A 72,089-nucleotide genomic window follows, 5' to 3' on the forward strand; every position below is an offset into this window, starting at 1 on the left:
TGAGCAAATAAGGAAGATGCCAGTACTGTAACGTTGTGAATAGGGCACTCATTTAGGACAGGGTAAGAACAAGTGATTCTGATCCCTGCTCACAGAAATTGTACAACTGACAATCAGATGCAAAAAATAGAATGATCCAGAGTGCAGAACACTGAAGTTTTCATGCTTCCTTTTGAAGATCAAATCAGCAGCAAAGATTTTCAAGGCTATCCTAGATCAGCTTCAGTAAAACCTCTTCAAAACATATACTGAAGAGTTCAATTCCTCCACCATCTTCAAAACAGTAAACTGACAATCTTCTACAATGCAACATTTCTCTCTGAGCAAAGCTTCAAATCCTTAGGATATATATTGCAATTTGGTGTCAGATGCTAACTCTTCCTCTTCCATGGGACACCTAAAGGAGAAATCACTTATGGTTGCTGAAACTGAGTGCAAACATAAGCACTATGTCTGATTCCTTCCTGAAGTAATTTATTAGTGAGATGACCTGCAAGATCAAATGGCACTACAGTATCACTCACAAATTCTTCTTACAATGAATTAGGGAAAAAGACAAATTGGAATGGCAGTGCAAAACATGACTACTGTCCCATAATGTGACATTCATGCAGCAAAATTTTAGAGCGGCCTTAACTTCAGTATTGAGTCCCGACCAAGAGTACAACTACACATTTTGCCTGTAGCATTTCTAAGATAGTGAGGCAAAGAACATCTGATATTACACATCCATCTTGTAAGGGAAACTTGTTGCTTAGTATGAAGAACTGTATTAAAGACGAATCAAGCCATTTGAGAACTTTTAGCCATTGCACTGTCAGGTGTTTCTGTAGTTTCTCTTAAATCAGTATGTCAAAGAAATCTAAATTCAACTGGAATTGTATTCATACTTGTGATGAATGTAGAAGTTCCCTCCATGCCATTGATCTGTAAACCTGAGGACATCACATTTTCTGTTTCCTGTTCTTGCAGTTTGGAGCAACAAATGCTGTCAGGTGTCTGCTGTCCTAGTAATAGAATGGTTCACAAGCTATAACTTAGAAGAGAAATAAACAAAGAAATCTGTTCCACAATGCTCTAGAAATATTTATTATATATATAGAAGTGATTCACAGTCACCCTAGGTCTATATTCACAAAACTAGACAAACAGTCCTAGTCTTCTTTTCATCTACTTTAGGGGAGAGTTGTCATTGAGCACTAAGAGATCTCATCAGAAGATTAGTGCTTTACTGGGCTGCTTTAACCTCATAGAGTCATAGAATCATAGAATAGTTACGGTTGGAAAGGACCTTAAGATCACCTAGTTCTAACCCCCCTACCATGGGCAGGGACACCTGACACTAGACCATGTCACCCAAGGCTCTGTCCAACCTGGCCTTGAACACTGCCAGGGATGGAGCACTTACCACTTCTTCAGGCAACCTCCTCCAGTGCCTCATCACCCTCACGGTAAAGAACTTTTTCCTTGTATCTAACCTGAACGTCCCCTGTTTAAGTTTACACCCATTCCCCCTTGCCCTATTGCTACAGTCCCTGACAAAGAGTCCCTCTCCAGCATCCTTGTTGGCCCCCTTCAGACATTGGAAGGCTGCTATGAGGATTGGAAGGCTGCTATGAGGCAGGACCAAAGACAGGACAGCCCCTCCATCTCCAAGGTGGCCACGGCTCCTTCCTCGTTCCCTCAGTGTGGCCGGTTCCTCTCCATCAACTGAGACATGGACATTTTCACCATGTGCCTCAATCTTTCTCATCTCCTAAATTCACCACCACCATAGGTCATCACATCTTCTTGCTTCACAAGTGGGATGTGCAAAGCACCCTGTGCAGCTAGTGCTATACAACAAGTGGGATATTCCCCAGATCTTGTCTTCCTTTAAGACTTAAACATCCCTGTTGCATCAAGATTAAAGCATTTTAAAACTTTCATTGTCTGTTTTCTAATGTGCAATGCACATGAAGAACCCACAGCAGCAGGTTGTAGAGTTAGGTAATCACCTTTTCCCTTCTTTTGTATCAGGGAAGATATCAGGTACCTCAGCCCAGATTCAGTTCCCTGAATGTAGGCCTGACCACCATTAGAGATGTGTTTCACTGTGGCACCTCACTTTCCATTGCCATTCCAGGAGGATGTAAGAGCTGTCTGAGGTAAAAGTCCCCTGCAGATGTCTTGGAAATTTAAAGTATCTTAAATGGCCACAAATAAACATGTTTTTAAGCATCTGAATGCAGCCTTTCACAGGACTCAATTTGAGACTGACATCTAAATCACAGTTTAGAAGGGGAGTCAGATCACATAGGTAGGACACCTGCTAAAAGTAATACCATGCCTATTGTACTGGCAAACTCTTCCCCCCTCCCATTTAAGGACTGGAGCCTTACAACATTAAGGAAATAAGGAAATGTCAACACGTCCATTTTGTAAGGAGTGAGGCTGAAGCAAACAGGATTAAGAGCTGGCCTTTGATTTCATGCTGGGGCAATATGCACTTAGCATTTCTGAAAGACAATTGCCAATGGCAAGGTCCACAGAAGGCACTTTTGGTCTCTAGTCTCATGTAATTGTCTGAAATTTTAGGACTCTACACATAACCCACGAAGTCTGTGCCCAACCACTTGGTAGTCTAGCAGCTGTGGGTATTCCTGAATTTTTGCCTGATAGTTACCAGTAAAAGTTGACTTCATTTCCATGTGGTGTTGCTGTTCTTTGAACTGTTTAAGAATGCATGTTTTTTTGAAGCTTGTTTTTAAGCCTGAATCTTAGAATCATAGAACCGTTTGGGTTGGAAGGGACCTTAAAGATCATCCAGTTTCAAACCCCCTGCCACAGGCAGGGGCACCTTCCACTAGACCAGGGTGCTCTAAGCCCCATCCAACCTGGCCTTGAACACTGCCAGGGATGGGACAGCCACAACTTCTCTGGGCACCCTGTGCCAGTGTATCGTTAGGTGTATTTAAGTACTCAAGCCCCTTATTGCACTGGGTGTCCATCTCGAGGCGCTGGCAGCAGGGGCTGTGGAGCAGCCTCTGTAAGGAGAGGTTGGGGCTGCCCCATGTTGGACATGGCCAGTTCCAGTGACTCCAACCAACCCACCAGAGAGCACAGCTGGGACTCTCAGCCAAGATGGTGACTCAGGGAAACAGATTTAAGAGAGGGCAAAAATGTCTGAAAGAGAGAGGATCTGGGACCACAAAGGAGTGAGGAACAGCCCTGCAGACAGCCAAGTCAGACAACCCATATTGACAATGTTCGTGCAGGACTGCATCCCATGGGAGGGACCCTGCGCTTGAGCAGAGGAATAACATGAGAAGGAAGAAGCAGCAGAGATTAGCTGTTATGAACTGGCTGCAACCCCCATTCTCCATCCCCCTGCAACCTGGGTGCAGGAGACGGTAGAGGAGTCAAGAACGAAGGGCTGAAGTTGAGCCTGGGAGAAAGGGGGAAGGGGTGGAGGTGGTTTAGTTTTTGTCTTTTTCTCACCATCCTACTCTGTTATTAATTTGCAATAAATTAAATTAATCTTCCCCAAGGGGAGTCTGCTTAGTCTGTGACAGTAACTGGAATGATCTCTCTGTCCTTACCTCAACCCATGGGCTTTTCATCTTATTTTTGTCCCCTGTCCTGTTGAGGACAAGGAGTGTTTATAGTGAATCGTAGTTATACCAACTTCCTTTAGGAATTTCATCTCAGCAGAGATTTGGTCAAGTCATGCTCAACAGGGCAGCTGCAAGTCCCCAAATTACAGTGCCTATTTGTAGTTGTTAAAAATGGCTCTATATGTAGCAGAACTAGCTTTATGCACATTCCACAGACTGCTCTGCTATAATTATAGTTCGATGTATATTCCTGGTCCCACCTTCCACAAAGCTGTTTTACCCACACCATGCAGGCTTCTGGCCCTTGATCTGTCTCTGGTCCTCAGGCACTGTACTCATAGCCCCTTTGATTCCTTTCCCCCACTTTTGCTCATGTCCTCCAGCCCCCAGCTCCCTTTTCTATTCTAGATTAGCACTTCTTCCCCAGCTGTGCTGCACTGCAGCCAGGCAGACCTGTGCACAGGGTTCCTGGCCACCTAGAGCCCAAACCGAATGAGTAACTGCTCAGATCACATAGCCAGTGCAGGCATTTAAATGGGTGTTTGCCAGTTTGGGCTTTTATTCTGATGTCTTTCCTCTACTGAACCACTGCTTTTTCTGACACTTTTAAGAGCTTAATATGTTTGGGACTTCACTTCAGTAAAATTTGGGGAAATCGGACAGTGACTTCAAAATGTATTTGTGGTGGGAGAAATGACTGTCAGAGAGAGACAGAACAATCACAATAAAAAGGAAAGGAGGCTAACAGTCTATTGAGTTATGAGTCTTTTCATCTTTAATGCAGAGGAAATATCTGCAAAGACTTCAGAGACAACAGGTGCCATCACATACCATTTCATCTTGAGCTAAACAGCATGAAACTGTAAGTTTGTATATTTGTACCTGTGACTCATGCCATCTGCCCCTGAGATGAGGATGGAGTATTATATGCTGGGACTGCATATCACATTATGAAACATTATATGCAATGACCTTCAGTCTCCAGGGACCACACTTCAGTTATTAAAGATGAAAGAGGCAGCAGTCTTCTCCGTTTGATTCCTGGCATAAGATCTTCTCTCTGTGTAAGGGATTAATATTATTTTTTACATTATTTTCTGTAGCTGTTATGTATGTATTATGTCAGCTTAGAGGAATCATTTTCTTAAAAAGTATTTGAACCATGCACCCAAACCATGTTGAACGAACAAATTTGAAAGTTACTTTAAAATGCATGCAACAGTCTTTTATGCTAGGGTGAGTAAATAATAACCTTACCACCAAGGCTTTGTCAGGAATCTATTAAAATATGTACCTGTCATCATAGTGCTTCCTCCTTCACATTTGAGCCAAGAAGCTATCTGTGCCCCTTAGCCAACTCTTTATGCCTTCTCTAAGAAAGTGTCTTTCTTCCTTCTGAAATGGGAAAGCAAGATTACAAATAAGAACATACTAAATTTTTATTGGCACTCTATTTCTATTAAATGCTGTCTGCAACTATTAGTGGAAGAAAAGTTCTTCCACCAGTAAGGCCAATAGGAAACTGGACATCTGAGATCCTCACTCTGCCCAAGCTCCCTCAGGCCAGTCCTTAAAATCCTTCGGATATATCTATATGGCAGAACTTAATGCTGTGGGGGAAAAAAGAAGTTAGATAACACAGAGAAGATATGATTTTTACAGTATTGGGCTCAGTACTGTATACTTAATGCTCATTAACAACACGATATATCTGCTCTAGAGGAGAACCAGGGTAGCATAGTTACATACTTCTGCTCTCCAGGCTAGCGCAGATGGCTCCACGAAGTATGCTTTGTGCTGCACAGTTGTATCCTGAGAATCCCAGTCAACAGAAAAGGGAAAAATATTTGGCGGCTGTTTAGAAGTTAGAAATTCAACCTTTCTTACTGTAGAAATGTGTATCATACATACCGCAGTGTAAGACCCCTTCCCCAGTTCGTGCCAAAATGCAGGACAAAGTCTATTCTATGGTGACGTGACAGATGTCACAAAAGTGCAAAATAGGAACCGACCTCAATGGTTCTGCAAACTGCCCCAGAATTCATATAGTGGGTCTAGACACAAAGGGACCCAACTTGCCAATCCCATGGGATTTTAATGTCTCAAAGACATTCAGCTGAGTTAGATGTATACTCTAGTTTGCACTTTTTCTAAGTGTTCCAATTCTCTCCTCCCATCAGAATTAAAGATTTCTACTTCTTGAAGGGCTGGTGAGACCTTAAGGAAATTAGGAGAGATTACAGAGAAAGTTTCAGAGTTTACTTAATGCCCATTATATAATTTATATGATTTCTACATCAGGTTTAGAAATGGGAGTTAAAGCTGAAAGGCTGATTTTACCAAACATCAAACACTCACAGTGTTGTGAGGTGTCCTGTTCCTTTCATGTCATTGACAAAAAGGAGAGCAAGTCCCCTGAGATCATGAAAGCGAGCCTGGGCTAGTAAACAACCTTGGAGAGGTGAAATGAAATGCACATAGAAGTGAGTTCTATCTGGAAGTGCTCCATCTTCACCCACGTACTCTGCAGTCAGAATACCTGGCCACTGTGAGCAAGGCAGTGAGCTATTATTTTTGAAGACAAGCCACAAATTCTCTTCCTGCCTCCTGTTTTCATACACACAACATACAAGCAGAAGAGGAGTGTCCTTGACACACAATGCTTCCAAGTGCTGCTTTTGTGGTGCTTCAGCCTGTGCCACTTGTGCTGCGCCGGGCTGTGCCTAGAGACACAAACTAGCTTGGAAGGCTAGCAACAGACTTGTCAGCATTGTAATCAGGCATGAGAACATTGAAATAACTGAAAGAACTATGCTGGCTTCACATGCTGAAGGAAATATGAACTATTCATAAAAGCTAATTTAGTTTGCAAAAATTCTTTTAACGTCACAAGATATTGTTAGACACTGCATGGTGTTGGTCGTTGCATAGGGAAAGTATTTTAAATATGATTTTCATCTTTCTGATGTCCTTTAAAACCCTCATATATGGACTCCACTTGCATTGTTTCCAATAATTTTGGTCCTTAGGAAAAGCTATTCAAAGAAAGATGTAACTGTAAATAAGCCATAGGAACAAGCAATTCCCAACAGGCTTAAAACTGTTTTTCTCTGTGTGTCTCCCACCCCAAAGCTCTTCAGATTATGTGTAGCACAAACGGAATGCCTATTTTCTTATGGCATGAATTGTCATCTAATTTAAAAAGCTAACACCTATATATTTACAAAATAAAAAGAATATGAAAAGCTCTAGGGCTTTATGTGGCACATAGTGTTATCTAAGACGCATATAAGCTTCTCTTATTCTGAAACCATGTATGCCTTCACTTACAGATGTTGACACCATTGACTATAGTTACATGAGGATCAGTCACATTAGTTGTTACCTGAAGGTGTGCTTGCAGGACTATATCCAACAAATCCTGAAACGAGGAAAACTGCCGAAAGAAGTTCAGTGTAAAACATTGCAGCATTGAACAACTGCACTGAATAGCAACTTTTCATCATTTTCTTGATACAGTTCGATCTGTCCATTCTGTACATTTTAAACAACTTACCTCACCTTGTGTTTTTTTCAAGAAGGAAAGGAAAAGAGAGGCTTATCAAGAGCATTTTGTATTTGTATTTCCTGTCATTACTACAGGCTCTAACACAACTGCCATCACACTGAAACATTGATACAGAATGCAACATGCCACATAATGAGGATGCCTCTCTTTTGTTTCCAATCCTTTTCAGAATGCCACGAGACAGATGCATTTCCAACACATGTGCAGGCTGTGTGGCACACCATCAAACAAACTTCTGCACAGTTTGGGTTTTCATCACTGAAGCACTTATTTTGGTTTCTATTTTGAAATGTGTTTCTTTCTCAGTCTATGTCAGTCACCATTACAAACTGACAGGTGCATGGAGCATATGCCAGCTCTATGCTTTGCCTAAGGTCACTCTTCCTAAGTGCTCTACCTTTGCCAAACTGTCGTATCTCTTAGCATCCTTCCTGGAACAGGTGTAGAGCCTCCAGTAACATGTGGGTGTTTTGTCTCTGTGTGAGCATGAACTGTTTCAAGTCTGTATATTCTTATAATTAGAATTAGATAATTAGAGACACCAAAGTACAACAGGACTACAGGTGAAATAAAAAGGTAAAGAGGCTAAAATAGACATGAATGGTGTATGACAGGCTGGGTCTTTTCAAGGTTCAAATAGGGGAATGGGAATGTGGTCTGTCTAAATTTGAGATAACTAATTCAAAATTTGCCTACCTATTTTAGCTTCTGCTGCATATAAATTACTATATATTATTCATAATATTTCCTTCATTATGATTTGATCTTCCCACTTGACTCTTAATAAGTCTTGGTTTTAATTAGGCCACCTGCAACTGGTAATGTAATAGAGGCATAACCTTAAAACTAAGAATTCAAAACAGTAAGTGCAGCCTCACATGAAGAAACTTACCATGAAAAATAATTTTACATTATTGTTTGAGGCTTTGCATTTCTGTAATGTGATAAGTGAGAATAATTTCTTCTTGCTGTAACTCTTACAGGTCATAACGTTCATTTAATACAGAATTCAATAGAACAGAAAGAGCTCATGTAATGGGAGAAGATTAGAAAAAGAGGTATGCAACACGCATTTCAATGAAACCTTTCCCACACATCTATTTTAGTTATTGCAGGCCACCTGTTAACTAAATGCCTCATTTGACTAGACATGAGTATCGTGTACCATTGTGGCTGTGCCACTTTGGATACTAAGGAAGAGTGACACCTGCCATTCACATCCTTGGCTTGACAGATGATGGTTGGTATATCACTAGGAAAGGGTACACTGCTGAAGTGTCATTTGTTATTTAGAGGCACAATAGTTACTACATTTCTTGTTAAAACATTCAAGGGGTACTCTAATGATGTGTAAGTAAAGCCTAAGCAGCACATTGGGATTCATAATGATTCGCCACAAACAAGCATGCTTCAAAAATAAGGTATTTGTTTGTAAAGACACTCCATGCAAACTAAGGCTAGTGAGCTCAGCCCACATTCCAAAGTAATCTTGTTTCAGTTGAGTAAACAAGGATCCAGACATGAATAACAAGAATTCATGAATAATAACAATTTCTGAACAGTATTCATTAACTATTCATCCACAAGTTGATAAAATGTAGCTGTGTCTCTAAATGTTTCTGAAAATACATAATTTAGCAAAAACATTTAATGATCCACTGGAGCTTACATTTTGAATCATCTTTTTCTAAAGGACAAAGTCTTTTTAATTCTATGGTTTACTCATAAAAGAGTTATCTTTAAAATGTAATGAGAACATGCTATGTACTAAATGTATTTTTTCTTATTTAATAACAAATTTTAAAGTAAGAAATTTGGGAGCATGCAAACATGAAACAGAACACGACTATGTGATAATACAAGGTTTTGAGAGGCCATGCTAATTGGATCGAATAAGCAGAAATGTTTTATGTAAGATGAGCCTTTTTCAGTATCAAGTTCCACTGCTGACAGATTTTAGTTTCCAAAGCTGTTTCCTACTTCCGTATCACATCATTGCGTGAAACTGTGGCAATTAATTTTGAAATTTTCCTTCTGCTGTCTTTTAATTACATGAAAGTAAACTATCAATATGCTTCCTATCACTCAATAATTAGAACTGTTAATGTTTCTAGGTTTGCTTGTGAAATTACTGTGTGATTACTTCTCACTCTAGCAGAAGAATGTAAATATATTCTACTGTGAGTCTGCAGCAAGTCAGAAAATTTGACACAATATTGTGCAGCTATTGCAAGACTTGGAAATATATTAAATCATTTTCTTTACCTCTGTGTCTGAAAATTGTTTCTACAGTTAACATTTTGGCTGAGCACTGCATGATTTCCCTCCCACTCATGCCTTTCCCCAGTCCAGAATCACTGCATTTCCTGACTGTTCCCCCTTTAAATCTGTTACAAGTTCAATAAAAGTCTGTGAGACGCTGCTTCAAGCCCTTCAAATACGCTTCAAGATGTGCCAAAGTTTGCCTAGACTTGGCAAGTCAAAGCATCCTTACTGCCTCATGAATCGAAAAACCCAGATCAAAAGTCCCCCAGAGACCTATTATCTATGGATTACTGACACAGTACACCAGAATAGCTTTCAAGGAACCATTCTGGCCAGTGGTGTCGCTTTGTACACGGTACCTGCGGAATCTTTAATCTATCACTCATTGACACAATCCAGAACCATTCCAGACTACTCAGGCTTTGCTTAGGGAGCATTAAGGCAATAAATCTGTACAACCTCCTAAACTCAGCCTTCTGAAAATCCTTATTGAAGTTTCTGGCTGAAATTATTGATAAGTCTGTGGATGACCAGTATTCTGCGTGATGTGACTTGTTTTAAAGCATATGCCTGCCACAATGTAAACCTGTACACCACTCTGGAGACCAAGAACTGTGTCACCGTCTAGGAGTAATTAAAAGATATCCCAGGATTTTGTGTCCCTTATTCAAGAGCACTAAGGATACTGCCATAAATAACCTGCCAAGGCTCAGGAGCACCAACAGGCTATCAATGGCCTGACCAGCCTCTAACTGTCTTTCTCCATAGCTGCGACTTTCATTCAACTCCTGCTCAGGTTTTGGCTAACACACAGCTCATGCCGAGGCCTAAGATATGCTGTTAGGTCAAAGTGACAGCAACATGTAGGCAGGACATGGTGGCCAGAAACAGCTGAGGGTCCTTACAAAGCCACTGCCACCTGCAGCTTGCTGTCTCCTGCAGACACAATCCTTGCATATTGATTGACTGGCAGTTTAGTTTTCTTCAGAATCTGCTAACTCACAGAAATTGGATAGACCAAACTTCCAAGCTGGAAGGTATAAATACATCAGCCTACCAAAAAAGTTTATGAAGTGGATCCAACAGCAGAAGGACTGCTAAGGCTTGCATGCTTCCTGGTGTGATACAGGGGATCCCTGCACCGTGATGGAGGAGGAAGGGTGAGCACTCTCACCATTGGCTAAGCAACTATTTTGCTCATAGCTGCACAAGTTATGAGTTGCGAGTTATGAATTAGAGAACTTGTGAGTTAGAAATGTCATGAATTACTTGATGAATTAGTGAATTCACATGTTAAACTAGTCTGTACAAAGGACAATGAGCCCTTGTACCTCTGTTTCTTCTCTTTCCTAATGAGCTCATAAAAAAGTTTTTAATTTACAAAGTACTTTTTGTCATGTAAATCTGAGAGATCCAAACCAACGGTGACAGCAGTCCTCCTCCAGCGTTTCACTGCCCATGCTCAAGGTCTGCCCTGATCTGGTGCAGCCACGTAACCTGGGATCCAGTTTCACAGAAAACAGCCAAGTTGTGAAAAAGGGCCATTAAAAATCTCCTCTGGGGCCTCCTCTGAGGTGGGATTGGGAACGAGCCCAGGCCCGCTCTTTTGGTGCTTGTTGGAGGCACCTTGTAGCTCTGCCTGTGTCCAGCCTTGTGCCCTCATGGTCTTGATCCTGACCCTGACTCATCTCCTGGGCTTCCTAGCAGGACCTCAGACCTGCCTTGGGGCTGCAGCTTTACAGAGCACTGGGCTGTCCCACTCACATCTCCAGCCCAGCGCCACTTGCCCACCAGCACCCTTCTGCCCAGCCCTGGCATAAATGGGAATACTTGCAAGGTTCTAGGGAAAGGCTGAAGTGTTGGGGTTAGGGAGGAGCATTGTCAGAAAGGACACAACTCCTTTCATCGTCATTTTCCCTGTGCTGCTGGGCAAAGGCAGCGTCTTCTTCATATCACATGCTAATCTGTTGTGAAAGGGTTGTGACAAAATACAAGAACCTTGGGAAAAGTCTAAACACAGGTGAAAAAGCTAATCCTATCCATAACAGGGTATAGCAGAGAGAGAGAACTCAAGTTGATTTGCTAAATACCTTAAATGTCTTAACATATTGGCCAGAAATGTGAAACTAAATAAAAAGAACTGGAAATCTTACTACATGATTAAGTACATGACTAAATAGTCATAGCATATATTTTGTGGGAAATCTCGCATGACTCACTTGTCAATATTAAAGAATATAGCTTTTTCACTAAGAGCAGGCAAATAAAGAGAAGTTACCATGTGTACTCAGTACCAAGTTAGCAGCTTGGAGACCCAGCATATGGAGAAAGCCGCGCCAACTGAAGGAAGGTTTATTCAAGGTTAAGAAAATAAAAGAGTGTAGGTACAGCCATAGCTGATTAAAGACCAGGAAGATTGCACTAAGGGAGTTTTTTATCTGCAGAAGGAGGAAGTAAGCATGGGACCTGTAGGTAACGGGAAATCTCAGCCTGCTGAATGACTAGGGAAAGCAACCTAGCAGGATAGGCTTGTCATACACAAGTTAGGGAAATATGGTCTTGCTCAACCTCCTACTGCATGATGCAAAACTGGTTGGACAACTGGAGGCTAGATAGCAGCTGACAGTAGATAACTGTCAAAAATAAATGGATGTATTGAGGTTCAACTGTAGTCTGTCCTGGCTTTAGCACTAGCAACATTTTTATTAACAGTCTGAAGATTAAAGAGAAAGGCTTCCTATGCTCTTTTTCTTGTATTATTACAATTATATTTCTAAAAGACAAACTAAAAGGGGCTGTGAATATCTTGGCTAGCATCATGACTGTTCAAATATTCTTAACAAACAAATAATGATCTACTGACGAACAGGAAACAATTCACCATGAATAAATGCACGCTTCTATTCTTAGCAATAATTGACTGCACAAAGGCAGGATGTACAACATTTGATTTAGGTAGAAATTGATCTCAGGGATTACAGTGGATCACAAACAGAACGTGAGTGAACAATGGCCTGCTCCCAAGAAGAAGATAAAGAGCCATGTTAGGACTTAAAAGTAGGAATATGCGAAGACAAATGAAATAATCTCCTTGCTCTCTCTAGCATGGATTAGGTTTCAGATGGAATATGGGATTGTCCTGGGTTCAGCTTTTTTTTGCTTCAGTTCCAATCACTTCTGAGGCAGCTCGAACCCCTTCATAGGCTGCCAGTATCTCTTTTTCAGTGGGAGTGTAGCTGGCCTCGGATCCTTTATATCCCCGACTCCAAAAGCCAAGGGGTCGACCTCGAGTCTCCCCTGGAGCTTTCTGCCAGAGGCTCCAGGTACGACCATTCTCCCCAGCTGCGGTATAGAGCACATTTTTCACATCTGGCCCGGCCCGGACTGGTCCAAGGGCTACTGCATGAACTATTTCTCGTTTAATTTGTTCAAAGGCTTGTTGTTGCTCAGGGCCCCATTTGAAATCATTCTTCTTCCGGGTCACGTGGTAGAGACGGCTTACAATCAGACTGTAATTTGGGATGCGCATTCTCCAGAACCCCACAACACCTAAGAAAGCTTGTGTTTCTTTCTTGTTAGTTGGTGGAGACATTGCTGTTATCTTGTTGATCACGTCTGTGGGGATCTGGCGGCGTCCATCTTGCCATTTTATTCCCAAAAATTGAATCTCCTGTGCAGGTCCCTTGACCTTATTCCGTTTTATGGCAAAACCGGCCTTCAGCAGGATTTGGATTATTTTCCTCCCTTTCTCAAAAACTTCTTCCGCTGTATCACCCCACACGATGATGTCATCAATGTATTGCAGGTGTTCTGGAGCTTGCCCCTGTTCCAGTGCAGTCTGGATCAGTCCATGGCAGATGGTAGGGCTGTGTTTCCACCCCTAGCTCAGTCGGTAGAGCATGAGACTCTTAATCTCAGGGTCGTGGGTTCGAGCCCCATGTTGGGCGCCAAAAAGAACTGTCGTGGTTTGAGCCCAGCCGGTAACTCAGAACCACACAGCCGCTCGCTCACTTCCCCCCCCCCTTCTTCCTCCCCCCGCTCCCGGAGGGATGGGGAGGAGAATGGGAAGAATGTAACTCCCACGGGTTGAGATAAGAGCAGTCCCGCAACTAAGGTATAACACAAAACCACTACTGCTACCACCAATGATAATAACGATTAGTGAAATAACAAGGGGAGAGGATACAATTGCTCACCACCCGCCGACCGATACCCAGCCCGACCCGAGCAGTGATCAGGGCCTTCCGGGTAACTCCCCCCGGTTTATATACTGGGCATGACGTGCTGTGGTACGGAATACCCCTTTGGCTAGTTTGGGTCAGGTGTCCTGTCTCTGCTTCCTCCCGGCTTCCCCTCCTCCCTGGCAAAGCATGAGACTGAGAAAGTCCTTGGTTGGAATAAACATTACTTAGCAACAACTAAAAACATCGGTGTTATCAGCGTTGTTCCCAGGCTGAAAGTTAAAAAACACAGCACTGCACCAGCTACTAAGCAGGAGAAAAATGACTGCTATAGCTGAACCCAGGACAGTGATCCACTTCCAGGCCCAGAATTTCAAGAAAGTTGTAACAATCTAAGCATAAAATGTAAAAAGTCAAGAAAAATAGAAAACTGCAATTATTTAATCAAATAGGATATGACTAATTTGGGGACACAATAACAACCTTCACGTACACTGAAAGGAATGAAATACTCTGTTCTCTACCCGTGATACACAGGACAAGAAGTAAATGGCTTAAGCTGCAGCAATAAATATTCATGGTAGACAGTGGGAAAATCTTAATAGCAGTGGAGGATCAAAGCCCTTGAACAGGTTGCACAGGGATGTTCTGAAATCCTCCATACTGGAAACACATCAAAAAGGGTTATATACATGCCTTCATCAGAAAAGATATGACACATATTACACAAGACATCTTGGATGTGGCAGGTCATTCTAGCCTTTTCTGATAATAAGAAATAAAGTACCACGATGCTGCAGGGAAAAACTATATTTTCAATTATTCTTTTTCTCATTGTTGTAGCTCTTTACTTGTACTACAAAAGCAGCATTCATCATGATGATGTTTGCTCAGTTTTCATCTATTTATGATCTTTTTCCAAAGTCTATTTCTTCCCTTAATGAAGCAGGATTTTTTTAAAAAATCATTACATAGTCTAAGGATTATCAGACATATAACATACCTGATTGTTAAGTAAGCTGTATCTTCACATGCAATAGGAAGACTTTCAAAAAGAAATTAATAAGCATTTATCAGATTCAATATTTAAAGTCTCAACAAGAGCACAAGTATATTTTATATCCTCGTAATCTTAAAGCTGTATATCAACATTATTAGGTTATATATTGTGTATATTCTCAGTATGGTTTCCTCAGCAACTATATTTTGGGTAGCTTTGCTATGGCAACCAAAGATGATTGCTTATTTTACTGTTTCAATTAATAATCCATGGCCTGAACTATTAAAGCAATAGTTAGATAATACATCTACAAAAGGCTAAATAAACATATGTTACACAAGTACAAGCCTTCTGTAAGAGTTATTTCTCTGGAGTAGGAATAATACATAAGTACATCACTAATTAGAATCTGTATTTCAGTGCCTAAAATAGAAACACTGGGCTCAATTCTAGCCTTATATGGAGGAAGGCACAATAGTGGGTTTTGCAACATATGTGACAATCATCTATTATGCAAGTATCACATTATGTCAGAATCAACTCCTTATTTATAAAGGCAGGAGAATGAATTTCCCAGTATGCCCTTCTGCCCCAGTCCTGCCCTCAATTACGTGGGAACAAATCTATTAAATCAAAGGAGCCTCTCTGTAAAGCTGGAAGAGAATTGGGCCTTTGTCAGTTTTTCTTGCAGAATTTCTAACCACACTTAGCTGATCCACTGCTTTTGTTGTATATAATGGGCAATATATAATTCTGTAAGACTTCCTAAAACTGGTGACAAAATATTCTCAATCAAAAGCATTCCAGATTTCAGGATGGCATGTGCAAAAGCTGAACATATCTCTTAAGCAAACATGATTTTCTGTCTTTAGTTTGGACAAATATAAAGAGTATCCAGATGATCTTAACCTTTTTGCAATTTCCACTTATATAAGGGTTTTTTTTTTGCACGTCTCCACATTTCAGCACTTTGTCATCTGACTATGAAGTGGCTCCCAGATTTAATTATAAATACAGGTCTAGAAGCCTGGTTTATGTTACCAGTCTGGATTTGAACATTGCTTTCAAAAGCCATGTCTACACTTTTTTTTTTTGTCTCAGTAGCAATGCCCTTACATTGCAGGTCAAACCATTCTTTACATGGTCAACTTCCGTGAACTAACTTACGCAAGGTCTGAAAATTAAAACGTGATAAATATTGGAACTTGTGCAAGTCTTAATACATGTTCTTATTACAATAATTCTGTCATTGTTCAATACATATTATGTCATAACTGTGTACTTGGTGAACAGGTAGCTAATGCATACAATGTCATTGCATGGAGAGAGCTAGGTTCTGAAGGCAGTACCGCATGGTAGAGTGTGGAAATTCAATGGAAAAACACAAGAATCTACACAACTGTACATTTTTTTTCCTTAGGTCTTAGCCCCATTGTCTTGTGCCTCAAACTACTCATAGGAGTATCTTTCCTACTCAAAGCATTTAAGATTTTGAGCTACACATGTAGGACAGTAGTATCTGAAGGTGTGATGTGGTTACCTAAGCAGCTGTATTATTCTCCACGTCATTCAACATTTCATAGTTCAAGTCTCCCAACCCAGTTAGACGGGAATCCATGATCAACAAAATCACCTATCATCTCCACATAAACTAGGGTCCTACAGTTATAATGATCTTTGATGCTGAGATCCCAAAGGAAATACTTCAGTTATTCCATTTATTTGGAAAACTGAATAATCCTGAACCAGCCACTCTCACCTAATCTTTTTTTTTTTTATATATAACAACTTTGCTAGCTAATGCACTTTTCTACAATTACCCCATCTCTTTTTAAAGAAGGTCAAACCAGAGCTGTCATTTTCTGAAGAGAACATAGTGATTTCTGAAGAGAACATTACCTTCTGAGTAATCTAAATGAAGGTGGAAATCCAAATCAAAAATCCTCATGTGCAGGTGCAGAAGCACACACTGAATTTTCAAAATACACCACCTATATATACATTCCATGAATGAACAGAGAAGCTTTCACTGGCTCATAGCACCCATCACATTAAATGACAAGATGACCTTATCGTTTATCATCAAATTTTCCAAGTTCTCTAAAATCCATATGCTGACCTAGATTGCCTTGAAAATCGCCAGAACTGAAGACATTCAGACAAGAATGTCTGAGCAAAGCACAGTGCCGACAAACACCACACTACACAAAAAAATCCCCCCAAGAAATCCCAAACCACATTCACCATTTTTTCCTCCATACCCAAAGAAACTATGGCTCTAATATGTCTCAAACTAGTAAGTTGAGCTTTTTTGGGGATAATAGCCTTACAATTTTTTCATGGCAAAAGTCTGAATATCTGCAACTCCAGGTAAAGCTGACAAATAAGAGCCTTCCATGAGCAACGGGCTGTTTTAAAGGTAGCCTAGTGATACTATAGCAGTGCGACTCCCATTAATGTGCCTTAATCACAGAGTACCTTTCTTAATCCTATGAGTCTGGATCCCCAAATGCCTGTTTACAAGTAGTATGCTATTCTCCACCTGTACAGCAGTAAATTTATCCCAAGAGTAAAACTTCTGATTTCAGAGATCATGAGTAAGAGTAGTTATATAACTTAGGACATTTAAAAATTTTGACATCAAAGTCTCAGTTACTTACCCAATGACCAGTAAAAGAAAGACATCTAAAAAAAGGTGGGTTTTGTTATCTCAAGAAAGGTGTTTAAAAGATGTTAAACAACTTCTAGAGATGCTCATTTCCTCACTTGTGAGTAACTGATGACAAGTGATGATAACTGGTCAAGCTGATACATGATTGTGGCACTGATGGGGGCAAGAGGAAGAGGAAGACACAGGATGGAGGAAGGTGGAGCAAACCAGAAGTGGGAGCAGCCCATACACAGGAAGTTATGCCTAGCTGGAAAAAACTGATGTGTTGTGAAGTGAGATGCAGCTACAACAGATCTGGAGACTCCTGCCTTAAAGAAACAATATCAACCAGTGAATTTCCTTGTCCAGATACCATTCTCCCTAGAATGGCTCTCCGAGATTAGAACTTCTGGATACTAGTGTTACATCCTGGGTTTTTTTACAGATACTAGCATAACAATAGATACTGTTTTATATTTAAATTGTTTAATTAAATTTTCATGGCATTTTCTTTGGGATTCTAGAAAGAAAATTTTCCATCTATTTGAAGATGAAAATGCTTCCACTGTCACTTTGTAAACGCATTTCATCTTTCTTAATTGAAAAAAAAAAAAAAAACCCAAACCCTTACCAAATTGTAAATGGTTGGTTTCACAGAAATTTCTGGACAGAATTACAATTAAGTCACTGAAGACAAAACCAAAAAGAAATTCTTCCAACAAATGTCATAGCAGAACTGCTAGAGAGAAAGGAAGGGAATAGGAAGCATTTTAGCAACAAATGTAGCTGATTAAGACCTCCTACACACATTGGTTACCTTATTTTGAAATTAATTTTAACACCTTTGGATATTCAGCAGTAAATATTACCAATTCTAATTTTATTTTTTAATATTAAATAGTATAACTGTCTTCTAGAATCACTACCAAGAGGAACATGTTACTGTAAATGTGGTTTGAGATTGAGCTCCTTGCAAAATGCATGTATTTGTGTTGGTTTTCACACTCTTAATAATTATCAAGCAACTTGCCAATGTTAAGCTTAATTCTTGCCAAAAGCCCTGTTCTTGTAGCAATCAATCAACACTTGCTCAACAGTAGTTTAAGTTCCACAGAAACATTCAAAATATGCCACAAAGTATAGAATTACTCGTGAGGAAAATGGTGCAGGCACTGTTTTCATAGCTAACTGCATGATTCTTTTCCTGTTATGACCTCAGTAAATATGATAATGGTAAAAACACTGCTTTGAATTCTGCATTTAGCAAAAAGGATATTTTAAAGTGTAATGGGTGGTAAGCAGGCAGTTAAGCCTTTGAAACCAACTCCCTCACAGTGAGGAGGTAAAAACAAGGGTGAAAATTAGCAAATGCTTTTCAGGCAACAAAAGAAATGTTGCCAGCTGAACAATGACCTCTTTAGGGCTACAGAGATTTGGATTTACTAAGGTAAAACAGCTGGCTTAGAGAGAAAGTGCTGAAGAAGAAGCTACAAAAAAGGAGGTCACCGACTTCCAAATTAATTATTGGACAAAAGAGCACTGAGCTGAAGATAGAAGAGTGCAGTTTCAAATAAAGATCCTATAGTAAGGAGCCTGACTAAGACATTTATGATCTTGATACAAAATGCCACTGCTTGTTGTTTCTTGAGAATTATGAAGAAGGATAAGAATTTGAGACTGGATTATGAATAGCGCGAATTTCTTCCTGATGATACACAACTATATAAACCCCACCAATAAAATGTTGATATATCAACAATTATGATCCTGGGGAAAATAGAAATAGGAAATAAATATAGACTAGGAGGTTTTTGTTGTGGTCTTGCTGCCAGCTAATGAACCACCACTAGGAAATTCAGAAAAGCTGATGTAACTTCTATAGGAGCTTATTTAAACATGTTGGTGATTTCTAGATTATGCAGAGAAGCAACAGCTTGCTAGTATTAAGAACTGGCCGAGCCTTATAAGCAAAACTTAAATTAAGAAAGAACAAGGTAGTTTCTATTCAATTCACCTGGCAACATGCAACATGAGAAGTACAACGGAGAAGTTCTCAAACAAATCCTAAAAGATAGAGTAAATATGAATATTCAAAAGCATATGTATACAAATTTCAGAGAAAGAAGAACAGGAAAGGAAATGCAGAAATTTCCAGCAAGTTCAAGAGTTATTCCAAACTGGATTGAAATGGACACAGTTCCCCTAAAGACTCAAGGCAGTAGGAGAAAATAAGTAAGCCTTAAAACTTTTTTTAGCTTCTAAGAGAGCATGCTGATAGTGGTATCTATGTCAGAAGTGCACATCTGAGGCCCACACCTTCAGCAGCTGTAAATTACTCTGAAAAAAATAGTCCTATTATTGCTTCTTTATGTGAATTTAACAGCAACAATGAACAAGACTGAAAGAGATCTCTGTAATGTTGTGATTGTTGAAATAAAAGCTATTTCTTTTACTCAGTCTTAAAACTACAGCAAGCACAGTGGGAGGAAATCAAGCTGTTCCATTGAGAAAATTAGTATTGAAGATCAGGCATCCCTTCAGTGGGTACAATAACTCCTATTACAGTGTGTGTGTAAGGCCCTGAGTGACAAGTGCACACGTATTGGTTTTTTCTACAACATCGGCAGGTTGTGACTTTTTTGGTGGGGCATTGAACATGTGGATGCCTACAGGCATGTCCACACCTAACAGTGTGATGGTCCGCCTTGCTGTTGTAACTGTTTCTTCTAGCATCAAATCCCAGTCAAGCTGCAGCCTCTCTGACATGCAATGGTCCTTATGTCACATACAATATGAATCCATACCATTTTATAGAAAAGCGCTTAGCAAAGCCAGTGTCGTGTAAAGGTGTGAACGACTGTGCCAGAATTCCTCAAAGATTTGCTGTTCCCAGGGAACTAAGAGGAAAAAATTTCTCTTATGAAAGACATTCCACAAGGAAATAAAATATTTATCCATCTTACTGCAAGTGTTATACGCTTTTAGTGCATCACTCAGGAAGTTAAAGGGCAACATGATATTTTAACCCACATCAGATCAGGAGGGAGACAATCTTGTCTCTGGATTTTTTTTTAAAGCAATAAACTGCAATATATCCCCAATACTTCCGCACATCATCCCTGTCTCCATATTTATATATGGCCACAATCATAGCAAATATTCCCAGAGGTGGCATCCGGAAAACAAGATCACAGAGTTTTATGGGGGCTACTACCACACAGCTGTCTTCATGACTATGAAGACTGTCTTCAGATTGTTCTTACTTGGCCATACCTCCACCATACAGTATTTACTGTGACTGAAGTAAAAAGTGCCTCCACAGTTGGTCTCTGCAATATGTCTTCATTCATGCTCAGCAAGGCACTGACATGAAGACTAGTACTGCCCGGAAAACCCAGGGAAAGCTTTCCTCCCCTTCCCTCACATGGGGACTTATGCTCTGACAGTTTCTGTCACCGATGTCCCCAGACTGTACTGCCTGTACCATCCCCTCCAGTCATCCCTGGCATGATGGGATGGACACAGACAGGGGCCTGAGGAAGTCAGTCCCTCCACCGGGCAGAAAAATAAAGCCTCATTTTCTTTACTGAAATTAACATATTTGCAAGGGCAAAGCCAACACAAGAGGGAAGAGAATCAGGCCTAAATTTGTGCTTATCCACTTTTCTAAAGACATACATTGGTTTTATAGCAAATGCAAACTTCTACAGAAGTACAAAACATTATCATATCATTATGTCCTGGGTTCAGCTGTAACAGTTATTTTTCTCCTTCTGAGTAGCTGGTGCAGTGCTGTGTTTTCGACTTGAGTCTGAGAACAATGCTGATAACACACCGATGTTTTTAGTTGTTGCTAAGTAATACTTACTCCGACCAAGGACTTTTCAGTCTCTCATGCTCTGCCAGTGACGAGGGGTGCAAGAAGCCGGGAGGAAGCAGAGACAGGAAACCTGACCCAAACTAGCCAAAAGGGTATTCCATACCACAGCACGTCATGCCCAGTATATAAACTGGGGGGAGTCATCTGGAAGGCCCAGATCACTGCTCAGGTCAGGCTGGGTATCAGTCAGCAGGTGGTGAGCAATTGTATTGTGCATCATTTGTGTTTATTGTTTTCTTTTCCTTTTCCCTTTTTAGTTTTATATTCTCTCCCCTTGTTATTTCCCTTATCATTATTATTATTGGTGGTAGTAGTAGTGGTTTTGTATTACACCTTAGTTATTGGACTGTTCTTATCTCAACCCGTGGGGTTTACATTCTTTTGATTCTCCTCCCCATCCCAACAAGAGGTGGGAGAAAAGGGCGGGGAGTGAGCAAGCGGCTGCATGGTTCTGAGTTTCTGAGTTACTGGCTGGGTCTAAACTGTGACACATTATTACTGTATTCTTTGAAAAGAAATATGGAAAATGTCATTTTTAATATCTTCCAAGAGGCCTTTCTTAAAAAAAAAAAATAAAAATTAAAAATTGTCATTTAAAGTAGCTTAAAAATAGGGATAGCAGCAATGAAAACATGCTCACAGCATCACCTCCGTGACAGACCTGCTAATGGACACACAAAAGAAGCAATGTTGCCTTTGCAGACAGACAGCAGCTTAGATATGGGAGACGTCTCTGCAATTGCTGATGCAAGAGACCTACCTGCTAACCTTCTAACAAGGAACTATACAGGAAGTGCAAATCCAAATTATTCAGTGCGTGCATTTGTTTAACCAGAACCAAATTAGAACAGAGGTAAAAGCATCCTCCCACCATACAGGTATTTAGTGCACAGCAATACCTTTGACATGCAATTTGTCTTTCAAGAGGGGGAAACTACTGTCTGCATTGTAAAACTCTTTAAAAGATTCTCCAGGATGACATACCTTTGTGTTTTCTCTCTGATCTGAGGTAGTCGACTCGACAGGAATGTTCCTCAATGTCACAATCAGGCTGCAATCATCAAGCTGCCCACTTCCAGAGAAGCAAAAATTTACTATGTTGACATATTCTTACTGGCAGTGTAGCTGTTTCATCTCACACAGAAGGAACATACTGTCGTGTTAGGTTTTGACAGGTCTCCAGAAAAAAAAATGCACTTAGCTGGCAACTTCTATGCAGAGACACTGTGATATCTAACCTACTTTCACGAAGAACAACATAAACATTTTCATTATTATTGGCAATACAATCAGCATGATATGGACTTTCATTATGGAATTTTCTTGTTAGTAGGTTGTTAGAGAAGCTTTAAGATAAAAATATTGGTTTACCAGTATCTAATCTCTAACAAGAAATTAAGGCCATCAATTCCAAGCTCTAATGCCTAACATTTTCTCATGGTCATTAGTTCCTTCCTCTGTGCCAGTAGCTGACTGAAAGAAGTTTGACATTCTTGCTAACTCTATAGAAGACACTGCCGCTTGAAATCTGAGGTCTGAGAGGTTGCTGTATATGACCCTTTTTCTACTTGAGAGAGTTAAATAAATTCAACCTCTTTTGTCTTCATGCTGGCATCTGATCAGAATTACTGCACTGTTAAAAAGCAGTGATCATTTATTCTTAACACAAGCATATTCTCTCTTGGAAAAGAAATGCATCCTACTTCTGCATGGGTTTTATAGTCACCAAACTAAAGAGCATGCTGCTATAATTGGGGGATAAACATTGCATCCTGTTACATGCCCTTTTCTCACTTTACTGTTTTTCATGATGTTTTCCTCTGGCTCCTGAGCCAATTGTTCATCCTGAGTTATCTTTACTGTGATCTCTAACGCATTTGCTCCATGCTTTATTGTACTGCCTGTGCTCTGCTTTTGGTTACTGAACAAGTCTGACTCTTGGGGATTGTAGCTGAAAGAACAAATTGGTTATAAAGAATAATAACAATAATGCGTGGACCACATTAAAAACAGTGAACAACATTACTAATTAATTATCTAAGCAACTGGAAGGGTTTATAGATAAATATTTTGGATAGTAACTAGGCATAACTATCATTCACATTACAGTAGAGAAGCAAGAAAAGCACTGGGGATAGAGGGATCTGCCCCCGCACATCTGAAAACTTGGTGGTGGTGCCAGGACAGGCACATTTCAACCCCTGCTCCTGACATGACTTAGACACTTCTGTGCTACAGGGAAGTGCTTCCCTATCCGTGCACAGATCTTCAGTCCTGTCCCATTTTACATAAACTGGGTTTGGTTTGCTCAAGCCAGGTGTAATATATCAACATGTTCTTGTGAGGGTGCTGGCTCTGGACCCACTTTAGAGCCCAAGCTGCCTCCAGAAGCTGGTCAAGAGTGGTAAAAGCAGCCTAGCCATCCCAGAGCAGCACTGTGCCAGGACTACATAGGTAGAAACCAGAGCATGGTGCAGAGTGGTGTTTGTGTACACACATTTCAGCCTTCCCTTAAAAACTAGATGCAGGAGAAAGACAGATATGGACAAAAGATAGTTTGAGAAATATCACCTTAATAAAGCTCAAATATAATTCCTCACCAAACTACACTTCACATTCTAGGACCCTTGCATATGCTTTCAAAAAATACTCTGTTGCAAATTTAAATTGCAAATGAAGCTACTCTAATCTTAGCTACTTTAAATACCTTACTACATGGATCCTTCAGGGTGACATATGACTAGATGTAAGTTTCTTTCAAGTCAGTCTCATGACAACCATTTGTGAGATAATACAACCTCTATTTTTCTGCAACTCTGAGGTAGGCTTTGGCTGTTCGATACGCACTAAGAACATCTTTGTTCTAGCTCCTTGATACCCTGACCAAAGGCAAGCTCAGCTACCCCTTCATTCTTACTCCAGGGTCTGTGTAAGCCTCTGTCTGTCAACAAAAAAAAGCCCTCCAATCCCCACCATTGCTGAGCATAGAGCAACTACATCATCCACCTGGACAATTACAGCATTTCTAGTGTTTAAACCTTTCTGGCAGAGCACTTTGAGATTTTTAACAGAGGGAAAATACTGTCTAAAACTAAAATCTATTGCATGCTATTTATTGGTTAATCACCAACTGTAAAGTTCTTGGGGCAATTGCTCAGTAAAACTATATTAAACTCAATTGAAACAATTTAGGGAAAGAGATAATGCTCTGTGCTGTAATAGCTTTTTATTTGAGTGTTTACTATTGCTAAATTTTGTGTGGACATGTAATTTCAAGTGACATATTTCAAGCCCACAAATCTCATGCCAACATTGCTAGGAAGAAATGTCCTCTATTATTCCATATCTTGGTAGCTGCAGTGGGATTAAACTGAGGAGTAGAGTTCTAAATTGAACCATTACTATTCTCATTATTGTAAATAATACAGTACTTCGGAACTAAGTCCACACAGGGAAAAGTCAAAACCTGATTGTTTTTAGTTTTGTTAGATCACATCATAAAAAACTCATATACCAATGTCAATATCTAGAAATTCAGAGTGAAGACATTTTTTCCTTTTAAATAGCCTGACAAAAAAACTGATATTCATATTCTTAAAGTAGAATTAATGACCTATGCACAAAACCCAGTATTGTTTCCATACATTAGAAATAGATCTGAACTGATGAGTACCTTTAAATAAAATATCTGCAGCTATGTTGTCACAAGGGACATTTCTAAGAGAACATGAGACTGCTGCCTTAGGACTATTGTCATAAGAGTAAATTACTTTTATACCATTTCCTACTCCTTCTACAGGTTTTGTTGGAAGAATGAATATATCTTACACTGCATTCTGTACTTGCTGTAGCCTGTCACAGGAATGAATTATCACCAAATTTTAATGCTTCAATACTGTGCATTTTTATTCTCATTATATTCTCCCTTTTTTCTCAATCTTGTGAGAAAAATTATAATAATAAAGAGAAAATAGCAGAACATTTATCCATTTATCTATTCCCTTGACACCCTTAAGATTGTAACCAGAACAGAAAATTATATGAAAATGATTTGTTCTTACACTAAATATAGACACAAGGAAAGAAATAAGTTTAAAATTAATCAGTTCCCTGAAGAATATGAATCCTTGGTCCATCTTCAGTGCTCTAAAATGTACTCCTACATTGAGCATTGTAATCAATTAAAGCTATAGACAGTATTAAACATTATCATCTGCTACTGTGATGTTGACAGCTGTGAAGTAAGACTGCAATTGGACATGATACCCCAGTTTGGGACAATGAGGCCCAGAGAAAAGAAAGGCAGAGCACTAGATCTCTAAAATGTTTTATAAAAGCATAGATATTAGGAAATCTGAACTCTTCAAGTCCTTGTGTCTAAACCAGAGTGATATATTTCTGCTGAATATGAAGTATATGTTATATTTAATAGTATTTTATCATTTCTTCTTTTAAGACAGAATGAGATAAAGGTGCATAAATTGACATTTTATCAGTACACAGTATTGCCATACCAAGGAAGCAAAAAACACCAAAGAGCTGTTTATGAAAGTACTATTTTATAAATATTATGTCTCTTTAAATATGTATCTGTATATATATATTTACATATGTATATATCCATTACTATATTTATATCCACACATATATATACAGAGCAATGATATTCAAAGTAAAAATAGCTGAACAAGTTTTTATAGGTAAGCTTAGGAGGATCTTGCAGCTAAGTTTATATTGCATGTTCTTCTGATGTGATGAGTTCACCTAATACTCTCAGTGCCAGGTCTGTCCTGTAAGTCACTATACCTTCATGTAGTGAATGGCAATTCCTGTCCCAAAGAGATTATAAACTCCATCAGTGAGAAATGGGAAAGTAAACTGAGGCACAAAGAATTGACAAGGGCATGGAAAAAATGTCAGTGATGAAGAATATGATCCGGGTTTCCTGACTGTCATACCAGTATCCTTTCTCTTTCTAGGAGGCATAACATCTATTCACCAACCTGAAAAGCAAGATAATCTAATGATCAGAGCTCATACACAGATCTATTTTTTTTCATATTGGTGGAAAACACCCAAATGCACTTGATATTTCAATCACCTTTAGAAAACACTTTGTATGTCACAAAGTTAATCTAAAGAAGTCTAAACATTTTAGAAACTACAAGTTACTGCATTTAACTACCTGTGAATTTAAGTTCAGATTAGAAGCAGTGTGAATTGAGGGGCTGTGAATCACATCATGTGACAGAGAACCTCAGATCCCCTGGGTGATAATGAGAGAGATGCTACAGCCTGTTTCCCTGTCCTGGTAAATCTGCACATCTGTCCTGCCCCCATACTCTGCTGGTAATATCACACCTTGTTTTCAGGGACTTTTAGTTACTGATAAAGTATATTCATTCTCTTGCCTGCAGATCTTATACTGGATTCTAAGAACATGAAAACATGTTCTCATAAATGAGCGAACTAGTATATAATAGTTATTATGTTAATAAACTCATATTGATGAGTTCACACTCAAATAAATGCATTCCCTGATTTTAAGGTAATGCAATGCAACATAAACATGCTAACTTATCATTTCATTTTGGTCAGATAAACCATCATTCTTCTGGAAGAATCAAAATGGACCATTGGTTTGAATCTTTGTATGCATTAGGATTTATTACATACCATACTTGGCACCCTTAACACCTCCAATGAATTCTTGTTGCCTAAAAAAAAAAGTTTCTCTTATTGAATTTAGTTTAAAAAGAGAAGTACATTCCTGGCACTAAATTGTATCATTTAATCCAGAATCTGAGTTTAGGAAGCTCATAATAAATTCACTCATTTTTAGTCTAGAATGTACTTTTGTGGATATACACACAAAAGTAAAAACATTACTTAACTCCTCAAGTCTTAGAAAATGACAGGAGATTTGAAAGAAGTGTCAAGAATAACAAGACTTAAGATCAATAAAGATAAAAACAAATTCGTGCTTCTAAATTGACAAGAATAACTTGCAGAAGTTTATGTAATAGTCAATAACAAGGGATATCAATAAAGCATCTTAAATACCTAGCAACATTAATTATTAGTAGCTACTGGATAAAGAGAATATTAAGACATAAGAATTTGATACTCAGCAATCAGATACTGTTTAATTTTAGCAACCACAAAGAATCAGTTTTAAGACAGCTATGCAAATCTCCTACAGGAGACCCTCCAGATGTAAGATAATAGCCTTTATAAGAAGCAGCTAAATAAGCATTGGAATTAATTTTGGGGTCAGTAAAGAAGTAAGATCAACAAAAAGATTTGCCAAGAAAGTGTAGAAAGCTTCAGGAGAAACATCTGTAGGAAATACAGTGAAATTTTTCAGCCTTGATAGGTGGGCAGTACACTGAGTTAAGACGTGCATATTCCTTATGAACATGAATTTCCCTCTGTTAGGATTCTGCAAAATGTTTACATATGTACCTTTTCCATACCTTTTAGAAACCCTCTGTGGCTACCACCATGTAGCCTGAGAGAACTGGTCAGATCCTCTTGAAAGCACCTTCCTCTGTTTTTTTTTTTTTTTTTTTGCTGTGCAACCAAGAAAAAGGATCTTACTATGGATTATTACACACGGCCCTAATGCAGAGGGACTTTTGGTGTGACTCCTCACTACCTCCCTTCCTGGCTATGGTGGAAAACTGCTGGTGTCTCCTCCCCTTCCGTTCTCCTCCAGGCTAAACCACTCACTAAGTCTATGCTTCTCCATATCCTGATGCCTGGAAAATTGACAGCAGTAAGTCACTATTTTTCCCACAATCACTTGACCTCCAGTTTTGGTGCTTTTGGCTGTTATATTTTGTTTTGGAGGTCAGTTTGTCTGGACATCTACAGTTGGGCACTGTTTTTGCAAGCAGGATATACAAGTTTAAAAGTAAAAAGCAGTTATAATTACTATTAGACACTGGTATGCTCACCAGCTCAAAAGGGTTCATCCTCTGCAGCTGTCTGGAAGGGATTGTAGGTGTTGCTGAGCTGCCATCCCAGATCAGCTCCATCAACACTGCTAACAAAGACTCAACTCAATGTCCCTATGATTCCTGGACTAACCCTTAACCAATCTCCTTGGACTTCTCCTGTAAGGTTTTACATCTTTCCATGCTGTGTTTTCCTTCAACTGCTTCAACTTCTAATAATTCTGTCTCAACAATGCAGCTTCTATCTATAAGTTTATGTTTCTGACCTTTCTGTAGAATTTCCCACAGGTCTTTCCCAGCAGCATGAGCAAAGGTTATGCAGTGGGGATGTCTGAGAACTGAGACCTGCTGCCCAGGACACAGGTGCAGGACCCCCGGATGCATCTGGGTGCACAGATTGTATAGCCCTTGCTATTCATTGCCAACTTCTGGATCCCCATTCCCACATTCCTAGGAAAATACTCTCTCCATCTCACCCAGAGCTGACATAATAACCTCATGCAGACTGGAACAGAGTGCAGCTCCCTGCCCATTACTAGGTCCAGCTCAGGGTCAACCATCTGAGACATCGAAGTCCTGACAGACTGGGAATTTTTAGAAAAGGAAAAATTGCTTTTTTCCAAGAACAAAGTGAGAACTACTGCTAGTTCTGTGGCTAGGATTGTGTCTTTTCAGGCCTGGATTCTTAGCAAGGGAGCTTTGATGTGATATTCAAAGCTTTTTTTTTTTTTTGCTCACAGCCCATTGTACTAAGGGACCAAAGTGCAGCCATAGAGCTAACACAATATAGGAAACATAGCAAGCTTTTAGCAGTGTGATACTTCACAGCTGGCATTCAATACAGGTGTTTGCTCCATCAGCTGTGGCAGAACACATCACTGGCCAGATGCTGCCTTCTTCTGCAGGCCAGGTAGGACAAGGGTGCTTGTTTTCCCTCTGTCCTACCGGAGATTTATACAGTCCATGGGTCTTCACATGCATGAACGATTATGCACTCTCTTTAGTGGTCATGGGAGCTGCATTTTTTCATGTCTGATCAGGTGAGGGGAGTCTACAAATACATCACTGACTTCAGCATTGTTTCAGGTACACATGATGGAGACGGAATGTTTGTAGTAAAGCTGCATTTGCCAGCATTGGGTACTGTGCTAAAAAAGTGGTTTGAAACAAAGGAAGCATCTAAGCACTCCGCTCCTTTTATAACAATATCGAGAGGAAGAGAGAGAGGGAGCAATAACTGATCACTCTAGTTACTTTTTGCTCAAGAAGTGCATAGTCAGCATGAGCCTTTTGGCTACCAGCTGTGACAAAATCAGGACACAGAATTTGGCATCACCACTACCTACAGGTTACAGCATCAAGGAATAGGGCTCATATTTTATCAAATTTATCAAATATGTTTACCAAATGTTTTCTCTAAGGCATTCGCATCTCCAAGAATCTGTCAAACGTCCTTAGAAATATCAAATCTTGTTGCACGAGTGTTAAACATCTTGGGAAGATGTTGGGTTGGAGTTTGGCACCCAAGGCTTTTCACCAGAAAATATAACATATTTTTATGATTAGGCCTGTATAAAGGACATTTTCATGTGAGGAAAAATGCAAAAACAGTTTAAACTGCTAAACAAAAGCAACACTTAATTTTCATTCTGTGTTTTGAATTGAAAGAAATGAATAATACAGAATGCAAGAGCGTTTCATAGTAACTGAGGCTTTACCGTTGGGCCTGCTTCAACAGATAAAGAGAATCACAAAGATTTCTTGAAAGAATCATCAATGTTCCTTTTCTAGCCATCTGTACTGATAAGCTAAAAGTGCAACTACAGGAAGATACACAGTGGCTATGACATAGTGGTATTAATGAAAAGTTCATGAATTTACACAAGTTACCTAAAAGTCATCAGTCCTTAAGGACAATGACAATAAATATACAATTAAATATTCCATGAACATATCTAGAGGGAGTACAGAAGACTCATTACCACAAAATGACCAAAATGAAGGGCTAATGTTAATGCCACGATATCTAACTAGTTTAGATTTCTGAAATATTTACACTGACTGGTAAAAGTGAGGTATTTCTACTACATTACCCAAAGATAGCTACAGCTACAGTTAACTGAGACTTTTTTCCTGCCAAATCTGCTTTTGCCAGACATGCTATATCTGACAGCAGTATCTGACAATAGGCTTATAGTTTTGAGGACATGAATTTCAGCAATTTAAAACTATATATGTAACTACCTATACGACAGTGAGTCCATATTAACTCCCAATCCAGAATAAAAAAAAGTTAAAACAATAAACCAGTAGCCAGGTGGTTGGCCTGTCTGTCTGGAGTGATACAGATGAGGGATGCCGGCTACTGAGTCCTCATCATGTCTTCTGGGCTTTTCTTAGGGAGGTGATGACATGCTGGTTTTAGATGTGCTTTCCTGCACTCTTTAGGAAGCAAATGTAATTCCTGTTCCTCCTCCATCAGTTATTGGGGCTTATTCAGTGTCTCTTGACTTTTGATCCGGGTATCCTGAGAAGCTGTACATAGATGCATTGAGAACCTGAAAATGTGCTGATATAGGTGTCATCAACACATGCCATTTTTCTGTTGTTCCTTCTGGTGCTTCTGCATTTTCATTCACGCTCCACTCATATCAGTCTTCATGGTTCTTTATAATTCTTTGCACAGGCAATATAATCACAAAATGACATCAATGAATCATGTACTGACAGTTCCTGACACTTTGCTAAACAAAAACAAAACACCTGCACAGTTAGAAAACAGTGTCAGTCACTGAAGAACTGCAGGAATAGAAAGATACAAATTTGGCTTTAAAAAAGGCCTATCAGTATTCCAGGAGCTGCCATCACTTCCTGAAAACAACACCGTTCATCTCTGTAATGAGAAACTACAGTCACAATGACTGTTTCTTGGGAGTTTGCCGCAGGACTTATACAAAAGTCATTCTCAGCAGACAAATATGAGAGACGGACAAAAGTGCTTAGGAGATCTGAGAGGAGGAAGGACTGGGAAATGAGCCAGAGACTAAGCACAGCAGGGACCAAGTACAGCAAATTGGCCATTGCACAAACAGCTATCTGGACCTGCTGCCCCCAAAAGCTGCCATGCAAAGGGACCAGTGACTCATTCATCCAGTAACAACTCAAAGATTAAATGAACCCAGTTAGCACAGTATTTATTTGGGTGTTTCTTAGCATATTTGTAATGGCACAACATATTACTGCTATTTTTAATATTATTATTAATTGGCACAGGAAAAGGGAAAAAGTGACACTGGTGCTTTCAGACACTGAGCTTCCCCTGCAGAAAGTCTGTGTGCAGTGCAGCAGAGCCTTTGGAGGTCCATACTGCTTAATGGAGCCAAACAGACCGAGCCTGACCCCTGGCAGCATCCCCAGCATTGCACAGCCACAAGTGGAGGATACTGCATGTGGAGGATACTGCATTCTTAGACAGTGCCCAGCTCTGTGATATTCTTGGTCGTGCCAGGAAGTTGATTACCAGATATCTAAGCCCTCTGCCACTAGTGCCACATCAAGTTGGAGCACAATTCCACCCTGACATAGCCTCTCTTTGCTCTGTGCTGCGCAGGGCGAGGGGAGACCAGAGACCTCTGCTCTACAAGATCCTCAGAAGCCATGTAAGACTTGATTGCACAAGAAAAATGTTTGGAACTAAGCAAAGCAGCTGACCTCTCGAGGGATATGCACTTGCTTCTGCCTGGAACACCAAACTGTACATCTTGCTGTATCTAAGGATGCTTTGACTTCCAAAGAAACAGAGCAGCTTGGACACTCCTGTCTTATGTCAGAAACACAAGTTCAGGTCCCTACCTTAAATCAGGCCCAAGTAAAGATCTGAAACTGGATTTTTTGGGCACAAGTTGCTGCTCCGTGCAGCACGCTATTCTGTACACACACTGGCATTTACACACTTGGTTCCTAGGCTGTGGTGAAAGCTACATCCAGCTGAAGCACACCTCAAGAACAGCCAAAGTCTGGGGCTACACTGACGTGGTGGAGACCCCGCCAGCTGCACTGAGGACCCTATTTCTGGAGCTGTCAGTGGACATCTGTCTTGAATGATTAATAGGCAGCTTGTTAACCACGGAGCAGTGTCAGCTTACAGATCGTTCTGTGCATGCCTGGTGGCAAGATTATAGACACTTCTGGGTTAAGAGATAGCTAGGTAGAACTGATAACAGTGGTATTACATGGAAATATATAGGACCTAAATGTGCTTGATGAATTTGACTTATATTTGCCAAGGTTATGGCTGCAGTGCTTTTAAGGTTTGACACTTTTAATCGTTTAGTGCTTCTCCATCAACAAATTGCTATTGTTATAGTTAAAGCCATCAATAACTTAGCTCAGATTTAGTCACTCATAATCAGATGTCGTAACTGAAACACGGAAAACACCACTCATATTTCAGTTCAGTAATTCATAGAAAGAGTAAACATAGAGAAAAAAAAGGTTGCTATGCCAAATTCAAAATTTTCTTAGATGATCACTGGGAGGATTAAAGAACATTAATTCTTTCATTACTCATCTCATCATAAGGTCAACTGCATCTAAAGGCTATGGAATATGCTTTTTTGTAATACTGAGATCACCAGGGAAGTATGATTGCTGCATCTTATCAACTTGGAAATGTCAACTGGAGGATGTGAACTAAGAAAGTCAATAAGGTTTATTCTACTTTCAGAATTATCCTAAACTTAGAGCAGATACTTTGAAAACTGCTAGAACGAAAAATAATAATAAATGCATTCCAATTCCAGGAATAAGTTACGGTTCCAGTATCAGCTAAGTGGGGGAAAAGACATTTTATTGAACTTCTTCAGCACATTAACTCCAGATGCAGCCCAAAGCATTGATCTCTCTATTAGTCATTCACTAGGGTTTGTAACGCTAACAGGTAGTAACACTTTTCCTACCTCAAACTGACATCAAGGGCTTATCATTTGTCCTTCATGTAGACAGCAGGACAACTGACACTCCGCAGAGACATTACGAATAAAGCCAAATGCCATAGGATTATTAAATAGTCCAGATAACTTTCCTCATCTTCCTAAGAGCAGTTTTTGCACACTGTAACTTTCAACAAATGCATTACCGTCACAATGACTTGCTCTTGAGGTTTTTAGTCCAAGCACAAAGAAAAAAGTGATCCTGTGCAAAACGAAAGACTACAGCGTGAAGAACTTTCAGTAACAGTTGCTGACCTTTCACTATAGAAAACCTTTAGAGCAGTGAAACCAGGAATGAGGATTTCTCAGTGGCTGCTAAGGGGTTATGCAGCCTTTCATCTGTGTACTAATTCAAATCCCACCTGGACTAGCATTCGTCTTTCAGCCATACTCAGCTGACAATTATCCTGCTAAAGTTAAGTGACTGCCATAGGCTTGAGTGTGGAAAAAAATGTTAACTCTTAGCCTTCTTTTGTATTGTCCAATATAATCCCAGTTCTGTGGGATTTCCCAAGACAGCCTCAGCACATGATGCAACAAGGCACCTGTTCAGTGGCAATGACAGTTTCAGAACTAATCAGAAATTATTGCTTACAGCAACAAATTTAGATGGCCTCCGTCTGGCTTCACACCTTAAGACTCATCAAAACCAGTCTTCTGCTTTCCTTCCCATAGTATGAAGTATACAACTGCTATCTGTGGCTTGCAGTGTAATCTTCTACCCACACTTTCCAGCAGGCACCTAAATGTCAACAGACCCTGACAGCTTTCTCTTTAAATCAAAATCCAACCTTTTCACTCTATACCCACCATTAAAATACCAGTCCATGCTCCTCACATCTCCCTCTTTGACCCATATAACCTTCTCTTTTATGGCCCCACCGTTACTTGCATAAATCTTTTCTGATGCACTGAAAATAATAAAAAGGCATGAAACAGAAGGCCAATGTCTGTAAGGAAAGCAATGTCTAAACCAATCTGCATAGAGCTATTGTGCTCCAAAATACACAGCCTAATGGATATATGCTTTCTAATTGCCTGCAATCATGGGTAAATAAGAGGCTGCATTACTACAGGCTGGTGAACAAACTCTGACTTATTATCTCTATTTGGACTGCAAGTCATAAAAGAGTCAGAATAAATTTTGAATCCCTCAGTGCTTGACACTTCCAGAAGATGACAGATACTGGCAAAAGGAGTCCCCAGAGATTATGAATATAAGCAATTAGCATCACCTATTAAATATTTTCAAGATATTCTGCAATGGGAACAGATAGACAATATGTTTGTAATTTAGTAAAATGCATTAGAATGCAGATGGTCAGACAAAATTGGTCTCAAACTTAGTAATCTGTTACGCCTTCTTAGGAGTTTATTCTCCACATCCTCAAAAGCATTACACATTAAAATCTATTTTCAAATGGTCTTTAATGTAGATGCCTTTTCTACATGTTTGTGTGTTTTCCAAAGTTTGTCTGAACTGACATTGCTGTTTTGTGTGCAGAGGTGTGCAACAGTACATAACACTGAGGCATAAAACCTGGTCTCTATACACTGAAAATTCAACCTTAATACTTGATTAAAGTAAAGTAATCATCAAAAAAAGTCTCATCAAAAAGTGGGATGCCAGGTGCAGGAACTTAGTGCCTTCTCTATTTGCTGGGATACATGTTTAGGGCTTTACCTGTCAGGGCCCTGAAGGTGCTGCTTCTAACTCCATGAAGCAATCAAGCACATGAGTTGATTTAAACAGCTGATTTATCTCACTGACTCTCCTATATGCGTACCACCTATATGCATATGGGGCAGCACAGGATTAAAAGCTTCACAGACTGTCAGCCAAAATGGGTAGACTGTCACACTGCTCAGACTAAGGGAGAAGTGAAACAAAAGTATGTCTATTTATATATTTACGTACATATGTTTACATATGTATCATAGAATCCTAGAATGGTTTGGGTTGGAAAGGACCCTAAAGACCATCTAGTTCCAACCCCCCTGACATGGGCAGGGGCACCTTCCACTAGACCAGGGTGCTCAAAGCCCCAGCCAACCTGGCCTTGAACACTGCCAGCGATGGGGTAGCCACAGCTTCTCTGGGCAACCTGTGCCAGTGTCTCACCACCCTCACAGGGAAGAATTTCTTCCTGATATCTAATTTAAATCTCCTCTCTTTCAGCTTTAAGCCATTCCCCCTTCTCCTGTTACTATATACCCTTAAAAAACCAATATAAACATATACTGGGCATACAATACATAATATTAATATATAATATGATGTAATATAATTACGACAATGCATTATATTATGATTACTAATCATTGTATTATCATTATATAACTATAAACGTAAATATGTTATAATTAACTTATTATATTGTAGAAACAATATACACACACAGTTGAGGGTGCATGTTTTACACATTTATATTATCATGATCATTGGGTATTTTACCCAAGTGACAAAGTTTGAGCTTTGCCCTGTTGATACTGATGAGTTTCTAGCCACAGATTAAACAGCTGCAGACGATACTTACAGAGACCTCCCTAATACATAAAATGAGTATTTTTCCCTACTCCTGCTGGAAAAAGGACCATGATTACACAAAACAGCAAACAGCCGTCAAAGTGAAGCAATCTCTATCCCATTTGAATTTGAGCATTGGTAAAATTAAATGTTTTGTGATTTAAGATGCTATCAATAAATTTTGAAAACAGTGACTTAAGTATCTATCTATCTATCTATCTTTACAGCTTTCATCACAGTCATCTTTATATCTCGGCTAGAACATAAGGTCAGTCAGCAAGAGAAAGGTTGAAATTTCTCATTGCAAAAGGCATCTCCTAAGACATTCATGGGGTTTGTGGTTTTGGCAGGAAATTCCACAGGTCTTGACAGAGATGGCACATTTTCACAAAAGGATTTTCCTTTTCTGTTTCCACAGAAACCTCTGGAAGTTACCACCATGTACAATGGGAACCGAAGTGGCAAGAAAAGGGTAGCACAGGATCCTTTCCTGACTTTGCTGTTGATCTTCTGCAAGTATTTCAAGAATTAGTTTCATCTTTCCATGTCTTGATTATTCCAGCTGTAAAATGGGGATGACCATCCCCGGCTGTTCTTTATAACATGCCATGAAATCCATGGATGAAAGCTAATATTTAAATATCACCCAAAATCCACTAAAATCTATGAAAAAAAAACCCAAAACCCAGTAACTTTGGTGGGTGAGTTTGGATTGAGTGCTCTAATACTAATCTGCCTATTATTATTGTTTTATTATTTATATATAATTACTAAACATACACTTATATATAGTTTCCATATTTCATGTGTCTTAGATTTTTATCACCTTGGTCACTGGATCCATGAAGGTGAAATATGTCAGTTTTAATTACATGTATTTACAAGCATATTTCTCAGCTTACACATCACGAGTGATATTTCTCACTGAATGAATTTTCAGACTGATAACAGAAGCTAAATGCATTTTCCTTTAAAAGTTTGTGTAATCTGTGAAACACAAAGGCATTAAGCAGTTATATTTTCCTGAATCGTGGTGTCTTTTGTAACAACAGCTGTATATTCACTTCAACAGTGAAACTCAAACTGGTTTGCTAATGAAAATGGAGCCAAATAACCAAGTGCTGGAATGAGTTGCAGGCTATTAAAAGCGGACAGTTGGCTCATTAAATGTGCCCCTCATGAATGATGTCCCTTCCCTTTATACTGGCATTGAAATAATCCAGATTTACTTTCTATTCTGCAAAGTATTTTTAGGGCCTTCTATGATCAAGATAAGATAAGATACAGGAAATACATTCCACAAATATAATACAATTTGTTAGCTTGCAACAGCAAAACTTCAGCATTTACCAAACAAATGCATGTAGCTTTTAGGATAAATGACTTTCAGTGTAATTACTTATAGGATTTCATCTGGGTTTACCATGACCATTAGACTGCTGCACATGCATCAGAAAATTTATGAAATTTTGGCAATATTGAGAGGAATGATCGCCTCTATTTTTCAGATACAGGTGGGATCATGGCCTCACTGAAGGCAAAGGGAAAATTCCAATACATATCACTGAGATAACACTTTAGATAGGGAATTCAAGCTCAGAAACAATAAAGACATCCAAGATGAATTGAAACATTATAACTACTTCTCAATACAGTCATATGCAACTATGACTCTTCTTTTTGCCTTAAAGAGCTTAGTTTTATTATCTTCTCTGATTGTCTTTCGCAAGTCTCACCCTCAGTTTCACTCTATGATGTGGCTTAGATCCTTTTACACTTTCCCATTTTCCTTCTCCAGGCTTTGGCATTTTTTAATTCTGTGTATTAATTTAATTGCTTCTTGCCTCGCATATACTTCCATAAAGATCTTTAGTTACCTAAACCTCTGTTCTGTGGCAGGACTGTTCACTCTTTACATGTAACAACCGAGCAGCCTGGTCTCTGACCAGGATATTGACACTGGACCATGATAAAAGGGTTCTAAAAGATTTGAGTCAGTCAAAAAAGTTCCTTCAGAGCAAGTTCTGAGCTGATAAACAAAAATACCGAGCTGCCTTTTGAAGGGCCCATTGCAAGGACTACATGAAAGCGTGATTTAACTAGTGTCCCAGAACCACAGAGCATTTAATGAGAGTGTGGTAACTTTAACAGCTCTTGGGAGATGCATAAATTACTCGAAAACCCTTTTGCTCCTCAGATCAATGTAGAATCTGGAGAGCATAGCAGCAATGTAAGGACATACTGTTTGCCAACAGCATCCAGGACAGCACTCAGAAAAGCATTGCCAGCAGGTTGAGGGAGGTGATCCTTCCCTTTACTCAGCACTGGTGAGATCATAAAATCATAGAATGGAAGTGACCCTACAGATCATTTAGTTCCAACCCCTCTGCCATGGGCAAAGAGACACCTTCCACTAGACCAGGTTGCTCAAAGTGCTGTCCATCCACAACTTCTCTGGCCATCGTATTCCAGTCCCTCACCACTCTTTTATATTCTCTTATTTAAAAACAGGAGTGCGGGGGAAATGCTGCACGACAGCAACAGCAGCTGAAGAAAGGAGTGGGAATATATGAGAAAAATAATCCTGCAGACACCCAGGTCAGTGCAGAAGGAGGGCAGGAGGTGCTCCAGGCACCGGAGCAGAGGTTCCCCTGCAGCCCGTGGTGCAGCCCATGGTGAGGCAGGCTGTGCCCCTGCAGCCCATGGAGGTCCATGGCGGAGCAGTGCGGGAGATAAACGGACAGCAGGACAACCAATATGATTAAATGCTGACAATTTATTAAGCCCAGATAGCTGTTTATATATTCTCTCTGAGTGTCCACCTTATACAATCCTAATTGGTTGAGCTTAACGAGACACGCGCATAGATACAGCTTATGATTGGCTAAAGCTTTCAGTTCACGCGAAGGCCTTACAAGTCCTTAAGTTTGCCAAGTTTTGCATTCCACATCCGGGAGTTGTTCTTCTTGAGCCAACTTTCTCATTCTGCCCCCACAAGTGTTCTTTAGATGACCTTGATGCTAGGCTGTGAGACCTAACTCAAACTCTTGCTATTGGCATGAGTCCTGGATCGCTCATGTGTCCATTTTGTTCCAAGTGGTCCTCCACAAATCCCCCTTCTTTTCTTTGAGCGATCCAGACACGTTACATAGCACTGGTTACCATACGTTGGATACAGTGAAAAAGGCAGGGCAACAGTATTAAGATCATTAGAATGACTATAAACATCATCAGGCCATCTTTCGCTAAGGAGATCAACCAACCCTTAAGAATCCTCACACCCTGTGCTAGAAGAAAAAATCAATTGCAGCTCTATTTTGCGAAACAGCGTGTCTTGTGGTATCTACATCATTAAGCATTTGTGTAAGTACTTCTGACGTTAAATTTATCTGCTTTGCAGCCCAACACCCTAACTCAGTCACGTCTCCTAATGCTTTTGCTGCAGCTACTCCAGGTGCAAACAAGGAGACGATAACTCGAGACAGCACATCCCAAAATTGTACCTGATCATTACAATTGGGCCTCAGTTGTATCCTTGTTGATAAGTAATATTGAGCTCTAACTTAAACAATATGTCATTTGACACATATCCCTTGAACCATTGTGACTGATAACCTTAATCGTAAGAAATTTAACACATATAGGACTTTGTTTAATCTATCTGTTGGTGATACAGTACTTTCTCCCCCTTTTTGTTTTTGAAGCAAATGCTTCAATGTCTGATTCATACGTTCGAAAATAGTCTGACCGGTAGGTGAATGGGGCGTACCCGTCACGTGAGTAATGCCCCAGAGCTGGAAAAACACTTGCGTGGAATGAGCTACATAGCCAAGGCCATTGTCAGTTTTGATTTCTCATGGCACGCCAAGGGCCACTATAGCCGAACGCATGTGATGCGCTTCACGTACTGGAGTAAGCGCCCAGGCCACGTAAACCTGGCACATGGCTGGTGAATTTTTCATGCCCTGCAGTAACACTACCCAGTGGTACCTTTTCATAGGTTCACTTTTGTTTACGCTCGGTACAGAAAAAGCGAATTTCTGATAATCTTCTGGATGCAGGGGAATGGTAAAAAAGCAGTCTTTTAAATCGATAATTAAAATGTCCCAATTTTTCGGAATCATATTTGGGGAGGGTAATCCAGGCTGTAACGCCCCCATATCCTCCATGACCTCATTAATTTTCCTCAGATCATGCAATAGGCACCATTTGCCACTTTTCTTTGGAATAGTAAAAATTGGGGTATTCCAAGGGCTTGTGGTCGGTTTAATGCGACCTTTCTCTAATTGCTCTTGTCCCTTTCCAAAGCTAAAATTAAGGGATCTGGCAGAGCTCTCTTAATTCCACATTCCTTCTGCCACTCCTGCTGGTTTCTTAACGTGAAAAACATATCTGCATACATTACTTCACTCTGTTGATATCCCATTATTAGTTTTACACACACACACAAGGGATCCCACAAACACACTCCACACAACTACAATACCTAAAACACAAAAAAAAACCCCAATTAGATAAACAATATTAATGACACAATCACAACATACAGTGCAGCCTTAACCATATTATATCGTCAACACCAAAATCGTTACCATGATAATCCACAAAACTAGGTCAAATACCAGCAAGTCACAAACAGAAACAAATCCAAATGTATACCAATCGAGCGCTAGCAGCCGGGTATACGCCTTTACCTACAAGATTTCTATATCTCGATTTACAGAAGGCTCCAAACAAAAGGTTAACCCACCAAAATCCAAACTTCAAACAGACTCCCGCGCAGGACGTCTCCTACGACTTATGGAATGTTAACCAAAACAAAACAATATTTACAAAAGAATACTTTCTTAAAGATGGTCCTTGTCTGCTCCTGCAGTGATCCAAGTGAGTCGAGGGGTCCCTCCGGGAAAATTCCCCGGGGGCCCTAGGGAGCCCTGTTCTCAGCAGGTCCTGCAGCCGAGCAGAAAGTGTCCCATCTGGGTGTCAAATTGATTTGTAGAACTTGTTAAGAACTTGCCAACTTAATTAGTTTGGTAACGCTGCTGGCATAAATGAGTGATTTCTCCTTGTCCTTCTACTTATCAGTTAAATTAACTACATCACCTCCTGAACATCTGCTTAGTTTCAGCTACATCCTTAGCTACAATCCTGTTTTGGTTACAATAAATTTTATGCGAAGGTCATAAGGTTCCAAAACTATGTCAGCTACAATGATTCATCTTAGACAAGGCCCCTTATTGTGTTCTTTTGGTTGGACCTTTTTTTAGGTTTGGAAAGTTTTGTTTTTATATACAAAGCCACCAAGCTTAAAGTTACTTAGAACTAAATTTTCTTATTTACAAAAGATTATATTGCATTTTGTACTTCCTTATCTCTAATCCTTCTTTTTTCTATCCTTTTGCAAATTCTTTTGCAATTTTTTCTATTTTTTTCTCTCCTTCCCCTCCCCCCCCCCCCCCCCCCCCAACACATTCTAAATAATCCCTCTCCATCGTCGTGTTGGGTCCCCGTCAGTTTTAGCAGTTTCGCCTCTCGCCTCCCCCCACCCCCTGGAGTTTCTTGCAGCTTGCTATCACGCCCTCCTCCTTCCCCCTGTGTTCTTCTCGGGCGATCTTATCTCTTTCCAAGTCCTCCAACTGTTGAAGTAGTTTCTGCGCCCAGTCTGGTTCCCTGTGGGGCTCAAGCGTGGATGATTTTCGCAGAGACGTTGGTGGGGGAGGCATGGACGGAGGGAGAGGTGGAAAAAGCGATGGCTGGCTCTCGGAGTGAGATGGGTCGGGCGGGACGGGCGGTGGCTCTCCCCTGGGTGGCTTTTCTACGCAGGGGTCGGGAGGCAGCGGTACGGACCAGGATTCATCCACCTCCATCCCCTCGTTTTTCCGGGGATCCATCTCGTCCTCTGTCAGAGATGCCGATGGGGCAGCGGGGGAAGGGACAGGGAGCCGATCGAAAACTTTGATCTTAGACGATGGGGGCTGTAAAGCTATAAAAGCTCCGGCAGCAGCTGATCGCACTGCCCTCATCGCTTGAAGGGTCGTTAGAATCAGCTTCCAAGATGTTGTTAGTCCCTTAGCTTCTTTGTTGCTGTCGGTTATCTGTTCCCCAACCTTTTCCCAAGTTTCGACCTTAAAAGCAGCCTGTGGATCTGGTGGGAACCCGTTCTCTCGGCACCATATTAATAAGTTTCGGAGCACAAGCTCGTCGTGTTTAAGTCCTCTCTTAGAGAGTATATGTTGGAGGAGCCTTACTACTGCTGCCTCTTCTTTAGACAGTGAGACTCCCATCTCCTTCCCGACTGCTCACCTGCTTCAGGCGAGATTTCCTCTGTAGTCTTCGCAACGGCAGTCACGGCTAATCTTCGCGATGGCAGCCACGGCTTCGCTCCCCTGGCGGCTTCGCTCCTCGAGCGGCTTCGCGTCCTTTGGATCACGGTTCATTGAGTGCACTCCTTTAACCAGTTGCCGGGACAGCAACTGCTCCAGTCGGCTTTCCCGCTCACCCTCCTATTCAGCTGTCTTCATCGCTCAGTTAAAGCAACAGCGAGAGGGTCCCTGTTCGGGCGCCATTTGCGGGAGATAAACGGACAGCAGGACAACCAATATGATTAAATGCTGACAATTTATTAAGCCCAAATAGCTGTTTATATATTCTCTCTGAGTGTCCACGCGGACCTTATACAATCCTAATTGGTTGAGCTTAACGAGACACGCGCATAGATACAGCTTATGATTGGCTAAAGCTTTCAGTTCACGTGAAGGCCTTACAAGTCCTTAAGTTTGCCAAGTTTTGCATTCCACATCCGGGAGTTGTTCTTCTTGAGCCAACTTTCTCATTCTGCCCCCACAAGTGTTCTTTAGATGACCTTGATGCTAGGCCGTGAGACCTAACTCAAACTCTTGCTATTGGCATGAGTCCTGGATCGCTCATGTGTCCATTTTGTTCCAAGTGGTCCTCCACAGAGCAGTTCTCCACCTGCAGCACATGGAGGACCCCACACCGGAGCAGGGAGATACATGAAGGAGGCTGTGACCCCATGGGAAGCCCGCGCTGCAGCAGGCTCCTGGCAGGACCTGTGGCCCCATGGAGGCAGGAGCCCACACTGGGCTTGCACAATAACTTATTTTTCTCAAAAAGAAACAGACCAACATACAATATTCAACATACCTGTGGAAAGACTGAAGAATAATGTGAGAACATCTCAACAGATTACATTAGTACAAAGACTGAAATCAATAAGACTGGATTAAGATTTTACTTCTTCAAAGCTGAAAGGAGTTTGGATGCACCGTTCTAGTTGACACCTACCTCTACTTTGCTTCTACAAAACTCCAGGAGCCTGCTCCTCATAATCCAGAAAAAACATGACGGTGCCCACAGTAATCGTAGGGAATCCCCAGATTTGCCATTACTGATGGGGAGCGCTCACATTCTCCTGCAGAGTTCAGAAGAGAAGTCAGTCAATGGGTGTTTAACTCTGGCTGGCATCCTCTGCACTCACTCCTGCAGTTTCACTGCTCCTGCCTCCTGCCAGCATCAACTCCAGAGCTTTTTTCTGCAGGGCTGGCAGCTGCCTCCATGCCTCTCTGCTCCAGCCAGTGCTGCACAGAGACATCTCTGAAGTGCTGGCAAGAGAACTCAAAGAGATTCCAGCGGGCAGGGGAGATCCCCTGCCAGGCTAAAGGAGCAAAGGACTGAGGGAAAATGAATCACTGGGCTATTTAATCCTTTATTTTCATGTCTGTATAAAGGACAGTGGGAAGCATGTGCTACCAAAGGAAAGAATTTTCTATCAAAAAGTGGCACAATTCTTTCTGTAAGCCTTTCCATGCTCTCAGAAAGAAGTAACGTTTGCTTCTCAGAGGGATCAAAAGGAGTCTGCCAGGGGTGACAAAAGAAAGGTAGAAGTTAACCTCCTGACATGGAAATAAGATAAGCTAGTATGAAGGAAGATTATACTGCAAAGACCTTCTACGACTGAGAAGAAAATTGTCTTTGGTTCAGCAAAAAAGAGGAGATGCAACACCAGAGGATTAAGAAGTGAGAGAACACAGTAAAAATTACAAAAACTGGAGCGCGACCCCTTCACAGCAGCACTTTGAATAAAAAAAGCTGCAGGGGTCACAGCAAGAGGCAAGAATCATTGTCAGGTAATGACTTTAGGTCTCAGCAGTCAGAAGAGAACCATTAGGCCTAGGAGCTGCTGCGCTACATGCAGTAAGACCTCAACAGCATAAAGTGGGTATAAAAAGAAAGTAAAGAGAAATAAAAACATGAGTTATGGACAGTATTCAAAGCCATATTTGTTGATAATGGCAGCCAGGAATAATATCTAGAGTCAAGAGGAAAAGACATGGATGGAAGCCTAGCACATTCTTGGCAGCAGAAAATGAGGACTCAGCACTAAAGAGTCAAGAAACAGAAGTGAAGAATCACGAAATGAGAGGGTGTGGAGGTTACTGGATTTGGGAAGATGAATGACAGTTTCAAAAGCAGTCTACCAGTCAAAGAGACAACAATGAAACACAGGCCTTCATGTCTGAGGTGCTAACTAGAAACACCAACATGAGCAGCTCCAGCTGATGGCGGAAGGAATGAGCCATACTGAAGGAGATGTAGGATGTAATTAGAGCAGTTTTGGACAGCAGGTTTGGAGAGGTTAGAAATGAGAGGAATAAAACAGATGACACAATAGTTACAGGAAGGGAATCCAACTGGTATTTTCATGACAGGGAAGGTCCGTGATTACCTACATTTGAGAGGAAACTTAAGGACTTTGAGAAATAGAAGGGGAAAAAGAAGACAGGATGAAGTAGACACATGATAGGAAGGGAGGGGATAATAATGAGAGAGGAAGGAAGAGAAAGGATGAAGTCAACATTTGTGTGACAGCAGAATGAGAAGTGAATGTGGAAAAGGTAAAACACAGAAGTAATTTGTGCTGTATTTTAACTCTGTTTTTTCTGCAGAAGCAAATGAGGTGGTTGCAAATGAGATTGAGACCATTTTCTCAAAGAAAGAGAAGCACCCAGTGAAGTTCAAATAAAGCAAATCATGTTTTTTGTAGGAGAAAAACTGGACGTAGACCTGTGAGTGAAGAGATGAGGACATAGTGACAGACAGCTAAAACGTCAGATTAAGTATCAGCAGGGAAAAGTAGCTCAAGGGTGAACATGTTGCGGTAGAAGCAATAATCACCGCCCCCGAGTCAATGTCTTATCGGCAATCAGAGTTAGCATTTCTCATTACAGCAGTACAACTGAAGTCCAAAAATTGATCAGAAAGCTTCTCAAATCAGTGTGATCACGCAATAAACAAATGGCTCTCAAAAGCGGATGAAGCAAGCAGTAGGGGAAGAAAAACCCCGAATGCCCCTTTCAGGGTGTAGCCTTGCTCTGCTGATTATCTCCTAACGTTTTCCTCTCCAGAAAGTGCAGTTTATTTTCAGTTTCCAGTCTCCCGTACACCTCCTTAGCCTTGTGGTCAAAATTTACAAAGCTTTAGCTTCTCAGCTCTGGGAATTCTCTGTCTTTCCTCTGAATATTAGTTACATAATAGCTTGAGCTAAGCAATCAAAGCAGTGATAGGTCAAAAGGAAGATTTGCCTGAGGTGATGCAGGAAGTTGATGGCAGAGCTTGAAGCTGAATACACATTTCTCTGCTATTCAGACAGCACAAAACCTGACAGAGCCTCCTTCACTGTTTAGATTTTGTTGGCTTTTTTTCAAAGCAGCACTGTTTCTGAAGCCAATGCTACAGAATGCAATGGCATTGAAAGAGCTAATAAGCGAAAGAAATATCCCCAAATGGCACTGCTTTCTAGCTCTCAGTGGCATTTCCATTATATTACTAATAAATTATATATCTTACAATCAATATTTTCTACATCCCTATTGTAGTTCTCCATTTCATTTCAACTGCCTATAAATTTGTATGGTTGTTGAGAAGAGAGGAGAAATAGTGAGTATGTGAAGCCCAGTCTTCTCCTTGGACTTTACATTCCTCACCTTCAAAACACTCAAGTCCGAAGATGCCACAGCTCTTTGGTACTGACATTTCTAGTTGTAAAAGATGGACTTGAGAATCACTGTTGGACCCCTTGCATCAGATTTGTGGGACAACTATTGAATATATTATTTGGTAAGTGGCGGTGACGGCAAATACAGCACCGAAATTTAAAGAGATTATTTAAACATTTTTGACACTGGAGAACAGTGTAACATTTACCTGTCAATAGTGCAGGATGCAGTAAATAGGCCAAGCAAGGAACAAAGAGGGCCAGGACTCCCAAAGACCACTCTCTTGAGATCACAACAGTGATCAAGATGACACCTACCTCCTGCACTTCAAATTGCCACCCTTCAGGGCCTGCTTGGGTTTCAATTTATGTGTGATTCCTTATGGAAAGGGCCAGGTATTGTAGCATTACTCTCCTCCACGCCATGACAACTTTCTTAGGAATTTCAGGACTTTTCTCCAGTCAGTTTATCTGGCATCAGCTTCTCGAGAAAATGCCTTCAGAACTGAACACAAAGCATAAAGTATTTCAGATCTGAAAAACTGAAATAGGTGTCTTATGAATAGAAAGGATGCTTATGAGTTATACTGATATTATCACTTGTATTACACAGAGTCTAGGCACTCCTGATCCTAATGAAGATGCTTTCATGCTACTCAGCATTAAAAGGGAGCAAAAAGACTGTTCTATCCTTGGACATTTATTGTCTAATACAATTGACAGCTGATGGATCGAGACAGATGCAGAAAAGAAGGGCATTAATAAAAGAATAATGATCAGCACAATCGTAACATCCCGTCTCAGATTTCTGAAGTTCCTCTAAGCATGAAGAATGGTTGCTGAAGGGCAATTCCAGTGAAACTACATAAGACAGAGGCAAAGCTATATGTATGTTGAACAATCTGGGTTTCCACTGCTCTTTAAGGTCATTGGAAACTGTTTCTTTAAGCAGAAATGTTTACAAAAGTTAGTTTTTTTCACAAGTCTTGGGAAACATTGTGGGAACACAGGTTCTCACTCAGGAATTAATGCTTGATGTAATGGACTACACATTTTAGGCTGATTTTGACATTAGATTAGCACGGTTTCTTCTGATTATTTCTGTGAGCGTTCCAAAGACACACATACTTTGAATTTATAACTGCTTACAGGTCTTTTATTCAAACTTAGGCAGACACATTTTCCACTTAAAAATAAAAACTGAGCTCTGACTAGGAGCCTGCTCGTATTCTCTGCAGCATTTACAAGGTCATTTTAACCCTGCTCCACGTAACAGAACAGTGTAATGCAGTATTTTCTACAAGCTGCTTTGCCCAAAGTAGAAATAAGATAAAAAGACAAACTTGACTTAGGTTTTGGGGTGATCTCAGGTAATTAATTACCTGATAACACTTCTCTGTGTCTTAGATTTTTGTTTTACAACGCACCAGGCTGCTCTCCACCCCATAAAACGGCTTTAACTGCTTTCCTCAGAGCAAGAACTGGTTATGATGGCACAGATGAATACCCATCACTGCTGCAGGAGAGGCTAGATCTGAAACGAAGCAGGTACTGCCTACAGTCCAACTAAAGGTAACTTACGCTATTTGGTTTAGTGAAATCTATAGGGACAACCAGCCCAAATCGGTATGGTTTGCCTTAAACCAAGCCGCAGTGCGTACGCGCGGCCCCGCTCCCTGCCGATACGCTCCTTAGGCTGGGGTTCACCGCGACGCTGCCGGGGCTCGGGGCCGGCCGGTGGTACCGGGGCTCCCCGGCGGCGCCCGGCGCTCTGCCTGCCCGCGGCCGGCTCCACTCCGCGGGCCCAAGCCGGCCCGGCGGACGGGCAGCGTTCCCGGGGCCGCGCCTGTGCCCCTGAGCCACCCTGGACCACCGCGCCAGACGCTGGTTGCCGGCGGCGCTGAGGCGGCTCAGCGGCGGTGCGTGCCGGGAGCGGGAGGCGCCCCGGCCGGGTCACGCCCGCCCCCGGCCGCGCCACCGCCCCTTCCTGTCATGGCCGCTGGCGGGCGGCGGGAGCGCGGCGTGGCGGCGGGGGCCGGCGCCCCCCGCAGCTGAGGGCCCGGCCGGGCGGCGTGGAGCGGAGCGGGGAGGTTCCCCCAGCGCGGAGCCGGCGGCGGGAGGTGACTGAGGGGCGCCGTGCGGGCAGGGGCTGCCCCGGGGAGCGGCCGTCCCGCAGCCAGCCCAGCGCCACTGGGACTGGACGGGACGGGACGGGTCCGCGCCGCCCCGCATCGCGGCCGCTCCGGGGGAGGCGGGGGCCGGCCGGGTGCGGACCAGAGCCCCGCCACTGGCCCCAGTGTGGGCTGGTGGAAAAGCCGCTTGTCCCGGGTGGCCCTGGGGGCCTCGGCCACCGCGGAGCATCTCGGCGGGGGTTTTGTCGTGTGTCCCCGGGAGTGAGCCGCTTCTGCGGGAAGAGCAACTGCGGAGCGGCCGTGCGGATGGGTCCCGGGGGCGCTGCCCACGTTGGAGGAAACAGGAAGGACAATGTTTGTCCCGCAGTACGCGTGTGCTCGGCGGCACGGACCCGGGGAGGGGCTGTCAGTGAAATTCAGATCCCCGCCGGGGTGCATGCTCACGGGGATGTCCCGTACTAGAAGGCGCGGGTAAGTGGTGTGCAGCACCCACCCAGCGCTAAACAGCGGGTGGAGAAGGCCCATGTAGCACAACGTGAAGTCAGCAGGCACAGTGGGCTGCAGGCAGGAGAGCCTGGTGTGATTTTTCCTCGTGGTAAGGCTCCAAAAGATTAGTTTCCACCGAGCTGCATAACAAGATAGCAATCCCACTGTGGCTTTCTCATGATAGTAAGTCATTTACTTTTGTAATTGTGAAGATAAAACCGTAATTTCCTGAGTTCCACTGAGATATTTGTAATACATCAGTCACATCGGTTGGCTTTTAGCAAGACAATTCCAGGGGGGAAGGAAAGGGAAATCCTGTCACGTTCCTTTTGCTTTCCTTGTAGATAACGCTGAAGTACCTGCTTCCAAGTTTTCCACCACTCTCCTCCTTTAGCTTCCCCTTGGGGTCAGCCGGCCGTCAGTATGCCTTCTACCGAGAACACCTCAAAACTTTTACTGGTCCTCGTTTCACTGCTGCTGGTGCTGCCAGTAGCTGAAGCCCTGGATGTAGGAGATACCATTGCCTTCCTACTAGGCCTTGCCGTCAGTGTCATTGGATTCTGTGCCTGCCTTGGCTTGTACGCAAGGAAAAGGAATGGGCAGCAGTGATTTCAAGAAAGTGCTCAGATGAAGTGAAATTCCAAATATGGCTTGGGGTTGAGATCTGGGGTGTGAGACTGAGCTTTGGTTCTGGATGACTTTCAGAAACCATGTAGTAGATATTTCTGCAAACCCCTCTTTCTGTGCAAGGCAGCAGAATCAAGACTGTACACAGTAAAAGGGATTTGCAGGATCTGTCTTTGTGATAGTAAGATGGTTTTATATTGCTTGTGATTAAATACTGTCTTAGAGAAGGGCAAGAACTTTCTGAATGGGGAAGGAAAACCACAGTGGTTCACAGTAAATGTTTATAAATGGAACATGTGGGAGACCATCAACAAGTTCCTCAATTTTGGTTTCAAGGGTTAATCAGGAGGAAGCAGCTGTTAATCTTCCAGTCAGGACAACAGAGCTTTGGAAGTACTCCTAACTAGCTAGCTAGCGAGCAGTCTGCTTTGACTTGTGTGCACATGCTCACATTCTTCATAATGACAGTTAACAGGTCACTTCTGTCACAGGCAGGGATGGGACTTCAGAGAACTGAGAAAACATGAAAACCTTTTTTTTTTTTAAATTTTTTTACTTATTTTTATTTTAGAATGTGCCTTTCCTGTAGCCTGTGTTCTGGTTACCAAGTAGATACACTTAAGAATGGAACCGGTATTTTTTTTTAATGTGTATTTCACAGAAAAGTATGTGTAAGGCTACATAAATTAGATTAGGGATATGGGCTTTGTCTCTATTTTTTTGTACTCAGCTTTCCTTTAGGCACACCAGTTTTAAGGCTTGTTTCATTTGGTGTTTGTAATTTTTTTCCCCAAAACAGAAGTTACCTATTTTAAAGAGGAATTATGTGTACTATTTCTGCACTTATTTTTAGAATTAGACTATTAGAATTATAATGAGACAGTTGTGCACATATTTCTTTTGGAAATGTTGTGTTAAAATCCTGGTTTTAGTCAACAAGTCCATTGTTCTCAAGTGTCTTCCTCATGACAAACTTATGCTGCTAGCTAAGTGTTTAGGCTTCCTACCTGACTGATGCATATATGTTCCACAAAAGATTAGGACCAAAACCAAAGTAAAAAATCCTGATGCAAAATGGGTGATGTAAATTGTCTTACTCTGTTCATGCTCAGTCGGATTATATGGTGTATGGTGTATGGTTGGAAGACTACTCAGTAGCATATCCAGGAGCTGTTTCTTTAAGTACCAAAGGTGAAATGGCACAGCCAAGAATGTCTACCACAAGTCCCTCTGGTTTGTTAGGATGTTCTAGCTTCTGCTTCAGCACAGTCTGTAACAGGAGCAGAATAAGGAGCACAGGAAGGTGAGCTCTCCGCAGTTCACAGAGTTTCCTTCTGATTTTGTGCTGTGGACACTGCCACTTTTGCTGGAAATCTTGGCTTTTATCTTTCGGAGCTGGGGAAAAAGGTTAAACGTGATGCAGAGCTGCATATTTTGATTCTGTTCCTCCCTCTATGTCTCTGTTCAATAGAGCACAAAGCACAATGGCTAGAGGAGTTGTCAGGTTTATAAGTAATTGGGTGGGCAGATCATGTAATCCAAATCATAAGATTTCTGTATGCCATTTATGGCTGGTTTGACTTTGCTTTCCAACCCCTGAGGAGACAGAAGTCCCGGTGATTTCAGTCTAGCAATTTATGCCCCTCTCATGGTTGATAGAGAGAGGAAGGTAAACTGAAAGCTTCTGAAATTGCGTGGGGTTAAAACTGCAGGACTCCACCCAACAAGCCACAAGAATGTAGGTTTCTGCTCTCAAGTTACAAGACTAATAATGGTCACAAAGTTACTCTGATGAGATTGAAGTTTTGCCAGGTAGCTGTTCTTGAATCCTTTTTGTGGCTTCCAAAGGGCAGAAAGGGACAGAGTGCACAAAGACTATCTACAAATGAAATTTACAGCCCTAAGAGGAGCTTCAGACAGTAGTGTCACTTTTGAAAGCTGCCTAAGCAGCAGTAGATGATCCTGAATCTGAATTTTCAACTGGGTGGATGCAAGCACACATAAAGCGTGATCTTCCATGTGCCAGCTTGGCTGAACTATTAACCCTGGGAAAAACAAACAAACAAAAACCAACCAAACAACAACCCACAAAATCACAACTCCATTAACTTAATATTTTCCAAAGTTAGAGAATTTTTCAGAAGAATATTAATACTGCTCTCTCAATAGAATAAATTTTATCGCTAGCACCTTTTAGCAGACTCCTTTATCTTTACTTTGGAAAAGATCCCTGGCAATAGTTGCATTGCAGGAGAACTAAATTTTAGCAGAGTAATTAGCGTCAGGCGACAGGGATATGAGGAACTGTGTTCTTTGCCCGAAGCTCTGTGCTCTGTTGAAAGGTGTTTACACAGTGTAATGGCGTTGTTTCCTGGGTTCTGACAGAAGCTTTATTATTAAAGACTTGCATTTGTTAATGGCTTGAGTGTAAAATCAGATACCCGTTTTTCGTTTGTCTGAATAAACTTTCATGTCTGATTTGTCATCAGCTTGATGAAGTAGTTCTTACGAAAAGGAAAATCGGGATGACAGAAATTAAACTGCTTAAATTCCTTATATTAAATATTTTTTCTTACATACTTTTGCCTGTGTTAGGTGACTTTACAAACTAATGTGGCCTTTTGGTCCTGTTACTTGTTTATCTCATTGCAATACCAGTTACTTCAGAGCACTTCAATGGGGCTGGTCCCCTTACTTTGAAACTGGCAGCTTGTGTTGTGAAGAAGCCCATTTCTCTGGTACAAGATAAACTTGAAGTATTTATTTTTCCTTTTGAATGTGAGTTTTAAACATTACTATTATGTTGTTGCCTTTATACCAGAAGAGATATTTATGGCAGTTTTCTAGCTGGAGATCCAAGGATATAAAGGACCATTTTATTTTTTTCTAAAGAAAAATGACGTTCTAGTGCTTTGTAATTATTTGAATTATACATTTATATACTTTTTAGACTTCAAAAGAGCTTGTTTTATCCCAGCATTTTATGAAAACAGAGTTCTAGCTCATTTGGGACTTCAGCTAGTACACAAAGCAGTTCACTGCACACTAAACTAATACCATTAGTGGCTGTCTTTAGAGCAGAAAGCCAAGACAGCCTGACAATGCCTAGCTCTTAACAAATACAACCTACCCCCTAATTAGTGCAAGAAAGCTGCAAGTCATGAACGGGTAGCTTTTGACTGCTATGATTTCCATCTGCTTTAATAGTGTACCTCAAAACCAGCCATCCTACAAACATTTAACAGTCAGTGTACAGTCCCTTTGTGAATGGACAGAAACCCTTCGTTCCTCATGGTGTACCTTCAAGTGCTGCACACCAGCGAGGCGTTGCCATTCTGCTGGGTACAACAGTACCTGGGACTGGAACTCTAAACACTTCACCCAGTTCCTAATGCAGTTGCTTCCCTGGGTGTATGAAAACTGATAAAGCACTGCTGTGAACCCTTTCTCCCACTCAGATAAATCCTGCTGCTGGTGGTGGTGCTGCTTTAGCACTACCATGAGACTTGGCAATTCTACGGCACCTTCTGTCTATCTGAGAACCCTTATATGCTTACAGGTATTAATGTTTGCATCCCTATCATATCCTTCGATGAGTGAAGCAAGTGGAAGGAGAGTCACTGAATTGCAGTGGTGTCACAGGAAGCAGGTCATATCTCCTGGATGCTCACTGAGATTTCTGGGGGGTGTTGTGCTTGTGGTTCTTGGCCACCATACCCCTGGTTCTTGGCTCCCCAGGGGAGCTGCCCCTGGACAAGCTTAGAGACTTCTGTGTATGGACCAGACACAGCCTGAAGCCTTGATTCCTCTTTGCATGAAGCTGTTTACATAAGCTTTGTGAGAAGGGAGTAGGGAGCTGGGCTCACCATTTGTAATAACATAAAACATGACTAAATGGATGATTCGTAATAGGTCTGTTACCATGGTAAGTGCCTTAATTATTATATCACAGAACTAACCTTTCTGTTCAGTTTTACATCTGATGAAAGGTTTGGCAGATCTAAACTGATGTAATGACATGAGATTGTTAACAGTGGTGGAAAGGACGGCTTGGATCTGTTTGTCCTCACAGTTTACACTTGCACAAATTGTTAGTAAATGATCTGAAGTCAACAGAAAGTACAGGTTGTTCACTAGATTAGAAAATTAAGACCACTAATTCAGAAAAAAATGCAGAAACATATTGGGTAAGATTGATGTGACTAATCACAGAATCATAAAATACCAGGTTGGAAGAGGTCTCAAGGATCATCTGGTCCAACCTTTCTTGGCAAAACATTATTTAGACTGGATGGCACCCTATCCAGATGAATCCTAAAAGTGTCCAAACTTGGGGAATCCACCACTTCCCTGGGGAGATTATTTCAATGGCTGATTGTTCTCATTGTGAGAATTTTTCGTCTTAGGTCCAGTCGGAATCTCTCTGGTAGTAACTTGCACCCGTTACCCCTTGTCTTTTCCATGTGACTCCTTGCAAAAAGGGAGTCTCTGCTGCCTTTGTAGCCACCCTTTAAACACCGGAACATGGTGATAAGGTCTCCCCTGAGTGTTCTTCAGGTTAAACAGACCCGGCTCTCTCAGCTTTTCTTCACATGGCAGGTTTCCCAGTCCTTGGATCATCTTTGTGGCCCTTCTCTGAAGATGCACAGGACCCAAAACACGTAATTCCTGCTGAAATCAAAACTTTTAAGGGATAAGTTTTTAATACATTAGATACTGACCACACTACTAAGCCTTAAATTGTTAAAGAATGTAAGCAGGTTTGGAATTATGAAGATTTTCAGTTCACATGAATACTGAGTATCACCTAAATACTACATTCCAATATTCAGAAAGCAAGCTTTCCAGCAAGCAAGCTGGAATTTACAAACCAAGCTATGGTATGGTAAATACCATAAAAGCAGATCTACTTTGAAGTAAAATTAAAAGAGCAATAAAATTATATAAATATTCAAAACATTTCCAGATGTTGTCCTGGTCTTGTCAGCTCCATTTCTCTGTGATGAAATTTGAAAATACATGGGAGGCTCTGTCACATTAAGGTGCAGGCACACTAAACAGCATAGCCTTTTGTTTCTGGATCATTTGTCTCATTGGATCAGAACAGAGGTTTTCATGAGAAAAAAACCCAAACAAAACATCCCTTCATAGTGAGTGCTGCCTTGGGTTAAAGTTTTGTGTTCTGCTTGAGCCTTCATGTATTGGTTGTATTCCTACTCACTAGTCTTTGCCTCAAAAATTTCAACTGGAACCAGCACTACTGTCAGCTTTCCCAGCAGCTAAAGCTAAAGCACTAAAATGTTTGCACACATCTTCATACTGCTACTCTTCACTTTGCAAGCACAAAAAAGCATGAAAATCACCTTCTCTTCCTGAATGGGGTCAAAATGCCGCAGCGCAACACAATTCCATAAAACTTACAGAGAAGGGTCTTTTTCTTCTGTTCTGCTCTGTTTGTGCAGCTGTTTGCACACATTGTGATGATACTAATAATAAATAATCCAATTGCACATCCCTTCTCTACCGTCCCACAAAAAAGCAGCAGTCCTAAAACATGACCAATTTTAATCTTGGCAAAATTAAAGTGAAGAAAATTCTCACCTTTATCAAAATACTTTCCCTTTTCATGAACTACCTGTGAAATGAGAATGTCTTTAATTAATTTTAGAACTGTTCAAGGGCATTTCTGCCAACTTTTTTCTGAGCTCAGATGGCTATGGAAATGACAGTCAAAACCTGCACTTATTTCTCAGACTTTAACCTAACATGATTGTTGATAAGTCACATGGTAGAAGTTTTAAACTTTATTTGAACCTATTCAAATGATTCGGAGGATTAGCAGAAGCCATATTGACTCTTTTTTTTTTTTCTCAAAACTATGAATTTATTTCAGTGTCTGCATGATTAGCAAGGAATGATTATGCCTTTTTAAAGTTTGATCTTTTCAGAAAGGCTATCAGCTTCCAAAAGTCTATCTGAGATTTGGAGACAGCACAGCATCTATAGTGTCTATAGTCTGTATCTACAAAAAAAGTCCTTTTTCATAAAAAGTAATATTGCAATGGGCCTTACATAAGTCTCTTTTCATCTCTTCATAAAAATTAAAGATACTGATTGTATATCTGGAGCAGTTGCCAATAAGAAACCAGTATTCAACAATAAACGCCATATAGCCTTGGTTTTCATTCTATTGTATTTGCAGAAAGAAAACATAAATCCCAGAAACTATTCTACATTAAAAATATGCAGAAAGTGCTTTTCCAAGAACAGGTCAGGGTTATCTAGTAATAATTATGGCCCTGGTGAAAATCTCAGTGAACTCAGCTCAAAAAATTTTACTGTCCTAAAATGAAATCAAGCTCTCAAAAAGTGGTGACCAAACTGTGTCCTTTGAAGCCCATACAACTTTGCCACGACCATCTCCCATGCCAGGGTTATGGCAGCAGGCTGTCCTGATGCAAAGGGAGCTGGATAACCTCAAATCCTGCCTGCGAAGTAACAGCTGACTCTCACCAGGTGCCAAATGCATGCCCAGGCCACTGCTACCCTCTCGCTCCATGGAACCATCTCCTGCTGTGACAGAAGTCAGATAGGTGATCAGGCATTTGTTTAGACATTCAGGAATAGCTGTGTAGCTTATACATCTTCAACCTTTTTCCATGCCAGATTTCACATTTCAAAGTTTAGTATTTTATGTTACACTTTTTCTTTTAAAAAAACCCTTGTATATAATCTTTTACAATATGGAATGTGTATGGGCTGGAGTGAGTCCTTGCATTTGAGAGAAGTAAGAAAGCAGAGGTCACTCAGTCAGCTGAAACGGTATTTCTAAATTGTCCATCCGCAAAAGGGGAAAAACAAAATAATCTCTGGGAAGAGACCGAGCCAGGAAATGTACAAGGTGACTTCCAGAGGTCCTTTCCAACCTAATTTACTGTATGATTCTATGAAATCCTAGTTGCAAATGGGATGCATAAACAGCAGCTCAATTCACTCGTATCTTTATGGCAAACAAGGATATATTTGTGGTGAACAAATCTAATCACAGTGTGAACCCATAGGGAACCTGACTGCTAAAAGCTGTAAGGCTGTTCAGTCATCATGTAAGACCACAGGGAAACCAGATGTACCAGGATTCTCCCACTGCGTCTAGTGAAGCTCAATCCCTGAGGCATTTAAATGTTACGGAAAAAAGGGAGCATATACAGCATATGTACAGTAATCCTCTTTTCAGGGTGGGATTTTTAGAGATGGGTTTATGGGGCTAGTACTGTACTCCAAATGGACTTCAAGTGCTTCAGTGCAAAGCCCCAAATGTGAATTATCTCAATGCCTGCCCAAGTCAACATTTTCAAAATATTAAGGTTTGACAGCCTGAATAAAAGACTGTGTTGCAATGTAGTTCCCATTGGCATCAGTAGGAGTTTAGGACAAGGTCAAACCCAAAATACAGGTTTGGATGCAGTAGTTACGTCGATAGGACAGAAGGGTCCCTGTCATTTGACCAGCAGAGCACCTTGCACCAGATGGTGCTCATGGGGAACTGCAGCCACATTAGACTCCATCTCCATCTCTTTCCTTAGGAAAATATTACCTGAATTATTTACTGTGATAACTGAATGCCAAATTTTCATCTGGTTAAAAAAACAGCCTGAAGTTGCTGAAATCAGTGCAGTCATCCTGATTTAAATACATTTTGAACAGAAATCACAGGAGGCTTCACTCTGACCTTGCACCAGCCCTTATACTTCTGTGTAATGCAGTAGAATTAGTCTTGATTTCCATTTATGTGAAAATCTAAATTGGTTCTTAAAATAGATGCTGTCTTTTTTTTTTTCTCAGCCCGCTACCAGTAAATTATTTGACCTACATCTTAATAAATATTAGAAAAAAATATTCTCCCTGCTTTTATTCCACAAATATACTTCAGAACTTGTATATTCAATTTAGACTCCATTGTTTCTCTTATCCCCCAAGATTTATCAACCAAGGCAAAGCAAAATCCACAAAACAGCCTGCTCTCAAGGACACTATACTAATATGAAGTGCCTCTTCACACACTTTAAATGTATGTATGCTGTACACATCTGATGTACATCAGCTTACCTTTCTACCTTGTTGTTATTATCATTTCAGTAACAAGAGCAATCTACTTTGTGTCTATGTCAAACTCTTCCCCAAGAACTCCCTTCACCAAGTCTACATGAGGTTCTCTGTACTAAATGAGGACTTTATAAATTTTCTTTCCCTATCCAGAAGTAAAAATGAAATTCCAGTAAAAAAAGTACATGCTCTCAGTTTCGGAAGGGCTAGCATGGAAAATATTATAGCTGTAGATAGAAATGTAAATCACTCAAAATCTGAACTTTCTTAAATTTTGCCAGAGGTTTCTCTGCTTACCTCCCAATAGACTTAATAGGAATTAAGAATTAAAATCCCTTCTGCTCCCAAAGGAATACTGACCTTCCAATGGTGACAGTACAGCACATGATCACCTTATGCACACTACCAAAATAATGTGAAATTGGCTGTACATTACAGTTGTCAGACTGCTGCCTTAATATATCATGCCAACTGTCTTAAGACTATAAAAATTGCCTGATTTAGTGCGAAATACAGGCATTGGGAAGCAAATGTCATAGAAACAGGGTGAAGAGGCACTGACATATACCTTAAATACACTCTCTTTCATGCAGTAGTAGCTGAGCCATTTGCTCAGTAAGATTTCCGTGTCCTCTTACAGGACTGGGCTTTTGGTTTTTCATGATCTAGTGTTAAAAACCCACTTTCCTTTTGCCCTGCATTTGCAAAAGCTGCACTCTATTTTCATGAGAAATAAATGCTAAGTAAACTTCATGAGTGAAAGATTGGGGTTTTTTTCATTTTTGCACCAGTTGATCCCTGCCACTTGCTTACAGTAGCTATTTCTGATCTTATAGTGGTCCATGTGGGTGCTAGAGATATAGATAGCAGTAGCCTGGAGAACATTAAGAAGGACTACAGAGCCCTGGGAGAGGTGGTTAGGGGCTCTGGAGCTCAGATAGTTTTTTCATCGATTCTCCAGGGCAAAGGGGAGGACCTTAAAAAAGCTAGGCGTGTCTGGCAGGTTAATAAATGGTTAGAATGCTGGTGCCATAGTCAGGAGTTTGGCTATTTAGAACATGGGGCTCCATTTGGGAGGCCAGCTCTACTGGAGGCTGGTGGAGCTGGTCTGACAAAGAAGGGGAAGAGCTGTTTTGGTAGGAGGCTTGCCAGGCTGGTCAGGAAAGCTTTAAACTAGATGTGTTGGGGGAGGGGAGCATTGATCCATCCCAACACTCCTGGTCAGTTGCCAGCACCTGTAATAAGTGCTTGGAGCGATGTAGAGATGTTCCAGCTGCCCCAGCCATTGAGTCGGCTTCATTTGGAGCTCGGCTAAGGTGCCTCTATACAAACGCCCGTAGTATGGGGAACAAACAAGAGGAATTAGAGATGTGTGCAAGGCTACGGGAATATGATGTCATTGGTATCATAGAAACATGGTGGGATGGCTCCTATGACTGGAATGTCGGAATGGAAGGTTACAGGCTGTTTAGAAAAGACAGGCCAGGCAGATGGGGAGGGGGTGTTGCTGTCTATGTCAGTGATAGGCTAGAGAGTATGGAACTCTGTCTGGGGACGGGTGATGAGGTAACAGAGTGTTTGTGGGTCAGGATCAAAGGGAAAACAGCAACAGGGGACATTACGGTGGGGATCTGTTACAGGCCGCCTGATCAAGAGGACTCTGTGGATGAAGCGCTCTACAGACAGATAGGAGCAGCCTCACGCTCGCAGGCCCTGGTCCTCATGGGGGACTTCAACTATCCTGACATCTGTTGGAGGGACGGTACGGCCCGGCACAAGCAATCCAGGAGGTTCCTCGATTGTGTGGAAGACAACTTCCTCTTTCAAGCAATAGAGGAGCCGACGAGGAGAGGTGCCATGCTGGACCTTGTGCTCACCAACAGGGAGGGACTGGTTGGAAATGTAACGCTCCAGGGCAGCCTTGGCTCTAGTGATCATGAGATGGTTGAGTTTGAGATCCTCAGGATGGTGAGAAGAGCGTGCAGCAAGCTCACTGCCCTGGACTTCAAGAAAGCAGACTCTGGCCTCTTCAGGAACCTCCTTAGTAAGGTTTCACGGGATACAGTCCTAGAGGGCAGGGGGGCCCAAGACTGCTGGTCGGTATTCAAGGATCACCTGCTACGTGCTCAAGAGTGTTGCATCCTGACTAGAAGAAAGTGCAGCAGGAGGGCCAGGAGACCTCCATGGATGGACAAGGAGCTGCTGAGGACACTTAGAGGGAAAAAAGAAGCTTATAGAAGGTGGAAGCGAGGACAGGCGGCCTGAGAAGAATATAGGAGCATTGCCCGAGAAGCTAGGGACCAGGTTAGGGAAGCTAAGGCCCAGCTAGAATTAAGTTTGGCAAGGGATATAAAAGATAACAGGAAAGGATTCTATAGATACGTAGCAAATAAAAGACAGACTAGGGACAATGTAGGCCCTCTCCAGAAGCTATCAGGAGAACTGGCTACCATGGATTTGGAGAAGGCTGAGGTTCTTAATGACTTCTTTGCCTCAGTCTTCACCAGCAAATGCTCTGACCACACAACCCAAGTCTTGGAAAGCAAATGCAGGGACTGTGAGAACGAAGACCTTAGGCCCACTGTAGGAGAGGATCAGGTTCGAGACCATCTTAAGAACCTGAACGTGCACAAGTCCATGGGACCTGATGAAATCCATCCACGGGTCCTGAAGGAGCTGGCGAATGAAGTTGCTAAGCCACTGTCCATCATATTCGAAAAATCCCGGCAGTCAGGTGAAGTTCCCGATGACTGGAAGAAGGGTAATATAACCCCCATTTTCAAGAAGGGGAAGGTGGAAGACCCGGGGAACTACAGACCAGTCAGTCTCACCTGTGTGCCTGGCAAAATCTTGGAACAGTTTCTCCTGGAAAACATGCTAAGGCACATGAAAAACAACGAGGTGGTTGGTGACAGCCAACATGGCTTCACTAAGGGGAAATCCTGCCTGACCAATTTGGTGGCCTTCTATGATGGCGCCACGGAACTGACGGACAGGGGCAGAGCAGTTGACATCATCTACCTGGACTTGTGCAAAGCGTTCGACACTGTCCCGCATGACATCCTTGTCTCTAAATTGGAGAGACATCAATTTGATAGATGGACCACTCGGTGGATAAAAAACTGGCTCGATGGCCGCATGCAAAGAGTTGTGGTAAATGGCTCGATGTCCAGTTGGAAACCTGTAACGAGTGGTGTCCCTCAGGGATCGGTGTTGGGACCGGTCCTGTTCAACATCTTTGTCGGCGACATGGACAGTGCGACTGAGTGCGCCCTCAGCAAGCTGTGTGGTTCAGTTGATACGCTGGAGGGAAGGGATGCCATCCAGAGGGACCTTGACACGCTTGTGAGGTGGGCCGATGCCAACCTTATGAAGTTTAACCAAGCCAAGTGTAAGGTCCTACACCTGGGTCGGGGCAATCCCAGGCACTGCTACAGGTTGGGCAGAGAAGAGATTCAGAGCAGCCCTGCAGAGAAGGACTTGGGGGTGTTGGTTGACGAGAAGCTTAACATGAGCCAGCAGTGTGCGCTTGCAGCCCAGAAAGCCAACTGTATCCTGCGCTGCATCAAAAGAAGCGTGACCAGCAGGTCGAAGGAGGTGATCCTGCCCCTCTACTCTGCTCTCGTGAGACCTCACTTGGAGTACTGTGTACAGTTCTGGTGTCCTCAACATAAAAAGGACATGGAGCTGTTGGAGCGAGTCCAGAGGAGGGCCACAAGGATGATAAGAGGGCTGGAGCACCTCCTGTATGAAGACAGGCTGAGAGAGTTGGGGCTGTTCAGCCTGGAGAAGAGAAGGCTGTGTGGAGACCTCATAGCATCCTTCCAGTATCTGAAGGGGGTCTACAAGGATGCTGGGGAGGGACTCTTCCTTAGGGACTGTAGTGGTAGGACAAGGGGTAATGGGTTCAAACTTAAACAGGGGAAGTTTAGACTAGATATAAGGAAGAAGTTCTTTACAGTGAGGGTGGTGAAGCACTGGAATGGGTTGCCCAGGGAGGTTGTGGATGCTCCATTCCTGGCGGTGTTCAAGGCCAGGTTGGACAGAGCCTTGAACCACGTGGTTTAGGGCAAGGTGTCCCTGCCCATGGCAGGGGGGTTGGAACTAGATGATCTTAAGGTCCTTTCCAACCCTTACAATTCTATGATTCTATGATTCTATGACTCTATTATTACAAAGACTGAGAAATGTGCAGCTTACATGGAACTGGGGCATTTGTAAAGAGTTTTGTAAGTACACACATTTCTGTAAACTTACCACACAAATACCAGAAGCCCATAAACTACACTGGTTCAAAAAATTCCTTCTAGGAAGCTCACACTGAACAGACCAGAACAAATCTTTCACCATCTCCTGGTAGAGACACTTCACAAATCCTTTCCTGAAACTGCTATATAATCCAGTTTTATTCACATTACAGCATACCCAAGCTTTTAACCATAATGCCGAGTCAAAGTCTACTAGACTTGTATCTCTTTCTTCATTTTAGCACTTGGAAGCCCAGTGCTAACATCTGAACATATTCTTAGTACCAGTAATTATTCGCTCTCTTATTCTTTCTCGTATTTTTCAGTTTCAGAAACCTCCAGTCATGACTTAACATGTAGGTTTTCCACATTAAAAAGATGCATTTAGCATTATTTTCTGTTTTGAGAGGTATCTTACTGTATCTGTTCATTAGGAGCTATATTTGAATATCCATATTCCAAATTTAGCAGATTTTTAACTAAAGGTTAAAGGGTTTAAGGGCTGAAAACCTACCTCATTTTAAAACAGTTTTGGTTAAGTAGGTTCAAAATTGTATTCTGAGACTGATAAGTGAAGCAGAAGTCTGAAAGTTTTGTAATTAAGACTATAATTTTAGCTCTCTCCAACTTCTCACAGTAGCTCCATTCATTATCTAACTAGGTTTGCCTAAATTGGTCAAACGTGCATTTAAATCTAGCTTTCAATTTCACTGACTCTACGTATGTTCTCAGTTGCCTCTGTCTGCCTGTGACAGCAGAAAATAACTTCTCACATTCCCGCAACAAGTTTTTTCTTCTGATTTCTTCTTACTCCAGAATGGTCATTAAGTCACCTTCCCTTTTTTATCTTCTACTTCTCTTTCAGCATCACTAAGTTTTCCCAAGATGTGATCTGTGTCTCGGTAACTAACCCGCTTGGGCAAATAAATCATTCTGAGCAATTGCCAGCTCTTTTTGTCTGAAGATCTTCCATTTGATTTCAGGTTGTTGGCATTCCATTATGCTCCATGGTTGGCCTTGTGGCAGATCCTTTGAAATTTCAATGCACTAAAAAGGTTAGGGAAAAGAAAAAAAAGAAAGCAAAAACCTGCTCTCTTTTCAGTATATAGCACGCAGGTTGAAACAGATCTATATTGAGGACCCATGATACCAAAGAGAATTCATAAGTTTAACATAAATTCCTCAAATTGCCAGTTTTGTTATGCATGCATATTTATGAGGAGATATTATACATAATAGAGAGATACAGTATATCAACTAAATGTTCTGTTAGCTTTTGAAGCATTACATTAATACCAAATTTACAATACAGCGCAGAATTACACAACAGATACATTTTACTTGGCTACTGCTACTATCCTGTACTATGAGGGACGGGTGTGTTCACTCATCAAAAGAGTGCTTTTATGTCCAGGTACATACCCCATATTATGAAAACCAGATTAATATTATTTAGATCCCTTATTTCCACATTTTATTTTTATAATGGAGAGTCAATAAGTTCACTGAGGCTTAATAAAATTCTGTAGTGAGGAACTGCAAGAGCTTAAGAGGTGATTTAAATATCTAAAACATGACTTGAACAGGATTTAGGACATAAACCCTCCAAAAAAGGGACCCAGAAATCACTCACTGCAGCAACAGCAAGACTTACCAGTGTTCACTTTTCAGCTGACGTTTACACTTTGGACCTGAGGTTGCAAGCTTTCCATGTGCAGAACTGCCCGAGTGTGCAGTGCAGAATCTCTGGGATCCAAATGCGAGACAGAGCATAACCTAAATGTCTTGCTCCCAGCAATGTCCCTGGAAGAGTCTGGTCTGAGAGGTATGTCCAGGTAAGGTACCTCAGCAGCAGTGCTGAGCCCAGTGAACGCACAAATGCTGCAGTAAGCCTACCTTTTCCATAACCACCTAGTAGCTGAATCACACAAAATGGAAGATCTGGAATTCAAGCCCAGTCTCCCACCTCTAAAAAATAATTTCCTGGTACACCAGGAGGTACAATCCCAGAAAGGATGCTCTTCTCTTTATCTTGGACCGTCTATGTGTAAAAATGCAAGAGCAATGGCACAGGGGCGTGGAATGTGGACAAGAAAGACTGACTCCCATGTCCACTACTTAGGATACCTGGCTCTTATGGAATGATTGAGGTCCTGGTCCCAGCTCCATAACCTGACATTATGTAGTCAATCAGAAAACAAAGCAAAACCAGCACTAAACAATCCAGGTAGCTGGGACCAGATACCATGTTTCTCCTGCCAGCAGAGTGTCTTATCTAGTATGGTGCGACATGCTGTTCCTGCTCAGTTTTTTAGCCTTTTCTTTAAATACTATACTCAAACATTGCCTAACTATATACAAATACTAGTCCAATTAAGAAAAAGATATTGCCATTTGCTAAAATTAGGCTTGACTAGTTTTGTAGGTGACATTTCAAGAAAACATTCATTCATACTGCCATGAAATAGGCAGTGCAGTAATAAATTTATATTTATGGTGGCATCATAGAGCTGCGTTCATGCAGTTCCTCCTACTGTGCCATCATAGTGCTGTTCTGACAGTATCTGCAGAACTCGAACTGTCGTGTTTCTTAACAGATGACCTATCTTTCTCCAGAGATAGACTGTTCTCTGCATCCTTGCAAGTATAAAACTTGAAATCGCTTCTCTTTGCTCTACATATAAATGAGAACATTTCATACTTGATATCCAACAAACTGACAAAATGGGACCATGACATCAGGTTCTAGATATCACAGTTCTAGTTTACACAGGAATATCCACGAGTATGTCCACTTTCTAGACCTGAAGCTCACAGTAGAACATATATTCATGCTGGCTGCTTGCAAAGCCAGTGTTCACTCTCCATCTCAGACATTATAGACTTGACTCCATTGTCTCAATTTTACACATTCAAAGTAATTACCATCCAGCAGTATACTTTAACCAACTTATATTTTCTTTACAAAGCTTTAAATCAATCCAGAGCCATTATAATGTACATGTCAGTATTATCTTAAGTTAAAATTTGAACAATAAATTAGTAGGAAGCCTGATGTCCAGATGTGAACCATTCCTACCAGCAAAACCCAAATATTTCTAACATTGACACTTAATTCTTGTTCCTGAGCACAGCCTAAATGTTCTCTGAAAGCTGTCAGTGACAGTTATCCTATTTTATCCTATTATTTTTAAATCCCCCTCTCAGTATATTGCTAGAAATAGAAAATGCTATTGCCCGAATAGTCTCTTTAATCTTACAACATACTGTCCATTCATGGTTCATCTCTAACTTAACCTTAAAGGTGGCAGAAATGGAAATATTTCTTTATCTTAGCTCTACAAAAATGGTTGAGTTGACATATATCCCTACACACTAATAATTGTCATGCAAATAGTTCTATGAGCACTGCAAGAAACGGAGCAGTAACTGCAACAGAAGCAAGGAGGAGCTCAGCAGTGTGGCTGTTGATCCATTTGATATTGAACTGATGAATAGGATGTGTGTAGTCTGTCAAAGAACGAGCACGGTCTTTAGATCTAACATAGTGCTGTGCTTGCTACTTGCCATTCTGCCCCTGGATAGGGAAACCGCAGTGACGCATCCCGTGTCCTTTTCCGCAGCACAGCTGAGTACAGCCAAGCCTGGCCACAAAGGGTTGAAACTGGGAAGGGATTAAGACTCCAAGCCATAGCCAGTTATGACCAGCACCTTCATCGCTGTATGCTGAAGCCTCCGGTATGAACCAGGGTCCCTAGGGAGTGGTGGCCAGCCTGAAAGAACAGCAAGGGAAAAAGGTAATCTGTTGGGACAAGCAGACACCACCTACGTTCACAAAATTTATAGGAACCTCACCTGCCTCTGAGACCTCTCTGCTCGTGTATCTGGCCACTAAAATCAGCCTCCAGGTTTAAAAGAGTGAAGGGGAGGAAATGTACATAAATTCAGTTAGTCATTATTTAGCTTCATGACAAAGTGTATGAAAAATAATGGACCATAATCACTCATTTCATTAGGCTCCGGCCATGGCCTAATAATCTCCAGTGAGCACAAAAAGAGATGGGAGCAATACCTGCCAGCCTGGCAGTCCCCCTGTCACCAAAGCAGCATTCCACACATATCCATACACACTGGAAAACTGTGGAAGAGCTTGGGATAGAGAAGGTTTGCATAACTAGTGCAGTTATGTGCATCTCAGACATGAGGCTGTCTAGGCTTGATATCAGGTGCATAAAAATGTTGGATGCAGCTCAGCTGGAAGAAGTCATCCTTCCCCTGCCTCTTAGCCATTTTCAGGTTCCTCTCTCTAGGCAAGCATTCTGTTCTGTAATGTCACTAACCCCATTCATTTTGCTACACGGTGTTCCACTGGAGTCTGTAATGGTGATAGGAAAAAAGTGTTCTTGAATGCTGTGATTGGCACTGTTAATGACGATGACACTGCAGAGCTGCTGTGTGCTTCAGCAGTGGTTAGCTGATTTCAAGCTGTACTTCCACGTAGTAAGGTAAACCAGAAGCATTACATAGCCTCTGAGAAAGCATTTTATTCAAAACTCAAGTGTTAAAATAGCATAGACAAAAGGACTATCAAACATAACATCTGAGAAGGGGTGAGGTGTGTCAACAATGCAAACCAAACACTTTTTTTCTTGAAAAAAATCTATAAACATTTGTCCATCATCGGTTTCTAAAGCTAATAGAGGACACTTCTGAAATCACAGTAACAGATCCCCCGCTGGTATAAATTAATGTAACTTTCTATACTAGAGATCCTGAGGTGCTGACTCGCATTGGCTGGAAATCTCTTATGTGGGGATGCTTCACTTTTACCCAAACATAGCTGATAGAGTGTCAGAAGGTAAGATCTGAGAACAACAGTCAGCAAAGAGGCTTAGCCATGCATCAGAGTCAGGAAGTCATTAGCATGGCCCTGGGGCAGTGCGCCAGTTCAGCTTCATAATGCTGGAAGACTGTCCACCTGCTTCTCACCAGATTGTTTTCATATTATTGGTTGGATGAGCCTCATGCAAAAATCACGCCCTGCCCCTATGGTGACTGAGTCATGAATTCCTAACTGTGCTCAGCATTGTTCCTTTCGACCACTTTGGTTGCTGAATTGTACCACAATAGTGTGTTCACATTACCGTATGTCATGCACAGAAAAATAAATCAGTGAATGGAAGGTATTTACAGTAGTCGAAAGACATATTGTAATGTATATGTACAATTAATTGGATTAATTAAACTGCAGAAGAAAATACATTACATAAATGAATCACTACTTCTGTAAGACTGTTCCCAGTGTCTGCACATGCTTCAACAAATCCCATCTACAAGATTTGCAAGGAATGGTAGTATATTTTTTGTAAGGAGAAAGAGGAAAGTCTTTTTCCTCCCCTTCCACATGCAGTTACCAAAACACCAACAGATTTTCTGGCATAGAAAGAGAGCAGAGAGTCTGAATATAGTGGGAACTTCAGGAAGTTTGGTCCACATTCTCTTGATTTTCTGATAAGCGGTTCTTTCTCCTCCACAGGAGTTCAGAGAATAACAGCAACTATCCTTTTCAGGTCAGCAGCTCAGGACCTCACTATAGACCCTCTTACTGAGGCATCTCTACAGTGCTGTCTGTATTAACTAAAAAAATTGTGGATAAAATAAGAATTTCAATACTTCCCACTAACAAGACTGCAAGTTCAGAATTAAAATATTTGTTTATACAGACAAACAAGATAGTGCTTACCCTCTGTTATTAAAAAAACCCCAACAAAACAACAAAACAAAACAAAAACCAACACAAACCCCACAAAACTCCAAAATGAGCTAAATAAATTACCTACCGATTAAATTTTGAGTATTATGTTATTTATATATACAATTTATGAGGGATCCAACACAGCAATATTAGAGAAATACTCTCAACCATTCAGAAATATTATCTCAACAAGTGTATCTAGTTGGAGATTTAGATTAGATCTTAGGAAGAAGTTCTTCCCTGTGAGGGTGGTGAGACACTGGCACAGGTTGCCCAGAGAAGCTGTGGCTGCCCCATCCCTGGCAGTGTTCAAGGCCAGGCTGGACACAGGGGCTTGGAGCAACTTGGTATAGTGGAAGGTGTCCCTGCCATGGTGGAACCCAAACCATTCTGTGATTCTATGAACTTCTTGTTCAGATACTAGAAAGTTCCCCCTTTTTTTTCCCTTTTTTTACCTTCTGTGGAGCTCAATCATTGATCTGTGCTGCTGTGGATGTCACTGGCTGTATGTTGTTGAAGTTACGTGTTATCACTCCACCTTGACTGTGAAAACAAGCAATATGGTAATTTTTCAGTACCGGACAACATACATACAACAACAAAGACTGCATATGAACCTTTATTTGCCTCTTTAATTCTCTTTTTTTTCCTCTATCATATATATATATAAAAGGCCATTTGTGAAGTCCAGCAATTAAAAAACGTAGCTTATCTTTTTGCAGGCACAAGTAATTAGCAGTGCACTTTAACATTGCTAATTATTCATGGCCATAATTAAGTTCTTTTGCATTTCTACCTACCTGATATCCAAGTGAAGTCAAGAATTTACATGTCCACACTATGTAAATTGCACAATAGCTGCATTTAACACAGCAATGCTGATTTAACAGTGTATCTACAAAACCTAGATGCAAAAGAAGTGTCCAGGTTGTCCTAATGAACCAACTGATAAAAGGTGGTTAGAAGCCTGAGGATACAGGTCTGATGGGAACATTTTGGTGCCTCACCCCCATTAGAGTCACAAAGAGCAGTGGTTTTCCTCTGGAGGACAAAGCCTGTTTCATAGGCCTAGCAGATAAGCTTATGTGTATTTGCCCTTAAACCTTCACTTATTCCTATGTAAATGTGCAACATAGATCAACTTTTAAGAACAAAAATTAAGTTTCAAAGGGTAGTCATGAAACCTTTTTTTAAAATACCTCATTAAGTGTTTTTGAATAATATTCATAAAACATCTGAGGATCTGACTAAAGATTAATATAAAAAATTGCAATGATTATCCATAAAACTTGTTATAGTCACGTGAATGCAATTTTGTTCTAGGTGAAACATACATCACTGGGGCAGAGACTAGCGAGATTTTCAGTGTGGGGTGAAATTTATGTCTGTGTTGAAAGCCAACCCAGGAGCCAGACACCACCAACAAATATCTTTACTCTGTAAATACTTTACAAAGCACAGTAACCTAATATATTGCAGGTTGAAATTCTCCATTGTGCAGGGGTCTCACACAGGTCTCTGTATTACATCAGTCCTACTTAAATACTATTTCAAAGTTGCACAAATCTACTGCACAGGCAAGAAATTTCCCTTGGAAGAATTCCTTGAGCCCTCTGAAAATGATGTACTTTGGTAGCATCTATCACAGCCTCTTAAGCAATACATAAATCTTGCGCTGGCCTCTGCACAGAGGTGGGTACACCTCGCAGAGTATCTCTCCTGTTGTGCAGTAATGTTGCAAAATCCTACAGTGCTTCAGAGTTTGCATTATGCAGACTGGGTAGACATTGCATATATACAAGTTTCAAGGCAGCCAGTAAATACGTTAATTACTGAAATGATCAAGAGAACAGGGACATGAGTATTTTACATTTTAGCTAGTCACAACTTCTGGTCGTATGCTGAAATCCTCATTCCTCTGAAATTGGTGAGAGTTGTTAGTGACCTTGGTGAAGCCAGTATCTCACCCATCTTTTCAGCTGATAGATACTTGTCATCACTAGCCTGTCTTCTAGCCCAGTCTCTGCCTCTGACTCAATTGGTGAGATTTCTCAGTGTCAGACTTTTCTCAAAAACCTTTCCCATTCTGAGGAAAAAGCTCAAAACAGTTAGAATCACCTACCCAGCATCCTCACCTGGCTCGCAACTGTGGTACAGGATTCCAGGGCACATATCCTTAGAAGAAATTAGGTGCCAGGTACTCAAAATGCTGTTTACACACCAACAAAGTTCCTATGCAATAGCATTGAACTGTTCCCCCACCCCAGTGCCCGAGTTCCTGGCACCTTGGCCATGTGCTTCCAAGCATCACCACCACCTCACAGGAACAAACTGCCCAGATCTGCAGGTGATACCAAAGACCGAGAATATCAAAGTAGGATTCTCCAGTAAGGTGATCCTGACCTGGGAATGGACCTAGTAGGTCCAATTCACTGAACCCAGTCTCTAGGTTATTCTTAAACAGTACCTAAATTGAAAAAAATTACAACCGGAATACAGGATACTCAGTCACCACCAACTAAGCTGAGTACTTCACCAGTTATTTTCTAGGCCATGATTATTAAATAAACCTAACAGGAGAAAATGAAAGAGCTCTGTATCAGAACTGTCAACAGCTTTGCACTGGGGTTGCCCAAATCTGGTGATGGTTCATGTCTGATCTAAATCAGAGAATCAGGGAAATAATCTTGGCTCTCTCATTTTCTAGGGAAAGCTCTAATGGGGCATATAAACGTTCCTGCGCCTACGCTTACACTCTTTCCCTTTGCTTTCCTTCTTGGGGAAAAGCAGACTTAAACGCTTAAAAAAAAAAAAAAAAAAAGAGGGAAAGGTTGACTTTCTGAGTAATCACTTCTTTCATCTGAGATGCTAATAAAGCATGCAGGTCCTCTGGGTTTTTTCAACCACCTTAGTGTTGCCCCCCCCTTACTCTGTGTAGTGGGCAAGTTATTCAGGGTTCAGGATCCTTTCTTGTGGCAAAGCCCCAAGAAATTCTGCTGGACTACCCTTGATCCTTGCCATAAAGGCTGCCTCACACTTTTTTTCTGAACCTTTCATATCTCTAGCCCAGCTGTTCCGAAGAACTAGTTAGCACGGATCTCTTCACCTGTCCTTCCATAGCTCTTCTCCTCCTCCCCTTCCAATTGCGCATTCATTTTCTGATTCATGCTTCCAGGAGCCATCTTTAACTGACGTCTGCCTTCACCTCCCAGAGTCCCAGTCCTGTGACTCCTGGATTTTCTTTCCCTCCATGGCGGATGTGACCTGCTCCCAGTACAACAGCTTAACATTATGTCACACTCCATCGGAAGTATCTCCCTTGGTAACAAGGGTTTGTCTTGACTTAAAATACAGAGAATAGAGCACAATCCGTCTGACATTTTTTAGACTTGTGACTCAGAACGAGATGATCTGCTCCCTAAAGCATCTTTTTCTCACCATTGACTATGGTGGGAAACTAGCTTAGTTATATGTTGCTTCAGTCTAGATGCTGCTTCAGTCTAGATGCCTACATTTTGTTCAACAAAACTACAGCACTGGTTCTCAGATTACACATACGGTGGCAAATGGGTTTATGGTGAACCAGTGGTTGAACACTGAAATCTGAAGACCACAGATTACTTGTAAGCAGTCTGTGGGAGGTCTAAAAGAAAGTTCAAGTTCTTGAATTTAACATAGCAATATATTTCTGTGACATCTGTATGAGGAAGCACAGCCAGCAAAGGTTAAAAACTACTGCAATGAATCTTTTTACAACAATGATGGTGATGTAATATTATTTATTGTTCACTAAAAATCATACATCAGAGTATGAGAATAGGCATGACATGAACATACGATAGCCACCCTGTATCACATATTATAAATCTGCTTCCTAAACTGGCATTGTGTTTGATCTCCATGGCATTGTGAGAATTCTTTGCTATATCAGACCGTTAAAGTGCCTGTTCTCGCTGGCTTAGTAACCATTTCCTTGTCCTTCACATTTTAACATTAAGAATGACTTGAAAAGTCATTGTTCATGTCACCATGAGTGCATATATTTAACAATAGAAAACGGATAGCTGGAGTGGTCTGCTTAGCTTAGGTGACTGTGACATGAAAAGCGCAGCTTGAAATACTAACTTTAATAACAACTCAAAATGCCAATGAGCACCAACACAGTCATCATAACTATGTCCACAGAAGAGAAAAAAAAAAATAAAAAAGGAAAAAATCGTGTGGTCCCTGAGCCCTGTGTGAGTTTTCTGCTCAAGAATAATTTTTATCTGAAGCTAGTCACATGCTCGAAATGGTGCAATTTGGGTTTTAAATAACTGTATTTTCCAGTGGCTGAAGACCTTTGGGCTTGATCAGGATGTAACGGAAGCTAATTTTGTGGTTTGGCCACCAACTCCTACACCTTTTAGAAAGTGCCAAAAAAGAACCCAAACTTTGACAACAGCCTTAAAAAATGCCTGCACTCTACTAACGGTCTCAGAGATGTGACACACATTATGAATCAACCCCATAAATCTATCCCCCAGAAGGATTTATTCTGACTGGAGCGGAAGCTCCCAGTGAAGAAGTTCCCCTGAATCCGAATCTCTAGAACCAAAATAAGCTGTTCCTCAGCTGCCTCGCAGTCAGAGCCAGTTACTTTTGGGGCAAGCCTTCCCGCTTCTCCCGATAAACTTCCATGAAAACCGAAAAGGCGGGAGGCCGGAGGGACGTGCTCTTCCCAGCCGTACCCAAGCCCTTCCCGCCCGCTCCCGCTCCCACCTCGGCGGCTCGCAGCCAGGCCCGGGGCCCGCGGAGGCCGACGGCAGGCCCCTGCGGCGGAACAGGCCACAGGCCGCCCCGCGGCGCCGCCGCCCCGGCCCCCGGCCCGCATGACATCATCGGGCCGCTCGGTAGCGATCCCCGCCGGTGAGCGGCGGCTGCCGCTGTCACCGCGCCCGCCCTGCGCTGACGGGGAGCGCGGGTCCTGCTACACTGAAACTCATCGCCGTCGCCATGTAGCGCACTGACAGTTCTGCGCCGGCTTTGGGCTGAACGAGAACCGGCTGCGAGGGGCAAGACGGCGGACCCCGGGGGAAGGCGCCCGGTCGTCGCGGCAAATCCGCCC

The 72,089-nt window shown here is 41.4% G+C and overlaps 2 protein-coding genes, 1 long non-coding RNA gene and 1 other non-coding gene across 6 annotated transcripts in view; 3 read left to right on the plus strand and 1 right to left on the minus strand.

The window, feature by feature from the left end:
* Positions 1 to 4,348: 4,348 nt before the first annotated feature.
* On the minus strand, positions 4,349 to 14,850 carry LOC115605501. Its single transcript, XR_003990617.1, has 3 exons — positions 14,614 to 14,850; positions 4,891 to 4,991; positions 4,349 to 4,656 (listed from the first exon to the last, which is right to left on the minus strand). It is a non-coding gene; the product is annotated as an uncharacterized LOC115605501 (long non-coding RNA).
* Positions 13,306 to 13,376, plus strand: TRNAK-CUU. Its single transcript has one exon. It is a non-coding gene; the product is annotated as a tRNA-Lys (tRNA).
* Positions 14,851 to 47,180: 32,330 nt separating the features above from the next.
* Positions 47,181 to 51,365, plus strand: SMIM30 (small integral membrane protein 30). 2 transcript variants are annotated; one of them, XM_030480282.1, is made up of 2 exons: positions 47,181 to 47,204; positions 48,595 to 51,365. In XM_030480282.1, the coding sequence occupies exon 2, from the start codon at positions 48,674 to 48,676 to the stop codon at positions 48,857 to 48,859; it is 186 nt and encodes a 61-aa protein (XP_030336142.1). In that variant the 5' UTR covers positions 47,181 to 47,204; positions 48,595 to 48,673; the 3' UTR covers positions 48,860 to 51,365. The 2 variants fall into 2 exon arrangements, 1 of the variants encoding a protein (XP_030336142.1); XR_003990655.1 differs by lacking the exon at positions 47,181 to 47,204 and adding an exon at positions 47,590 to 47,752.
* A 20,510-nt stretch (positions 51,366 to 71,875) lies between these two features.
* Positions 71,876 to 72,089, plus strand: part of GPR85 (G protein-coupled receptor 85) — a 6,571-nt gene continuing 6,357 nt past the window's right edge. Inside the window, exon 1 of one of the 2 annotated variants that reach the window (XR_003990662.1) lies at positions 71,876 to 72,089. This exon is cut by the window's right edge and continues 751 nt beyond it. The gene's annotated coding sequence lies outside the window, so the exon portion shown is untranslated. The other variant, XM_030480319.1, reaches the window with a different exon arrangement.

Source organism: Strigops habroptila, chromosome 3 (assembly GCF_004027225.2).
Source record: "Strigops habroptila isolate Jane chromosome 3, bStrHab1.2.pri, whole genome shotgun sequence".
NCBI classification, from domain to species: domain Eukaryota; kingdom Metazoa; phylum Chordata; class Aves; order Psittaciformes; family Psittacidae; genus Strigops; species Strigops habroptila.

Bases quoted from the DNA above. Each gene is read 5' to 3' on its own strand.
- SMIM30 (XM_030480282.1), top strand. From the start codon at position 48,674: ATGCCTTCTACCGAGAACACCTCAAAACTTTTACTGGTCCTCGTTTCA.